The 56,475-nt window shown below is 34.0% G+C and overlaps 4 protein-coding genes, 1 long non-coding RNA gene and 1 pseudogene across 21 annotated transcripts; 4 read left to right on the top strand and 2 right to left on the bottom strand.

The window, feature by feature from the left end:
• Positions 1-19,062: 19,062 nt before the first annotated feature.
• On the bottom strand, positions 19,063-20,118 carry LOC107895939 (uncharacterized). Its single transcript, XM_041076224.1, has 5 exons — positions 20,098-20,118; positions 19,833-19,943; positions 19,639-19,745; positions 19,237-19,498; positions 19,063-19,077 (listed from the first exon to the last, which is right to left on the bottom strand). The coding sequence occupies exons 1-5, from the start codon at positions 20,116-20,118 to the stop codon at positions 19,063-19,065; spliced, it is 516 nt and encodes a 171-aa protein (XP_040932158.1).
• Positions 20,119-20,646: 528 nt separating this feature from the next.
• Positions 20,647-21,417, bottom strand: LOC121206227 (uncharacterized). 2 transcript variants are annotated; one of them, XR_005901279.1, is made up of 4 exons: positions 21,314-21,349; positions 21,175-21,267; positions 20,993-21,059; positions 20,647-20,723 (listed from the first exon to the last, which is right to left on the bottom strand). It is a non-coding gene; the product is annotated as an uncharacterized lncRNA (long non-coding RNA). The 2 variants fall into 2 exon arrangements; XR_005901278.1 differs by having other exon boundaries at positions 21,175-21,417.
• A 1,990-nt stretch (positions 21,418-23,407) lies between these two features.
• LOC107933600 (alpha-mannosidase I MNS5) lies at positions 23,408-35,062 on the top strand. 10 transcript variants are annotated; one of them, XR_005901270.1, is made up of 22 exons: positions 23,408-23,717; positions 24,104-24,146; positions 24,228-24,293; positions 24,362-24,423; positions 24,569-24,668; positions 24,871-25,053; positions 25,463-25,511; positions 25,597-25,776; positions 25,957-26,077; positions 26,689-26,770; positions 26,855-26,940; positions 27,064-27,164; positions 27,314-27,455; positions 27,574-27,724; positions 27,835-28,079; positions 29,252-29,345; positions 29,665-29,759; positions 30,696-30,771; positions 31,833-31,929; positions 32,020-32,087; positions 32,363-32,734; positions 32,810-33,564. XR_005901270.1 is itself a non-coding variant. In XM_016865858.2 (16 exons), the coding sequence occupies exons 1-15, from the start codon at positions 23,578-23,580 to the stop codon at positions 28,057-28,059; spliced, it is 1,731 nt and encodes a 576-aa protein (XP_016721347.2). In that variant the 5' UTR covers positions 23,408-23,577; the 3' UTR covers positions 28,060-28,079; positions 34,929-35,062. The 10 variants fall into 10 exon arrangements, 1 of the variants encoding a protein (XP_016721347.2); XR_005901275.1 differs by having other exon boundaries at positions 29,662-29,759; XR_005901271.1 differs by lacking the exon at positions 29,252-29,345 and having other exon boundaries at positions 31,902-31,929.
• Positions 35,063-36,264: 1,202 nt separating this feature from the next.
• Positions 36,265-37,273, top strand: LOC107933623 (snakin-2). 2 transcript variants are annotated; one of them, XM_016865880.2, is made up of 4 exons: positions 36,265-36,612; positions 36,692-36,739; positions 36,806-36,857; positions 36,933-37,273. In XM_016865880.2, exons 1-4 carry the CDS (start codon positions 36,559-36,561, stop codon positions 37,115-37,117), a joined length of 339 nt encoding a protein of 112 aa, XP_016721369.1. In that variant the 5' UTR covers positions 36,265-36,558; the 3' UTR covers positions 37,118-37,273. The 2 variants fall into 2 exon arrangements, with proteins under 2 accessions (XP_016721369.1, XP_016721370.1); XM_016865881.2 differs by having other exon boundaries at positions 36,397-36,612; positions 36,692-36,730.
• A 4,003-nt stretch (positions 37,274-41,276) lies between these two features.
• On the top strand, positions 41,277-50,317 carry LOC107933647 (uncharacterized). Of its 6 annotated transcripts, none has more exons than XM_041076891.1 (7): positions 41,277-41,425; positions 41,537-41,959; positions 44,214-44,585; positions 44,665-47,299; positions 47,420-49,145; positions 49,298-49,365; positions 49,725-50,317. In XM_041076891.1, the coding sequence occupies exons 2-5, from the start codon at positions 41,819-41,821 to the stop codon at positions 49,099-49,101; spliced, it is 4,830 nt and encodes a 1,609-aa protein (XP_040932825.1). In that variant the 5' UTR covers positions 41,277-41,425; positions 41,537-41,818; the 3' UTR covers positions 49,102-49,145; positions 49,298-49,365; positions 49,725-50,317. The 6 variants fall into 6 exon arrangements, with proteins under 6 accessions (XP_040932825.1, XP_040932822.1, XP_040932823.1 ...); XM_041076888.1 differs by having other exon boundaries at positions 41,278-41,425; positions 47,420-49,149; XM_041076892.1 differs by lacking the exon at positions 41,277-41,425 and adding an exon at positions 43,846-43,903 and having other exon boundaries at positions 41,826-41,959; positions 47,420-49,149.
• Positions 50,318-52,641: 2,324 nt separating this feature from the next.
• Positions 52,642-53,986, top strand: LOC107933648 (peroxidase 31-like; annotated as a pseudogene).
• The last annotated feature ends 2,489 nt before the right edge of the window (positions 53,987-56,475 follow it).

Here is a 56,475-nt window from a genome sequence, read left to right as displayed (position 1 = left end):
AAAAGAATTTCCTTGAGAACTTCAGATGAAGAGGAAGTGATTGTAATCGATGAAAAATATAGTGCATTGACGAATGTGGTGTTTGCAATAAAGGCTTCTAAGATAATTAGAAGAGGATATACTAATTTTTTTGCTTACATTTTAGATACCTGTGCAACAAATTTTGATATTGAAAAGATACCGGCGGTTCGAAATTTTATCGACTTATTTCTAGAGGAATTACCGGGTTTGCCCCTAGAAATAGAAGTAAAGTTTGGGACTGAGTTAATTTCGGGCACTATACCGATATCTATAGCATATTACTGGATGGCACCCACTGAGTTGAAAGAATTGAAAATGCAACTACAAAAGTTACTGAACATGGGATTTCTACGTCCTAGTGTATCACCATGGGGAGCATCAGTATTGTTCGTGAAGAAGAAAGATGGGTCTTTGAGGCTTTGTATATATTACTGTCAATTGAATAAAGTGAATGTAGAGAACAAATATATGTTGCCCAAGATTGATGATTTGTTTGATCAGTCAAAATGAGCTAGTGTATTTTCTAAAATTGATATCAAATTAGGGTATTATCAGTTACGGATAAAGGAATCTGATGTGTCGAAAACTGCCTTTAGGACTCGGTACGGTCATTATGAGTTCTTAGTTATGCCACTTAGATTGATTAATGCTCCGGTCGCCTTCATGAATCTTATGAATAGAATTTTCAGCCTTATTTAAATCAATTTGTGGTGGTATTTATAGATGATATTCTAGTGTATTCAAAATGAGAAGAAGAACATGATAGGCATCTCCGGATTGTACTACATATTTTGAGAGAAAAATAGTTGTATGCCAAATTGAGTAAGTATGAATTTTGGTTAAAAGAAGTCACTTTTCTGGAACACATTGTATTAGTAAATAGTATTCGGGTAGATTCGAATAAGGTAGAAGCTATACTTGAATGGAAACCACCAAATAATGTGATAGAAGTAAGGAGTTTTCTCGGATTGGTTGGTTACTATAGAAGATTTGTTGAGGGATTCTTTATGGATGCATCACCCTTAACAAAATTGTTATAGAAAAATGTGAAATTTGAATGGACAGAAAGGTGTCAGTAAAGTTTTGGGAAATTAATAGCAGCATTGACAGAAGCTCCTATGTTGATTCAACTAGAATCTGGTAAAGAGTACGTAATTTTTGGTGATGCTTCATACAGTAGTTTGGGTTACGTGCTAATGCAAGGAGGATAAGTTGTAGCATATGCTTCTAGGCAATTGAAGCCACACGAAAAGAACTATCCGACGCATGAGCTTGAATTGGCTGCGGTGGTGTTTGTGTTAAAAATATGGGGACATCATTTGTACAGGGAAAAATGTTATATCTATACTGACCATAAGAGTTTGAAGTATTTGCTAAACTAGAAAGAGTTGAACTTGAGACAGAGAAGATGGGTTAAATTGCTAAAGGATTATGATTGTATTATTGATTATCACCCCTGGACGGTGAATGTAGCAGCAGACGCTTTAAGCATAAAATCATTGGCAGCTTTGAAAACAATGAATACACCTTTGTAAAGGTGAAACCAAATTTGTTGCAGGAGGTGAAAAATGCTCAAAAAGAAAATGAAGAATTATTGGTGATTAAGAAACAACTTGAGGAAGGGAAAAATAATGAATTTGAGATTGACAGTTAAGGGAGCTTGGGATTTCATGGCCGGCTATGTGCACCTAATCAAGAAGTTTTGAAGTAAAATATTTTGAATGAAGCACATCACAGTTCGTTTAGTTTACACCCAAGGAGTAATAAGATGTATCAAGACTTAGAACCATTCTACTGGTAGAAAAGGATGAAGAAAGACATAGTTGAATATGTTTCTAAATGTTTAATATGTCAACAAGTGAAGGCAGAGCATCAAGTTCTATCGGGATTGCTACAATCAATAGCCATACCAGAGTGGAAGTGGAAGCGAGAAAGAATTACTATGGATTTTATAACTGGATTGCCACTTTCACCGAATAAGAAGGATGTTACTTGGGTAATTGTAGATCAATTGACCAAGTCTGCCCATTTTCTACCAGTACTAACTGATTTCTCCATGGACAAGTATGTACAATTATATATAGATGAAATAGTAAAGCTTCACGGAGTGCCAATATTTCTCATTTTTTATCGGGATCCGAGATTTACTTTGAAGTTTTGGGAGAAGCTACATAAAGCTTTAGGTACGCAATTAAATTTCAGTATAACATATCACCCTCAGACTGATGGACAATCAGAATGGGTAATTCAGACACTGGAAGACATGTTGGGAAGTTGCATCATCGAATTTGAATGCAACTGGGAAAGGTAGCTACCATTGGTTGAATTTATCTATAATAACAGATACTAGTCTAGTATTCAAATGGTGCCATATGAAGTACTGTATGGAAGAAAATGTAGAACTCCTATGTGCCGGACAGAATTGGGTGAAAATAAATTAGTAAGTCCTGACTTGATTAAAGAAACAAAAGAGAAAGTGAAGTTGATCAGGTACCATTTAAAAGCAACCTCAGATAGATAGAAATCTTATGTTGATCTTAAAAGGAAAGATATTGAATATAAAGTGGGTGAAAAAGTATTGTTGAAAGTGTTGCAATGGAAAAAAGTTCTCCAATTTGGGAAGAAAGGGAAGCTGAGTCCAAGATTCATTGGGCCATATAGGATTCTAGAACGGGTTGGTATAGTTACTTATTGGTTAGCCATACCACCGAAGTTGGATAGAATTCACAATATTTTTCATGTCTTAATGCTACGAAGATATCGGTCTGACTCATTTCATATGGTTACTCCTAAAGTAATAAAAGTTCAACTGGATTTGACGTATGAAGATGAGCTAATTAAGATACTTGCTCGGGAAGTAAAGGAATTGAGAAACAAACGGGTTGCGTTAGTAAAAGTCTTGTGGAGACATCATAATTCGAAAGAAGCAACAACAGAAAGAGAAGAAACGATGAGACAACAATATCCACAATTATTTACGTCGGGTAAATTTTGAGGACAAAATTTATTTAAAGGGGAGAGAATTGTAACATCCGCGTTTTAACTTGAGGTTAGGTACAATGATGGATCGGGTCAAGAATTAGTATATATTTTTTAAATATAATAAATAGGAATCTTGAGTATTAAATTAGTAAGTATATAGATCTAATAAGAAATTTTAAAAAAATTAAAAAAATAAATACTCTTTAGATAGGAAATTTTAAAATAGATACATTGATTTAATTGAAAGAATAAAGAAATTGTTGTGGCCAAAGTAGGAAAAATATTAAGTTAGGAGATATATAATAGTAAAGGAATGAATGATTAAAAAGAAACTTAACCAAAGTGTTGTATGAGCCATACTAGGAAAAATGAAAGATAAGGAAGGACAAAGTGGTAATTAGCCAAGTGGATATTTATTAGGTGTAATGATGATGGGTAAAAGTAAAAATATGAATGGCTTAAGGACTTAGAAGCAATTTGACCATTTTAATTAAAAATGTGAGATATTTTAGTGGAATGATGTAGAATATCATCTTTTCTCAAACACAAACCCTCGCTACTTCTTCTTCTTCCCCCCCCCCCAACTTCTATCCAACTTTTCTTTTTATTCCCTACATGTCCTTCCATCATAGTTAAACCATTCAAGCTTCAAACCTTCAATTTTTTCTTTAACATTTCTTTAAACAAAATTAAGTACAAAAAGAAATGTTAAACAATCTGATGTGGAAATGCAAAGTCAACTTGACATAGTGCTGAAAGGCTTTTAATACACATAAACGATGGATCGTGTATCTTAAATCTAAGGCTGATAAAAGAAAATTAAGAAATCAAAAAGCAATTTCAACATATGGTATTTGGACCCTTTTTTTTCACAAATTAAAAATTTGTGATTATTGCTTTTTTTAATTTTTAATTAAATTATTTTTTAATTTAAATTTAAAATAATGAAATAATTTAATTTTTACTTGAAAATAATAATTTTTTATTTATTGTAATATGTGTTTTAAAAGTTACTTTCTAAAATATGTTTTTTAGGGATTGTTCAACAATCATGAGTGTCAAGTTTTGTGTATTAATTTCAATTCTAAATTTTTCGTACCCCGTTGGAATCGAGGTGATGATTATCAAATGGTTAAATGTACCTTAACATCTATGGATGTCGAGTTTCTTGTAAACTACTTAAATTTTAAACTATAACGATATAATTTAACTTTGTAAATTGTTTGAATAATATTTAAATAAAGCTTGACCTATAACTATAGCTATGGGTGTCGAGTTTCTTTTTTAAAAAAGAAACTAACGGGACCCTAACCCGAAACTCTATAAATGACCTATCCTAGTTTGTATTTTTCACATAAAAAGTAAAATTTTTCTCCTTTGCATTATATATCATCTTACATACTTAAAGCCTCTTTTGGTTATTAGTATGATATCATGAGAAAAAAATATTTATTATATATGTATTACAATAGGTAAGCATAAAATGAAGAATAGCCCGTGCAAATTTAAATTATTAGAAAGATAAAAAAAGGCTCTTGTAAAAAATAAGACTTCTTCAAAATAAACGATTTTTTTTCCTTTTCTTTACTAAAAATAAGTCATGAGAGTGACTAAATATTGCCAATTGAATTAGTTTATTGTTAACCCATATACTAAAACATATATAAAAATTAATACTCCTACCAAACGTGTTGGTGTGTGCCGATAAAAATAAACATATAAGAAATTAATGAAGGTTTCAAGACGTGTACAAACGTCACTTTCTTTAAGGTTTTATCTGCCCCCATCTATATTTTGGTGTACAAAAAAGTTACTGGCAAATAACATCGAGGATACTATAAAGCCTAATGACTATCGACGTTTTGTACTGACGGAAACAATCTACTGAGCCTTGAGCGGAGAATAGCAAAAATATCAATTTCTATAAAGAACTTCTGCAGTAATTTTTTAAAGAATAATCTAAGAATATTAAAAGATGGAGGAAAATAGAAAGAAAAAAAACTTTTGATATGTTCTGTGGTACCAAACAAATGAATTTTGACTATTATTTATAGGAGCTCTCATGTCTCCTTATAGAGATATAACTATTCAAATAGATAGTCAAATCTTTTAGCAATAAATAAATTTATTCAATAGATATATATTTGAATAATTATGACTCTTTGTTAATGTATGGCCCAAATTTTGCTCAGGGCCCAATAAAACTAAACCCAAATTAAACCTAGCTCAAAACCCAACAACCTCCAAAGCCCAAACCTAAATGCACCTACCCAAATCTAAGCTCAATACCCAAAAAAATAATAAAAGAAATAAAATCCAAATATCTTTACTCCACTAAACCACTCCAAACACTCCAACCACTCCACTAAACCACTCCAATCACTCTAACCATTCCACTAAACCACTCCACTTGCCTACAAAAAATTTATTTGTAAAATTTGACTATAAAAGCCATTCAAGACTATGTTAGAAAAGGGGTTTTTGTTTTTTAGAAAGGCTAGTTTTTGCAGATTAATCAAAGATCAAAGCAAAAGAGGTTTCTTTTGTTTATTCTCATCTTAAGTTCTTTGTTTGTTTATTATTTTCCTTTCAATTTTATTTTTTTATACGAAAGTAAAAATAAAAGTAAGAAGCTTACCCATATTTTCATTACTGAAAATGATTTTTTTGAGCTCCGGCCGCCGTGTATGGTGGCGCCGACGGCGGCCCGTGAGGGTCCGTGACCGAAGCAAAGCCGGACCAATGGCCGGATTTAGAAAAGAGGGAGAAAGAGAGTTGAGAGCTTTGTTTTATTTTTTTTATTTTATTATTTTTACTGTTATTTATATTATTATTATTTCTCATGTATATATTAGTATTTATATTATTATTATATTATATATGCCCTCTCCATATTTATTTATATTATTACTATCATTATTGTTACTTCTATTATTTTTTATTTCTGACTACTATTATTATATATATATGTATTATTGCTTGTATTATTATTATTATTATTATCACCTCTATTATTATTACTTTACTTTTGTATTCTAATATATTATTAATATTACTCATATTTTCATTATTTTTGCTATTACTATTGTTATTATATATTAGTGTATATTTTTATGTATATATATTTATATATAGTATTGTTTTTTATTACTTTAATTTAATATTTTTATTATATTTGCTTTTTGTATTTCTATATTTATTATTATATAGTAGTGTGTATTTCTATTATATACATATATATATTTATATATAGTATTATTATTTACTTTACTTTAATATTATTATCATTATATCCAACCCAATAATAATTCTTTCATAAAAGTAATATTCCGTATTTGGTAATTCGAGACAATCGTGCCCTAACTTACTGGGTTTCGATTTTTCTCCTTTAACTTAAATAACAGAATACTCTTTTAAATCGCGACATGAGTTTTGAAAAATGCTTCTTTTCGGAGATACGAGGTGTTGTGCCCTAACTTACCGGGTATGACATTTTGTTACCTCGAAATAAGATTTTTGTAAGTAAAGGCAATATTCGGTGTTCGGGAATTCGAGGAAACATGCCCTAACTTACTGGGTTTCGATTTTCCTCGTTCACCTTAACTAACTGAATAACCTTTTGAAATACACGAATTTTTATATAAAAGGCAATCTCGGTCTCGAAAATTCAAGATGTCGTGTCCTAACTTACTGGATGTGACATTTTATATTGTGAGACGAGAAGGTCTTTAACATTTGAGCATTTTCTTTACAAAGAGGGGTCGTATTTTAAATTCTTTCAAGTTTTCAAATTTTCGACACTAAGACACTAATTAATCAACTAGGTACCAATTTTGGGCGTATCGAGGGTGTTAATCCTTCCTTGTGCGTAACCGACTCCCGAACTCATTTTCTGATTTTCGTAGACCAAAAATTATCGTTTTAGTAAATCTTAACTTTTATTAAAATGATTAATTTAAGGTGATCCGATCACACCTCATCAAAAAAGATTGGTAGCGACTTCTCTATTAGTTTTCATTTCCAAAAATCTAAGTCGATTCCCGTTTTTTCAAAAAAAATGGTTACGACAGCTTGGCGACTCCATTGGGGAGTTTTATAAGAGAGTCAAGCCACAAGTTGATTAACTTTTGTCTTTTTTCGAAAATTGAGAATTTGGTTTTGATATATGATCTCTTCATTGCGTTTCACCCGTTTTTCGTACTGTTTTCATCATTTTATTCCTATTTTCTTTAATCGTTTCAAGTTCTTATGCATATATCTTCTCGCATTGCATTGCATGACCGTTGTGGTTACACCCTTAAGTGGGAGTGAGAAACTACGCCTTCGTGAGGTTTTCACCTCCGTGCAGGATAGTAGACCACTTTCGGAATACATCCGTACCTATGGTTTCGTGAGATTTTCATCTCCGTATAGCCATAGGGAAATGTATTCCCCTGAATTGAACTCGATTCAAATGAGCCTATAATAGGTGAGGATAAAGGAATCTGCTGGTTCAGGTACTCTTACTCTAGAACCAAACCACATATAAGAGAGACCTAGGAGCCCACACTAGGTAGAGGCACTCCGAACCCCTAGTGGTCACCCGAATTGCTTTATTTGTTATTTATTTATCCTACACTAACGTGTTTTATTTTTGTTTTGTTTATAATTGCATTACATTACATCATCCTAGGAAGGAGGTGTTGATTCATATTTGATTGCTAAATAGAACAGTTTGTCATAAGAAAACGGATTTCTTGATAAAGTGGATTATAATACGGTTGACTAAATATGGTCCAAGTGAACACATGAAAGAAGACTGATAGCCCGTGAAGAAATACAAGACTTTGCTTCATTGCCTGAAGACAGAAACTGGCAAAGACTATTCGAGAGCCGTCACGTCTTGACCTTCTTAAAGGAGCTGACAAGTATCACAGTAATAAGTGAGCAACGAGTCGCAGCCTAGATCGAGCAAAAAAGGAGTTAATATAGACATCTCTTGGAGAATTCGTCAGACTCGACCATAAGATCCGGATATGAAGAGGAAGATAGGTGTCTTCACTTGGAATATGAGAGAAAAACCGTATATGTAGTCCGTTTTATGTAAAGGAATTTGCTTTCTAGAAAAGTTGTTCTAATAAAATTAAATTTAGAATCAATGCCTTCCTTTTTTTTGCATTCATGCATTTGCATTACATTACATCAAAGAAAAGAACGTGTTGATTCGAAATTTGATTCCTAAATAGAATAGTTTGTCATAAGGAAACGAATTTCTTGATAAAGTAGATTATAGTGCGGTCGCCTAAATATAGTCCAAGTAAACACAATGAGAGAAAGCTGGTAGTTCACGGAGGAATACATGATGTAATTGTCAGAGATTCAAGCCAACAAAGGCATGACGAGAGAAAGCCGGAAGTCCACGAAGGAATACATGACTTGATTTAATTACCAACAAAGATTATCCTAGAGCCGACATTTTTTGATGAGTATCATGGAGATAAGCGAGAAAGAGATCGAGGCTCAAATTAAGCAGCAAGGAACTAGCAAATGTATCTTTTGGAGAATTTACAGGATTCGACCATGAAGAAAAGATTAGCATTTACTTGGACTATGAAGGGCAATACCGCATATATAATCTATTTTCATGTAAATAAATATGTTTTCTAGAAAAGTTATTCTAATGGAATTGAATTCAATATCAACATCTTCCTTTCTTTTGCATTCATTCCATACATTTGCATTACATTGCAACATTTGCATTAAACTTTCACTAAAGAACCCTGATTAAACAAAATTATTTCAGTTAATCTGGAAACCAACGAGAATCAAGCAACCGAATACAGCTACTATACTCGCCGTAAAACCAAAGCAATGGACCAGAGATTAGAAATGATAGAGCAAATGCAAAGGGAGATGCAAGAACAATTACAAGCGCAGATGCAATAGCAACTGGCTAAGATACAACAAGATATGAAGGAAAAAATGGAAGAATCCCAAAATAATCTGATAGGCCAGTTGGCGCAGTTGCTGGCTAGAGAACGCGAGAAAGGGAAGAGTACTATGGGGAACAATAATGAAGACCCTATCTATCCTCCAGGCTTTACTCCAGTAAACACTCAACCACAACCGGAGGTGCATCCACAAATGGTACCCGTCACTATCAGGCCCCAGCAATACCAGGCCAATGCCTCAACACCAATGAATATTCTTATAGGATCGGGCTCTAATCCCGGGGATAATCCAGCTAATCTATTGGTCTCGGACCTTGATGACATGGCAGAAATGGAGAAAGGAAAAGTAGACATGGCAAAACAACTCGATGATAGGTGTAAATGGCTTGAAGAAAAGTTTAAAGCAATAGAGACTGCTGATTACCGTGGCAGGATCGACGTTAAGGACTTAAGCTTGGTCCCAGATCTGGTGCTCCCACCAAAATTTAAAACTCCGGAATTCGAAAAGTATAATGGGACGAGCTGCCCTGAAGCTCATATTACGATGTTCTGTCGAAGGATGACAGGGTATATTAACAATGACCAGCTTTTGATCCACTGTTTCCAAGATAGTCTGATCGGATCTGCGGTTAAGTGGTATAACCAGCTCAGCCGTGCCCAAATTGGTTCATGGAAGGACTTGGCTCAAGCTTTCATGAAACAATACGGTCACGTGACAGACATAGCACCCGACAGAATTACTCTACAAAACATGGAAAAGAAGCCGGGTGAGAGCTTTAGGCAGTATGCACAGCGGTGGAAGGAAATAGCGATGCAAGTCCAGCCACCTCTCTTGGAGAAGGAAATGACCATGCTCTTTATTAATACTTTGAAGACCCCATTCATCACCCATATGATTGGGAATACTACCAAAAGTTTTTCTGATATGGTAATGGCAGGCGAGATGATTGAGAATGCCATAAGAGGTGGCAAGATTGAAGTTGGAGAAACTACAAAGAGGTCAGTTCCAAAGAAAAGGGAGAATGAAGTGAACAGTACGAGCTCATACAATAGAGATCACTCAAGGTCAATAACTGTCAATCAACCAAAGGTAACTACGAGAGGGCAACAAGGTTCGACAAAGCAGGAATCAAGTGTAAGGCAAAATTTTGAAAAACTCCAATTTACGCCAATCCCAATGTCGTATAAGGAGTTATATCAAAATTTATTTGATTCACATGTGGCGTCCCCATATTATATAAAGCCGTTGCAACCCTGGTACCCCAAATGGTATGATTCAAACGCTTAATGTGATTATCATGCGGGAGTATCGAGGCATTCAATAGAAAACTGTACTGCCTTCAAGAAGACGGTTGAAAGACTCCTCGAGATGGGGATTGTGAAGTTTGATGATACCCCTAGTACAAAGAGTCCGTTACCAAATCACGATGATAAGAGCAAATGATTAAAGGACTCTGTCAAAGATGGAAAAATAAGAAGAGGGTTAGTAGCATTGGATCCTGAGTAGAGAAACTTGTGAGGCATTCGTCCTTACAAACCTAGAAATGTTTTGAACGATTAGTCTGTAGAGGAACCTCTTGTAGTTTTTAGAGCTAATCTAGAGTAATATTCAAAACATGCTTGTTGCTTTAAGCCTAGAAGCAATTAAACCCCTTTTGTGAAATAGGCTTGTGTCCTAAGTCTTTATTTCAATAAAATACATCTTTTTGAGCAAATATTCTTTGATTTCATCTCATACGGTACAAATAATTGTTCTTAGATTCTTTTGTTATTTGGAATTTATTTCAAATATTCATTTATTCTTCATTCATGATCATACCATACAAATAATCATCCTTAAAATCATTTATTCTTTGGATTCTGCCTTCAGCGGGTCCCCAGATATCAATGATGTGAGTAAAGCTGTCATTGACTCCGAGTCTCCTTTTGAGCGAAATATGGGCCTAAAGGGATCTCAACATTCTGAAGATGATAGAGATGTAGACTACTCTCTGATTTGTTAAGGATGGTAGAGTAAGATGAAAACAGATCCTCTCTTACAAAAAGGCAGTAGACAGTAGGCCTAGGACAAGAGAAAGAGGCAAACATCGGAGTCTGTATTACCACAAACGCAAAGCGAGACGTCATTGAGTTACTTTCGAGAATTTAAAGATTTTTTGCACGATCATATCAAGATACGCCTGGCTACTAAGACAGGAGGATGTTGCAGGGTTTTGAATGACATATGCTAATGGTTTTACGATGGCCAGGCTAATCATGAGATTTGGGTTCTGCTGGTCTACCATAGAAAGGGATTGCATCAGTATGTCATAAATGTCAAATTTATGGAGACAAAATTCATATGCCCCTTCATTCTTTCGACTTTCTCTATGTGGGGCATGGAGATTATTGGGCCAATCTCGTCGAAGGCTTCTAGCAGGCATCAATTACTTCGCCAAGAGGGTGAAAGTCACTTCATATGTCAATCATCAAATCCTAAAAAAAAAGGATCACGGAAAGATGACTAAGACTTGTAAATATCGGCATAAGAAGTCATCATGTACCCTCTATGCTCATTGAACGTCAGCCAGGACCTTAGCTGGGGAAACACATTGCTCGTTGGTTTATGAGATAGAATCAGTTTTGAAGATGAGATTCCTTTCCTCCGAGTCTCGTCAGAGCTGAAGTTAGATAAGGTAAAATGGATCCAATCCTGATAAGATCAATTGAATTTGAAGAAAGAGGGTCCAAAGCTATCTATCGAGGTCTAATGCGCCGGAAATGATTGATGCAAACTTACTATAAAGAGGTTTATCCTAGAGAATTCCACGAGAGGAACTTGATAGTGAAGAATATCCTTCCTATACAAAAGGACTTCAGAGAAAAGTGGATGCCGAACTGAAAAAGACCTTATGTAGTAAAGAAGGCCTGTTCTGGAGGGGCATTGATATTAACCGAAATGGATGGCAAAGATTTACCCAAGTCAGTGAATTCAAATACAGTCAAGGAGTGTATTCTACCTAAAAAGGGAGAAGCCAAGGTGAAAACTAGCAAAGAGAGTCATAAAAAAACACAAAAAAAACAAAACAAAAAACAAAAAATTCTAAAAAAAAGCGAAAAAAAAGAGAAGCCAGGGTGAAACCCTTCAAATGGAGCCTTGAGACTAAAAAGGTTTCGAGTTGAAAACCCGAAAAGGGCAGCTCAAATTTGGATCAAAGTGGGGCATACATTAGTGTTGCTATGCCTGAATTAACAATGAAGAAGTATGCTACGTTTTGGGGCATCTACAAAGTACTCCGGATCCCCTAAACACATATTGAGCTCAGAAAGGTCCTCAAAAAGTTGGTATAGAGAAGCTCAGGCTGCGATATCTGGGGCATCTAGCTTCCATTTTGCCCATTTTGAATTTGTTATCTAGATATGTCCAAATAAATTTTATTCTTATTGCATTGCTATCTTTGATTAAATCATTCATTTTGAGTTGATTTCTTTCTTATTACATTTGCAATATTTGATTAATTTATCCATTTTGAGTTATGCTCCTAATCAATTTCCTTCTTGTTCATTGTTTTGATCTTTTTCAAGCATTTTGCATTGAAATAACGATTAATGGACTAATAACACTTTCACAAAAGAAGTTTTACATATTACTCTGGAAGTTTCTAAATAATACAAGAACCTGAAACAGGACTATTGTTTAGAACTTACCAAGCCTAAGGGTTGGAAATATTATCTCTTTGGACTCTTTATTGGTTGAACCAAAAGACAAGACATTTCGTCAATGATACAACCTCGACAAATGACGAGCAATGTCAACCTAAATGTAAAAGGGGGTCATTCTCGAGAAAAAAAAATGATACTCTGCATTCATATACATCTGGTCATTACACCCAGGGAATAGTGTAACAGATCGAACTGATTGAAGATGATACAAATCCTATGCCTTTGAGTTGCAGCGAAATAAATGGAAGAAACCAAATGTTATTCCTCTGAAATTGCAGTAGGAGACACAAACTTTATGTCCCAAAAGGTACAGTGAAAGGGACTCTGAAATTACAGCGGGGCAAGCTTGCTGAGCAAAATGTGATTGTTTCTTTGACTTTTCTGTCAAGAATACCAGCCGAACAAGATGCTCGCATAATACGTCAGCGATAATGTCATAATGAACAATGAACGATGATACCTTAAGCCTTTTTTAAAAAAGGCTCATGACATTTCTACAATAACACATCTAGTTAGGAGCATTTGAATCATTTCATAACATCCTAATTATTTGACATAAAGCATCACATTTAGTTAAGAGCATTTGATTCATTTCAATCAAAGCATCCTAATTATTTGGCATAAGCATGGATACATGAAACTGGTTTTACAGATCATGTTCCTCAGAGGACAGTGCAGTAGAATCGGTGAATTCACAAGTTTTAACCCCTTAAGCAGTGGGGCAACAAGCTGAAGATATCCAAGATGATTTGGCATCTCTGAATCAGGCGGAGAGCAGATCGAAGACATAGCTGATTTAGCTTTCACGTGTTTACGTTGAAGCAAATCTAAGATGATTTGGCATCTCTGTATTGTTAGAGAACAAATCGAAGTCTAGCATCTCCACTTTGACGGAATGCAGACACATAGTAGATCCAACCTTCAGATGTTTATACTGAAGTAGATCCAAGATGGTTTGGCATCCTTGTGCTTACAAGGAGCAAATCGAAGACATAGCTGATTTGGCTTTCACGTGCTTACATTAAAGCAAATCTAAGATGATTTGGCATCTCTGTATTGTCAGAGAACAAATTGAAGTCTGGCATCTCCACTTCGATGGAGGGTAGACACATAGCAGATCCAACTTTCAAATGTTTATACTGAAGCAGATCCAAGATGGTTTGTCATCCTTGTACTTACAAGGAGCAAATCGAAGACATAGCTGATTTGGCTTTCACGTGTTTACGTTGAAGCAAATCCAAGATAATTTGGCGTCTCTGTAGCGGTGGAGAGCAGATCAAAGATTGCAGATTTGATATCCCTGTGTTTATAGGGAACAGATCGAAGATAGTAGATCTGACATTCCTGTGCTTACAGTGAAGCAGATCGAAGATTTCAGCATGGCATCCCTGTGCTTATAGGGAACAAGTTGAAAACAGCAGGTTTGGCATCCCTGTGCTTATAGGGAACAGATCGAAGATAGCAGATCTGACATTCCTATGCTTACAGTGAAGTAGATCAAAGATTTCAGCATGGCATCCCTGTGCTTATAGGGAACAAGTTGAAAACAGTAGATTTGGCATCCCCGTGCTTATAGGGAACAGATCGAAGATAGCAGATCTGACATTCCTGTGCTTACAGTGAAGTAGATCGAAAATTTCAGCATGGCATCCCTGTGCTTATAGGGAACAAGTTGAAAATAGCAGATTTGGCATCCCTGTGCTTATAGGGAATAGATCGAAGATAGCAGATCTGACATTCCTATGCTTATAGTGAAGTAGATCGAAGATTTCAGCATGGCATCCCTGTGCTTATAGGGAACAAGTTGAAAACAGCAGATTTGGCATCCCCGTGCTTATAGGGAACAGATCGAATATAGCAGATCTGACATTCCTGTGCTTACAGTGAAGTAGATCGAAAATTTCAGCATGGCATCCCTGTGCTTATAGGGAACAAGTTGAAAACAGCAGATTTGGCATCCCTGTGTTTATAGGGAACAGATCGAAGATAGCAGATCTGACATTCCTATGCTTACAGTGAAGTAGATCGAAGATTTCAGCATGGCATCCCTGTGCTTATAGGGAACAAGTTAAAAACAGCAGATTTGGCATCCCTGTGCTTATAGGGAACAGATCGAAGATAGCAGATCTGACATTCCTGTGCTTACGGTGAAGCAGATCGAAGATTTCAGCATGGCATCCCTGTACTTAAAGGGAACAAGTTGAAGATAGCAGATTTGGCATCCCTGTGCTTATAGGGAACAGATCGAAGATAGCAGATCTGACATTACTGTGCTTACAGTTAAGTATATCGAAGATTTCAGCATGGCATCCCTGTGCTTATAGGGAACAAGTTGAAAACAGCAGATTTGGCATCCCTGTGCTTATAGGGAACAGATCGAAGATAGCAGATCTGACATTCCTGTGCTTACAGTGAAGCAGATCGAAGATTTCAGCATGGCATCCCTGTGCTTATAGGGAACAAGTTGAAAATAGCAAATTTGGCATCCACGTGCTTATAGGGAACAGATCGAAGATAGCAGATCTGACATTCCTGTGCTTACGGTGAAGTAGATCGAAGATTTCAACATGGAATCCCTGTACTTATAGGGAACAAGTTGAAGATAGCAGATTTGGCATCCCTGTGTTTATAGGGAACAAGTTGAAGATAGCAGATTTGGCATCCCTGTGTTTATGGGGAACAGATCGAAGAAGCAGATCAAGAACTCAAGACTCGACGAGCCCGGGCAAAATTGGTCCTTTTATAGTCTTTGCTCTATTCTTGTTACACAACAACAAGCAAAGAGGAGCAGCTGTATGGCCCAAATTTTGCACGGGCCCAATAAAACCATACCCAAATTAAACCTAGCCCAAAACCCAACAACCTCCAAAGTCCAAACCTAGATGCACCTACCCAAACTTAAACCCAATACCCCCAAAAAAATAAAAGAAATAAAATCCAAATATCTTTACTCCACTAAACCACTCCAAACACTCCAACCACTCCACTAAACCACTCCAACCACTCTAATCACTCCACTAAACCACTATACTAAACCACTCCACTAAACCACCCCAACCACTCCACTTGCCTACAAAAAAATTATTTGTAAAATTTGGCTATAAAAGCCATTCAAGACTATGTTAGAAAGGGGGTTTTGTTTTTTGGAAAGGTTAGTTTTTGGAGATTAATCAAAGATCAAAGCAAAATAGGTTTCTTTTGTCTATTCTCATCTTAAGTTCTTTGTTTGTTTATTGTTTTCCTTTTAATTTTATTTTGTTTTTTTTATACGAAAGTAAAAATAAAAGTAAGAAGCTTACCCATATTTTCATTACCGAAAAAGGTTTTTTTGAGGTCCGGCCGCCGTGTACGGTGGCGCCGACGGCGGCCTGTGGGGGTCCGTGACCGAAGCAAAGCCAGACCAATGGCCGGATTTAGAAAAGAGGGAGAAAGAGAGTTGAGAGCTTTGTTTTATTTTTTTTATTTTATTATTTTTACTATTATTTATATTATTATTATTATTTCTCATGTATATATTATTATTTATATTATTATTATATTATATATGCCCTCTCCATATTTATTTATATTATTACTATCATTATTGTTACTTCTATTATTTTTTATTTCTGACTACTATTATTATATATATGTATATATATGTATTATTGTTTGTATTATTATTATTATTATCACCCCTATTGCTATTACTTTACTTTTGTATTCTAATATATTATTAATATTACTCATATTTTCATTATTTTTGCTATTACTATTATTATTATATATTAGTCTATATTTTTATGTATATATATATTTATATATAATATTGTTTTTTATTACTTTAATTTAATATTTTTATTATATTTGCTTTTTGTATTTCTATATTTATTATTATATAGTAGTGTGTATTTCTATTATATACATATATATTTTTATATATAGTATTATTATTTACTTTACTTTAATATTATTATTATCATTATATACAACCCAATAATAATTATTTCATAAAAGTAATATTCCGTATTTGGTAATTCGAGACAATCGTGCCCTAACTTACTGGTTTCGATTTTTCTCTTTTAACCTAAATAACGGAATACTCTTTTAAATCGCGACATGAGTTTTGAAAAATGCTTCTTCTCGGAGATACGAGGTGTTGTGCCCTAACTTACAGGGTATGGCATTTTGTTACCTCGAAATAAGATTTTTGTAAGTAAAGGCAATATTCGGTGTTCGGGAATTCGAGGAAACGTGCCCTAACTTACTGGGTTTTGATTTTCCTCGTTCACCTTAACTAACTGAATAACCTTTTGAAATACACGAATTTTTATATAAAAGGCAAGCTCGCTCTCGAAAATTCAAGATGTCGTGTCCTAACTTACTGGATTTGACATTTTATATTGTGAGACGAGAAGGTCTTTAACATTTGAGCATTTTCTTTACAAAGAGGGATCGTATTTTAAATTCTTTCAAGTTTTCAAATTTTCGACACTAAGACACTAATGGCACGTTTGGTTCGCTGTATTGGATTAGAGGTGTATTGGATTAGAGGTGTAATGGAATAGAGGTGTAATAGCAAATCAACTGTTTGGTTGAATGTAATGGAATAGAGGCGTAATAGTAAAACTGTGTTTGGTTGAATGTAATAGAGGTGTAATAGCATAATGGAGAAAACTAAAATGACCAGAATACCCTTAGCATAAATTTGTTTTGGTAAATGATTATTGTTATTGTTATTTAAATTTTAATAAGATTATTTATTATCAAAAATAAATAATTTAATCATATTTAAACATAATTATTATTAAATATATTAAATATATTATAATTAAAATATATAATTTAATAAAATTCTTAATAATTAATATTCTTATATGAATTTACTCAAATCATAATATATGATACTATAAAAGATAATTTGAAATGATTAATATTAAATATATTTTAATTAAAATATATGATTTAATAAAATTTGAAATAATTATAACTAATAAATTATCTTATATGAATTTGTATAATTTAAAATAATTATTATTACATATAATTTAATAAGATATAATTTCATAAAATTATTGATAATAAATTTTCTTATATGAATTTATATAATTTAAAATAATTTATATAATAAATCTATTGTATAACTTTCTCAAAGAGGTTCTTTCATCGTCGGGCATGGGTGTTTAAACCAGATACTTTAAGAAAAATGAATACTCTGACAGGGGTATAAAAAAGGGATACTTCAAGCAAAATGAAGAGTCGGAGAAACATAGCTCTGTATATTCTCTCAGTTGCTATATTTTTTGGTTTTCTTACCTTATTCTCTGAATTTTCTTCCTCAATGAGGTTCTTTTTTATTTTTTGATTTTAGCTTTGCCCCTATAGCATGAACCTTGTGATGAATTAAAAAATTAAAGAAATATATAAAAATGGGTAAAATTACAATGAATCATTACTCCAAAGTTATAAACTAGTTATTCTAATATGATATTAGTTTACATGTCATAATATCCAAACATAATATTCATATATTAATAAAAAGATTAATTTACTTTTTAATTTAATATATAAAGAGTAATTTACTCATTTTTCTAGTGGAAAGGGCAAAATACAATGCAACTCCTAATATAATGGCTTCTATAGTACTTTTACCGTTTTATTTGTTTTTTAAGTATTCTGAAGGAATTGGATTGCTTTTAGCATAGAACAGAGACCTATTACTGTGCAACTTATCAAATGGAGAATTGGAAGGTTGTTTTTTGGTAACTTTGATGTGCAACATTTGGATTATAATTTCTTTTGCAGAAATGATCATATGAACGAATTTCTTCTTCTATTTTTTGTTCATTATAACTTGAGAGAGATTTCCCACAGACAGGATGGCTATTAGAATAAAGCCTCATGGTGAATTCTATATTATATATTGGGATGCCTGCATATAGATCAGCCAAGTGCTAAGAAAAGCCAAGTAAACCACAAGGAGAGTTAAACTATACTTCATTTTCTGTCAAATTAAGACCATCTCAAATATGCACAAGGACTTTGACAAATGTTGGTGAGGCAAATTCATCTTTTGCACAAGGTAACTTAATGACATTTACTCGAGCAAAATCAGAATATAAAATTGGTGAATTCACTCAAGGGTATGTCAAGTACATACCTATATCTAACGCTCATCAATTACATCCAGTTATAGATGTGGAGTATCTTTGCTTTTCTAAACTCAAAATCAATACTTGACATTGGTTTGCTTAAAAAATGTAAATAGTAATAATGTCTATCAAAATATCAACAACAACAATAATTAGAAAGGTTTGAGAGAAAAATCCATGAAAAAGAATTAATATGGTCATTCATGTGCCAAAGAAGTCCTAAAAAGTGCATTTATATGAAATAGAAACATTGGAAAATCAGCCTGTTTACTGCTGGAATTAAGGTAAATGATCAGCTACACAAAGCCAGCCTAGAAAAGTAAATCAACAATATAAAGACAAAAGATGAATTTTTCAATGAAAATATCCATGAGATTGCACATTTCTCATCCTGAAAGTTATTAAGACTATTATGACAGCTCAAGATACAATCTATTAAATATATGCATAAAACAAAGTCAAATCAGTACCTCTAGGAAATCTAAAGTAGCCGAGGCAGAATTGAACCCTGTTCTTGGATCTTGACTAGAAATTCTTTCATTGCCTGTTTCTGACAACCGGCTTCTGAGTTGCTTTATAATGTTGTCCTTAAGTTCTTTGTTTGAATCCTTGGTTTTACTTGAGAATTTCTCCAGACAGTTGAATTCAAATACTAAAGCAAGAGCCTCACATGCTGCTGCACATAATGCTTCATCGTTACTGTCTAATATGTTGGAGAAGTATGTAATTGCCCTGCATCCAAATTTGCAGATCTATCAATGACATTTCAAATTTGTTTGTAGATGGAAAACAAAAAGAAAGACGATAACTATCTAGAGGTTGTAATTGTTAAAAATTTACAATAAATGAGACTTTTTAATTAAAAGGCTCACCCTTGCCAATTTTTGTGACTTAGCCTCCACCCATCAATGGTAAAAAGAAGAAAGGACCAAGCGGATATCATGACAGTTAAAATGGCTAGTGAATCTTTCCTTTCAATCTGATGAGACATAGAAGGAAACCTATCCTTTTAGGCTCCAATTTAAATTACAGAATATATAGATAAAATATCAGTTACAATTCATACACTAGAGTCAGTTCCAGGATTAATTAAGTCCCAAAGTAACTTCATTACTGATTCAGTCTCATCCGAGTTGCTTGCACCGAAAAATGTAACAACAGTCAAGCAACCAAGAATCTGCGCAATACAAGAAAAACCATACATCCAATGCATATGCATAACTCTGCTATATGCATATATATATATATATTCAATGCATAACTGTTTGACTTCATTCATTCAAACAACTAGCATTGGTTTTCAACATATTTTCACAAAATTTCCTTCTTACCACATTATCATATAATTTCATGGCAAACATTAACAAATCTCCCTCTAGATATACATATAATAAACATAATTATCACTTATCACATTAATCAAAAACATAGGATTCGGATGCTAGCCGCAGTATAGAAGCAATATTTGAAAACGAAATTTCATTATTTTTCCTACTGAAAACATGAAACACCATCAAGATACATCTAAAAACACAAATTACAATTACAGGTTCATATTGCTTACAAGCTTCTGATTTGATGTTTTCAGGAAAAAGCAAAGATAGCAATGACAGCTTTATGATGTTGGAAATCTATGAGAACTTGAAAAAAGATAATGAAACTTACTATTTCTCCTCTTGTCCATTATCTTATTTGACTAAAGAGATCAAGTAAAACCCCAAACTTCTACAATTACTGCAAAGTAAATGTTAACTACTGCATAAACTCTAAACTTTTAATTATGCACTTCTGGAGAAGTTCAAGTTCTGAAGCCAATGGTTCGAAAATACTCAGCTAACATACTTTCATCAGTTCCCTCAGGTAAATTACAAGCATAGATGGAACCATTTGTAGGGTATCCTCTTCCTGAATTGCTTGCCATAGTTTCTTCACCTCATCAAAATCCTTCTCGAAAGTTCTAAACAAAATTAAATGCTTCGCTAAATTTATAATTAGAAATAAATGTAAAAAAATGCTTAATTGATACTGCATAGTGGCATTAACAGAAAATATTATAAAATTTATTAATATTACAACGAAATAAACACAGATAGAAAAAGAAAAGATTGGAGCTAAATCAAAATTTTAAACTAAATAAATTAAAAACACTAAAATTTAGGATAATCGGAAACATAGATAAAGATCTGAAGCGTAGAAATTAAAGGAAAGGAGACAAGCTATTCTCACTGGTAGTAGAGGCGCAGGCGGCGGTGCTGGAAGTTCAAATATGTGAAAGTGATGACATTTTTCGTTCCTGATAAAATGAAAAGCAAAAACGTAGGAGAAGATGGAGCTGAGGGCAGAAATCGGTTTTAAGTTTTCAAACGTAAGAAGGAAAAATCAATGAAGAAAAGAAGTAAACAGATTACCTCTGCAATCAATGGAAGGGAAAAGTCGGAGAGGATGAAGCTTGATGAGGGCAGAAAAAGATTACCTCCCTTCCCGCTACTGTTTCTCAGTCGCTGCAAGAAGCGGAAGAATGGTGAAGCCCTTTGGCTGCCAGCATACCTTTGGCTGGAAGAAGATGAAGGCGAATCGATTTGGCTGGAAGAATATGTGAAAACGTGAAGGCGAATCGATTTGGCTTGATTTGAGGATATGAAATCGATGGGAAATTTTTGGGAGAAGAAGGCAGGCTATTTTGGTCTCAAAATTAAAAAAGAAAACGGTGAATAGCTATTACAAACTAAAAGCCCAGAATACCTATTACAGCTGTTGAGGGAATAGGCAAGGAATAGCAAAACTTCCGAATCAGTAAACGGTGAACCAAACGGCGTATTGGGTGGGGCCACCGAATCGGGGTGTAATGGCTAATCCATTACACCCAACCAAACATGGTGTAATTAATCAACTAGGTACCAATTTTGGGCGTATCGAGGGTGCTAATCCTTCCTTGTGCGTAACCGACTCCCGAACTCATTTGCTGATTTTCGTAGACCAAAAATTATCGTTTTAGTAAATCTTAACTTTTATTAAAATGATTAATTTAAGGTGATCCGATCACACCTCATCAAAAAAGATTGGTGGCGACTCCTCTATTCGTTTTCATTTCCAAAAATCTAAGTCAATTCCTGTTTTTTTTCAAAAAAAATGGTTACGACAGTTAATAATTAAATGACATGAATTTTGGTAACAAGAGATATAACTTATTACTATAAATGTGACAACTCTTGGTTAATAACTAAGTGGCACAACTTTTGGTATTCAAGAGACCTAACTTATCACTATGAATAGTGACAACTCTTAACCAAAAGTTACACTTTATAACATATTTCATTTCTAGTTAAAACAACTTATAGTCCAACATTTATAACATAGACTAAAACATGTGTAATCATTTATAAATTTCGTTTAGCTTATGGTGATTTTAAATCAACAATGAAAATACATATTATAGATAAACTTTGATTTAGTATATCGTTTATCAATTTATACACTTAAATAATGTCTCGTAAATAACATTCAAATGCTAGTTACTAATATCACAATTTGAATAAAATAAATCATTAAATATCTCAAGATTATGAGAAATAAAGAAAAGTTTTGTAGTGAAAATTTTTCACACAAAATTGGATGGAGTGAACTAATTATTTCAACTTCAACCAAATATTTATATATAATGTACCAATAAATATACAAATATCTTTTTGGAAAGTCATAACTTTTTATATTAGGAAGTTTATCAAATAAACATGATTATTTGAAATTGAAATTATCGAACAAGCATTGTTTCTTTTTTGTTGAGTCCGCAACATATCCAATATTTCAATTTTTTTTTCTCTTATTAGAAGATCTGGATAAAAATATAAATTTAAAAAATAAGTTTAAAAAAAAAGTTTATTTTTAAATGGGTAAAGTTTCACCTAAATTACTTTTTACTCGGCCTAACTTGAATTTGTAAAAAAAAAATTGTTATTATATTTTTTACTTTTTTATTGTTTTTTATTATTTTGCTATTATTTCATTATTATATCACTATTATTTTGTTGTTATTGTTTGAATATTATACAACTCTTATTTTATTACTAATTTTATTATTATTTTAGAGGTATTTACTTGTTAAGTTACATTTATCTTAATTTAATTATATGTTTTTAATTTTTCTTATTTGTTGATAAATATTTATTTTAATGTTTCAACGTATAAAATAATATAAAAAATATCAATACCGACTAATCGGGCTCGTGCAAAATTTTAAATTAATTTTTCAAATTAGATCTGGAAGTAAAATATTAACCTAAAGTTTTACACCAACCCTTTATGTAAAATATAAAACAGGCGGAAGAATTCATAAATTCATAAACGCCTCATTTTATAATATTAAAATAATAACTAAAACTCACTATTAATCATAATAAACATTTGTTTTGGGAAATAATTTAATTTTGAAATTAATTCTATTTAATTTTAAAATCAATTCTATTAATTATATATTTTTTTCTTTTAAATTATTATAAATATTTAATGTATCATTTTATTTTTTTCGTTTACTTTTTCCTGCTTCAGTAAAATTTTAAATTACTATAAAACCAAAAAAAAAAAAAAATACTGTTCAGTTGGTTAGCAAATTGTAAATGGTGAGTAATTTGCAATCCATGCCATTTGTCTAATTAATTTATCTCTCAAATCTGGTAAATATTCGCAATTGTTCCAACATTGCTGTAATATTAGCTTCAAACAAATCCTCTCCGGATCTACAGCGACACCCCCCGAGCTCATTTGCCTCTCTCACAATTTCGCTTTCTTGTCCAAATTCAACCCAAGACCAGACTATGCTGTTATCTCGCAGTTATGGAGCTTGGCTTGTCCTATTCCTCCTCATTTCACCCGCCTTCATTGCTCCTTCCATGTCTCAGCTTGATTCCCCTTGGGCTGCTAAGAAGAGGAACATGAGAGAGAAAGTTAGAAAAATGTAAGCCCAAATTCCCAATTTCTTTTATGATCAAATTCCGATGTTAATTCATGGGTGTTTGATATTTATGTGCTTGGGATAATGGGTATTGGTCAATAGTCAATTTGGATCCCCCCACCCCTCCCTCTCCCTTTGGTTGTTTCTGTTTGGTGCCCGAGGAAATGTAGTGGAAAAGAAAATTTTATATGTTTATTCACTTTTTTTGAAATTGATACAACCAACGCATGTTTCCTTCAACTTGAACTCTGCATCCTGGGAATGAAATTATTTTGTAAGCAAAGGAAGATTAATTTCTGATTGAAATTGTCCAATTACCTGAACTTTGTGCTTCTGGATTTGGCATCTATTTTTTATATAATTTTTGGGCCTTTTTCTTTTTTTTGCAGGTTCTATCACGCATATGAAAACTACATGAAACACGCGTTCCCGGTCAGTCCGTGTTTTCATTTCAATAAGCCAGACTATATTATTTCTCGGATTTCATATTGAATTACATTCAGTTCTTTACAGCATGATGAGTTGAAGCCTCTTACCAAAAGCTTCACAGACTCTCTTAGCGAGCTTGGAAATTTAAAGGTAATATATTATTAGTTGAGAATAACAGTACTTAATGGAATACTAACAATTTATTCTTTCATTTGCAGCTTCAACACTTGCCGCGAAACTATAATGGATCTGCCCTTACACTTATTGAATCATTGTCCAGGTATGACCTGTTTCCTAAAACAAATTTGTAGGCAATATGTTAATGCTGTGAATCAAACCACCTATATATTCGCTTGTGCATGTCTGAATTTTGCCAAGTCTTATGCCGAGTCCTTGTTCTTATACAAGTTTTCTGCTCTTCTCAGCCTTGTTATCATGGGAAACAACACAGAATTTGAAAGGGCAGTTACATGGCTATCTGAAAACCTGACTTTCAACATTGATGCCAGGATAAATCTTTTTGAGGTATCTAATATGGTACCTTATGCAGACAGAATTAAGTAGGATGGGCTTGTTTAAAATTTTCATAATCTAATTGATTATATTTGAAACTTACTGTTATGGGATCAATGGTTATCTTTTAGGTTGTAGGTCACATTCTTAGTGAGATCAACTTACATGATGCATTTCTAATTACATCCCTTTTCACTTGATTTCTATTGTGTAGTGCAACATAAGAGTTCTTGGAGGACTTATTTCTGCTCATATTCTTGCAACTGATTCCACAAACAGGTTGGTTCAAGGGTGTTACAAAAATCAGCTGCTTAATCTTGCTGAAGATTTGGGGCGCCGCTTTTTACCTGCTTTCGATACACCAACTGGATTACCATATGCCTGGGTTAACTTAAAGGTAGTACCGGAAACACACTAGTGATATCTGTAGCATGTATTGAATTCCAAAATATAAGATACATTCTGATGGTTAGTGTTGCATGAAGACATTTGATGGTGGTAATAAGCACACTAGTCGCATTGCTGTTAGGGCTTTGCCCTCCTCTTATAATTCACCAAAAAAGAAATAGCAAATGTGCTTAAAAAGTGGTGCAGCTAAACCATGTAGCAAACAACCTTTAGAAACGCTAAGACACTTTGATACTGGCTGATTCTCTCTTTCTGACATGTTTGAGACTCCCCTGATCTCACATGATATTTTAATCAGAAATGCACCTTTTAATTTCTTGGAAGTATGAATATGCTCTGTTGATTATGTTTGTTAAGAGGATATATGACTCCGCATCAATGCAAAATTCTGTGGGCAGTACGGAGTAATGGAGGATGAGACGCCTGAAACAAGCACTTCAGGGTGTGGTAAGAATCTTATTAGAACGATGTAAGCTGTGTACTTCATAGAATATGTTATCCTTAAATAGCCAAAATTTCCTTTTTTGTTTAGGTTCTCTGATTCTTGAAATGGGAGCATTGTCACGATTAACCAGTGACCCCAGATACGAATCTGCAGCTTTACGTGCTCTACGAAAATTATGGAGCATGCGCAGTTCCTTAAATCTACTAGGAACAACACTAGATGTAACAACTGGAGAATGGATTGAATATTCATCTGGCATTGGTGCTGGTATGTGCAATCTGTGCTTTGATGTCATGCAAGATCTTCTATTATGCAGTATAGAGAGTTGCTAAATATATTGGCATCATCTGGTCATATGGGTAGCATTTATTTTCTATTTCAGATCTGAAACACTTCTCAATTGAATTCCAACTTTCTGATGTTAGCTTTTGAATGGGTTTTTCTAAGGGGTTGATTCATTCTATGAGTATCTGTGCAAGGCGTATATTCTTTTTGGGAAGGAGGACTATTGGAGAATGTTTCATTCTGCTTATCTTGCAGTACAGAAGTATTTCAGACATGGTCCATGGTACTGCATTGATGACATTTCTTCAACTTAGTTGAATGTTCTGTTATGTTGTCGCATATTGAATTTTTTCTAAATGCATTGAGGCTGAGCTCTGGTACTCCCAACCTCCAAATTAAATGGGTCATTTGCTGATGCAGGAGGGTCCTAAAACTCTTTATTGTTCTTGAAGCAACCATGTTCATAATGTGACCAACAGATGTGGTATAGGGAAATTTTCAAAAAAGTGAACGTACCTATATCTGGCTCTTACTCCTGCGTTCGAGCAACATACTCCCATAACCATTATATTTTGTTCATCTACACCGTCACTTTTCACAATTTATACGCTCAAAACACTTTTAGATATTCAACCGAAGTAAATAACACCCAGAATATGTGAACAATATATTTCCTAGCTTAATTCCACCAACTTGTAACTTTAAACTATAAAACGCAATAATCGGAGAAGTGGTTGAAATCCTTAAGCGCAAAGCTTTTAGGATTTTTCCTAAGAGACCAAGGTTCTCAAGTTCTTAAAGAATCAACTTCTAATAGCTGGCTATTGCAATAACTATACTTGAGAGCTTAACAAATTAACACTAACTGGTTATGATCATTTTATTGTAATAAAGGTACCATGAAGCTGATATGAGGACAGGAAAAGCAACATATTGGCAACTTACAAGTCTTCAAGCCTTTTGGCCTGGTTTACAGGCAAGTAACTGAAGCCCCTGACATCAGGTGCTTAGTTATTTTACAATGGAAAGGCTCCTGTTCATGTTTGAATTCTTGTTTTAGGTTCTTGTTGGGGATATTGGAGCTGCTAATTCATCACACCGTGAATTCTTTTATGTATGGAAGAAATTTGGAGTTATACCGGAAAGGTGTTTGACCTTTTGAACTTTTATGAGCTTATGGTTTTTGGTTATGACTAGGGACTAGTGGTTAGTTGATCAATTTCTTTTTCCATCGGAATAATAGTAACTTAAAGTATAGAATTTCTGTAGGTATTTGTTGGACCATCAGATGTTACATCCTACTGAAAAGTATTATCCCCTGCGGCCGGAGTTGGCAGAGTCCACATTCTACCTCTATCAAGCAACGAAAGGTCGGCATGGCAATCTTTTTTATCAGTTCTATCTTCTAAGTTTTTCTTCTACTTATGTTGAATATTTGATTGATGGTTTTGATAGCTCTTGATAGTAATGAATTTACTAGTTCATTTTAAATAAATAAAAAAGAACTCTTTAAATACAGATCCATGGTACATACAAGTTGGCGAATCAATTGTCAATTCTCTTAATTTGTACACCAAAGTAAAAGGTGGTTTTGCAAGTGTTAGAGATGTGACAACAATGCAATTGGAAGATCATCAACATAGCTTCTTTCTCGCTGAAACGTAAGTTGACATTTTTTTTTATCTATTTCTTTCCATCTTCGGCCTTTCTACTATAATGATACAAAAATACATCCCTCAAATCTGCCGTTTTTCCTGATCTGTCTTCCATTTTCTATAGGTGTAAATATTTGTATCTTCTTTTTGATGATTCTTTTTTGGTTGATCGGAATTATATTTTCACAACCGAGGGTCATCCTCTTCCAATATTAAGTTCTTGGCATGAGAGGCTTCCGGAGGCATACATTCCTACCAATTGGACTTATGCAAAGGTCTTCCTTCTGCTTTTCTCTTAATCATTCATTCATAAAATACCAAGTTTTACCATCCTAATTGGTGATATAGCAAGTAAAGTAAATGTGTGCAAGTGTTTATGGTGCAGAGTGAACAGCAAACAAGACGTGCAAGTGCGATGTCTCGACAAGTCTGTCCTGCAATAGCTTTGAGATCAGGATATGGTGTCCAACAGGTTGAGAGTGCATGCCACATCCCTGATTCTCGTGCTGATCATAGGTGTTTCAGTGATGAGGAATGTGGAATTGACTCGAGTACGTGTAGAAGAAGATCATGCAGCATGGCTGGTTACTGTGGGTTGTGGATCCAATGATCACTGAAAATCAAAAGCAGGTATTCTTTCTAGCATAGACATAAATACATTGAAATTACTCTACAAAAAAGTTAAAAAGTATTTCCTCAGTTTGTAAACTAGTTATGAAAGATGAAACAGAAAAAGCAAGCTTAGAAACACATGTTGTAGCACTTGCAAGATAATATGGATATGCATTGTCACCTAATTTTCCTTCAGGAATTAGCTATTAGGCTACCATATTGTCCCTGAATCCATTATCCAATAAATACAACCTATTGGTCGATGCTTTTTCTTTTCTTTTATTCATTTTTTGAGGTTTAATAGTGTGTAGTCAATATTGAACTGGTATCATTGTAAAAGTTTAAACATTATCAATATCGTACTCTTTTGCTCTTTGTATTGATCTGAACCGACCATAGCTGTCAATATTAGTCAATACTAAGTAAAGGATTTTGATTTTTCTTTTTTTAGTTTCACTTCTCGTTTTGATCATTTTTACTTTTAAATAACTACATTTAAAAATAAAACATTTCATTAAATTTTGACTATTTAACCTAATCATTAATAATTTGTTATAATTTTATATATTTTTATCTAGTTGTTTAAATTTTTTGATATAAAATATATGATATTATAATACTATAAGTAAAAAAAATGTGTATCTGATAGAGGTGCATTTGCATGTGTGTATATATATATATAATATTTTATACTTAATATTTAAATTGCTCAGTGTACAATGGAGAAATTATTTAAAAAGAAAATAATGTGAATAAATAACCAAATAAAAGCTTGAAACATGTAAAAAAAATATTACATTAGAAATTGATTATTTCTATTTTTGTGTTTGATTCAATTTTTAAATGTCGATATTTTATTTTTATCATTACGCACCGAATCGGTGAGCCCCACATATTCCAGCGTTTGGTTCGCTGTAATGCCCATTACGCGCCGAATCGGTTACGTACGTATTCCTCCTTATTCACCGATTTCTATTCCCTGCCCTTTGTTCAGTTTAGCTCCCGTTTAGCGTTCTCCCAATTCCTATGCCCTGTTTTACCCTCATCTTCCCAAGCCGAAATCCACCTCCAGAACTCTCCCTCCCAACATCAAACAGAATCTGCCAAGTAAATGACCTCCACCGCTCCCGTTTCACTTTCATTTGATTGTTTTGTCGAACCAAACGCACCCTTCTGTTCTTCAAATGCAGTGAGTAGGGAAGTCCAAAAACAGACTTCTGTTCTTCAAATCCCAACAAGTATCTCCAAAGAAACCCTCAAGAAAACCTTTCCAATTCAAGCAAGGTAAACATTATCTGCCCTAACATTTTTTTGTCACGTGTTTTCCCTTTTACGTCTATGATGAGAGATTCAACATTTCTTGAAATTGAATCATGCATTCACCTTTAAAATGAGGTTTTAGTAAGACTTGATTCATCAAATTAGTTGAATCTCTGTTTATAATCGTTAAAAATTGGCATCTAAGGTTTCTGAAAACTAGGGCTTAAACTAGTTGAATTGATTCATGAATCCCAATTTTCGTGAAATAAAACTTTAATTCATTTGATAAAGAATTAGAAGTTGTAATGGCTTGATTCTTGATCATTTTTTTCAATTTCAGCAGACAAATCAGAAAATCCGAGAGTCGGGGAAAATACAGTTAAAAGCGTATAGAAAAGAGACAAAGAGAGCTCTTCGTCTTCTTCTTCCCAATGCTGTGTAAGATGCTTTTAATTGTAAAATCATACCCTTTAATTGGTTAAGTTTTGTTTCAGTTCATTGCTGGTTTGTTTCCGAATTGTTGACCTTTTCTTTTCGTTTCAATTTCTGTTTCTTTCTGGGATTTATGTTAGTGCTTTCTTTTCTATGTACTTTCATTTTCTTCCTTATATCTACTAGTGATTCAACTTGTAGGTGATTTTGGCTCTTTTATATATAAATTGTCAATAGCAGTTTTAGAATCATTATTTTTTGATTTAAGATGCTTTCTCATTCTTAAGGATAGGGTATTTATTTATAACATTGATATGAATCGAAATTGTATGATAACTTATTTTAGCTTGTCTTGGCTTGGAATACCCTGAAAGTTGAAAAGAGGTAAGTTTGCATCAATCAGAGGGTTTTTAGGACATTCTATTTATGTCAAGTAACCTTCTTCTATGTTAAATTGTGTGAGTGCTTTGATATAAGCATATATCCGACATGGTTTTAGTGTGTAAAATGGACTACTAGATTGGTAAACAAGCATTAGCTGCATACCATTAACATGGAAATGCTTCCTGAAGTATGTCTGCCTCAAGTGCCTAGGTTGCCTTTTGGTAACTGCGCTGTTTTATATGACATGTTGTAATTAAGATGGTTCTGTGTCTGCTACAAGAATGATGTTGTCTATGTAATCATCTGTGTTCATCCTATCAGCATGTGGAGTTTGGTTAAATGCTGCATCTGTGTTCATCCTATCATACTGCTCTGCTTTTTTGTGAGTGTATCACTAGGATTTTGGTTAAATGACTTACAAAGCACTTACCTGATGTGATTCTAAATTTTTTTTCTGGTTTAAAAAACAATCCCTGCAAAGACTGAAATTTTTTGCTTATGGGATTCTTGAGAGTATTGATGTTCCAGTTAATTGATGTTCAATGTGAACTTTTGTAGGTATTGGACTGTTAGCTACTGATTTGCTCCAGACATAAATCGTTGGCAAGCTGAAGCTCTAGTTGCAATTCAAGAGGTATTTTATAGTTGCAATTCAAGTAAATTGGACTGTTTTTTTATGGCTTACTCCATAGTAATGTTTTTATAGTTATATTTTGCAAGTGGTGATGTAATAAGTTGATTTTTATTGGTATTGAAAATTTTGAATACGGATATATGTCAATTTTTTTATTAATACGGATATGTGTGTGTGTGTGTGTGTGTCTGTACAAATGCATGGTTGGACTGAGATAAAATAAAATCATGGAAATAAAACTTATTGAAATGAAAAATGCATTTCTCGGGAAACAGTAAAACATGTTAATAGTACAGGAAATCCAGTTTAAGGTACTGGTGTGAATAAAAGCATGAATTATTCCTTTAAAATCCAGTTTTCGGTTGGAAGCATGAATTTTGTTTCGTCTCTGCATTTTTTAAATTTCGGTTTTAAATCATTAGTAACTAGTTTAAGTTGGACTATATAAATCGATAATGATTGAAATACATCAAAATAATCGATAATGATTGAAATACATCAAAATACATCAAAATGAAATTAAAATATTAAAATTTATATAAATCGATAATGATTGAAATACATCAAAATAATCTAAAAATATTGTTATTGAAGGTATCCTAGATTTAAAACTGAAATGAGTGGCAGTATGGTATTGCCAAGAAAACTCTTTGTTGGAAGTTAAATGTTATGTAGGCTTCATAGACTTGTACTGGGAATACAATATTTCACCAATTCATTAAATCATATCTCTAAAATCCTGAAATCTATCGGTAGATTATATTAATATGTTAGTTTAAGTACAGTAAAATGTAATTGCCAGTGAAGTTGATAATTTATGAATAATAAACTTTATTCTTAATAAATATTGGTAAATTTATTCATAATTAATATGTTTTTTTGTTATGATCCATATCACAATGTTTCTACCTTCTTATTTATTACAAGTATAATTATATGTGGTATCGATTATCAAATAGTATTAATTTTAGATGATTGATAAAGAAATGAATTTCTTGTTGCAAAGATAGTTTTAATTTCTATTTTGTTCTTTGTAATGATTCTAAATTTGTATTGTTCAGTTTTTTTTGATAGTGTGTTATTGCTTCCTCTTCTTTTTTGGATTGTTTGACTGCTTCCTCCACTCACAGTTGAGCGTCTTCTTTTCACGCAATCACTGTAAGTTCCTTGGCAATTAAATTATTTAAGTTTACTGTACTGTTATTGAAATTATGATTGGAGAAATGTGACCCTTTTAAATAAATGCAGTGAGTAGAGAGATCAATCCCAAGTATCTCTAAATAAACCCTCAAGAAAAGCTTTCCAATTCAATCAAGGTAAAAATTGTCTGTCCTAACATTCTTTCAACATGTTTTCCCTTTTATGTTATTTTATGTATATAGTTTGTGAAACTTTGGTGGTGTTTTTGTGTTTATTGTATTGTACTAAACTTGTTGAATTATAATTTGATTTCTTTTCATTCATCATGTGTTATAATTTTATTCTTTATGAGTTTTTTATTCATGATATTGAACTCAATTTTAATTTTATAAAGTGTTCACATTATGATTCATGATATTAAAGTTAATTTTAATTTGTTTTTTTTCTTAAGATAATTATGTCAGGTGTTCCAGAATCAATTGTTCCTTCACAATCATCTCGAGGAACCAAAAGGAAATGGGTTCCAGAAGAAGATGCAGCACTGGTTTCCTGCATGGTGGACTTGCACAATATTGGGACATTTAACGCTGATACGGGGTTCAAAGCCGGTTACTTAAACGAGTTAGAAAAAATGTTAGAGAAGGCTTTACCTAATGCGATGTTGAAGGCAAGACCTAATATCGAGTCAAGGATTAGGTTACTGAAAAGAGATTGGTCAATAGTGTATGACATGCTTAATGGCCAAAACAATAGCGGTTTTGGTTGGGACGACCATAGGCAGGTCATTGTTGCTGAAGATGCGGTCTGGGACTCTTATTTAAAGGTAAGAATGAGTTCAACTCTTTATTATCCTATTCTTACCAAACTTATAACTAATATGATTTCCTCGTTTTTGTAGAGTCATAAAGAAGCCGGTCAGTTCAAACATCGTAGTTTCCCTTGCTACGACCAACTTACTGCCATATACGCAAAAGATCGAGCGACTGGGAAAGACGCTCAAACAGCCGCCGACGTTCTTGAAGAAATAAATGCTGAGGATGTACCTTCTGCAGATATTAATGAAGACAGAAACGAATACTATGATTGCGATGCTAATGTCTCTTTCGATGACATGGATGTTTCTGCCACGGAGCCGCAAACAGACAAAAACCAAGGGGGTTCCTCATCTTCAAAGAGGAAAAAAAGAATTCTGATACAACTGGTCATTTTTCTTCTTCAGTTAATGATGCTGCCACTTTATTGGCTGAAAACATGCGGGCAATTGGCGAACAAATCAGTAGGAGTATTGCCTCCGATGTGGTAGTTCACCAGGGCATCCAACAGAAAGCGGCAAATTTATATCCAACCTTATGTGAAATAGAAGGTTTAACTATGGATGAACGGTTTCAAGCATTGAGTAAAATTCCGGATCATCCAACTCAAATGGTAGTTTTCTTTAGTTTACCTTCTGATGTACGGTTGGAATGGGTTAGAAGATTTATTGCTGACCATTAAAATTTATGGTTTTGTTGATGACATTTTCGTAACTTTTTCTGTTTGTAATATTTGGGATGGTATGTCATATACAATGTTCTAACTTTTTGATGTGGCAAAACTGTATAACATATAGATTGTGACATAGAATTTCATGAATCTCATTTAACCTTTTGTTAATATTCATTGTTATTATGTTTATGCAAAATATAATTCTAAAGTTATTTATTACTGCTAATAATTTTTTATTGTAGAATATTTAAATTATTTGTTCCACAAATGATATTTTAGCACATTAAATATGTATTGCAGTTTAATAATAATAAAGTAGATTATAAATTATATTTAATAATAATTATTTAAATTATATTTTATAGTATTATATATTATGATTTTAGTAAATTATATATTTTATTAAATTATATTTAATAATAATTATTTTAAATTATATTTTAGTATTATATATTATGATTTTATTAGTAAATTCATATAAGAATATTTATTAACAATTTTATTAAATTATATATTTTATTAAATTATATTTTATAACAATTATGTTAAATTATATTTTAGTATTATATATTATGATTTTATTAGTAAATTCATATAAGAATATTTATTAACAATTTTATTAAATTATATATTTTATTAAATTATATTTAATAATAATTATTTTAAATTATATTTTAGTATCATATATTATGATTTTATTAGTAAATTCATATAAGAATATTTATTAAAAATTTTATTAAATTATATTTTATAACAATTATGTTAAAATATGATTAAATTATTTATTATTTATATTAATAATCTTATTAAAATTTAATAACAATAACAATAATCATCTAACTTAAAAAAATTTTGCTAAGGGTATTCTAGTCATTTTAGCTTTTTTCTTTATGTTATTACACCTGTATTCCATTCAACCAAACACAAGAATACCATTACGCCTCTATTCTATTACATTCAACCAAACAAAAGAATTACCTATTACGCCTCTATTCCATTACGCATCTATTCCATTACGCCTCTATTCCATTATGCCTCTATTCTATTACAGCGAACCAAACGTGCTGTAATAATTTGTTATAATTTTATATATTTTTATCTAGTTGTTTAAATTTTTTGATATAAAATATATGATATTATAATATTATAAGTAAAAAAAATGTGTATCTGATAGAGGTGCATTTGCATGTGTGTATATATATATATATAATATTTTATACTTAATATTTAAATTGCTCAGTGTACAATGGAGAAATTATTTAAAAAGAAAATAATGTGAATAAATAACCAAATAAAAGCTTGAAACATGTAAAAAAAATATTACATTAGAAATTGATTATTTCTATTTTTGTGTTTGATTCGATTTTTAAATGTCGATATTTTATTTTTATAATAATAAAAAAAGAATTGCAATAAAAATAAATTATTTAAAAATCATTTGGTTAGAAACGTGGGGAAAAAATAGTTGTGAAGAAACATGAATATAGCGTGTGGCAGTGTCTAACATAATGTTGGGGTTGTGATCCCAAAAGAATGCAGGCCAGGGTTTGACAAGCTGTAGTGGATAGGGTCATCAGGAGCCTTGAAATCCAGCTGGAATAGGGTCGCCGATGTTGAACAGCGCAAATTGCCTGCTCTTCCCATTCCCCAAACAAGTTTTTGTCAGTGTCCTTAGTCTCGGGATTAGGATTATTGTTTATTCTCTATCTTTGCTAACGTTCAATGTTTTCTAAATTCAATCGGTGCTGGAACATGTATGTCTTCAATTTTATTAATTTAATTGATTTGTTTAAAACAAAATTGAGTCTCAACTTATTTGTATTAAACTTTTTCTCGATTTCGATTTAAATATTTTTAATTAATATGAAATAAATCTTAAACTGATTTATTTTATAAAGTAATATATAAAAATTTTAATTCTGATATTTTTTTACAGAAGAAGAGGGCTACACCCTAATTAGTAAGCGGCTAAGTCACTACTGCATTCATTATCCCGCAAAATATGACTCGAAAAGGAGATTAAAAAATGTTAGATGTAAATTACATTATGCTCTTAAAAGAAATTATTAGAGTAAATTCTTTGGTACAATAACCCCAGTACAGAACGTACATAATGTTGGAGTACAGAACACAAACAGCTGTCTGCAATAACAATTTACGCCTCTCTCCTATATAAAAAGCTTAGAAAAAGTTCGTAGGTCGACGGTTGAAAAAAAAATTACCCCCTTTAACAATAAAATTTCGATAAAAATAATAATAATAATTTAATATCTTATAAAACTCTTTGAAGAATTACTTTTAACAAGTTCCACAAATAGTTCTTACCTAATACGGAACCCTAATAAATTAGAAGACGAAACTCTAATAAATTAGAAGGTGAAAGGCTCTTTCATTACTTCAAAATGAAAAATAAAACTTACTTCAACAAATAAATCTCACAAATAAAAATATTTGTTTCTAATGAATCATGAAGAGACTTTAATATAAGTTAGCTAATTACACTAAATTAAAACTTTAATTAATTTAAATAAAAAATAATTTTAGTAGAACTAAATTTTATTATTGATTAAGAAATATAAAACTCTTAAATAACTTAATATACACAATATTGAACTCATATATAATAAAAATTAAGTCTAAAAATTCAACCTATGATTTGAACTTAATTAAAGTCATAAATTTGTAATTTTTCGTAATAATTTCGTCTAAAAATTTTGTTTATACAGTCTTTATTAAACCGTCGTAACTTGAGCTCTTAAATTTAAAATTAAATAATTCAAAATACATTTTAAAACTAAAAAATAATTTTTCAAATGTTATTCGGACATCTCAACCTATATATGTATAAATTCTACCCAAAAATTCTTTGCAAATGAACTAATCTTCTAAACTTAAAAATTAATAGGTTAATAGAATTGTTTTTCACCCATCCATGTGTCATAATTGGGTTCGACAAATTTCCTTTTAAACCGAATCGACCAACACGACACCCTGAGCTTACCAATTCTTTGTACTTATCCAAAGCCGAAATGGTGGTCTAGTGGTAATAACAATGAAATTGAATGTCCAATTACGTAAGGTCACCATGAGCAAGACCACTATAAAGATGAATGCCATGTTAAGCAGACATTGTACTAAGCTCACTTCAAAAACATAGCAGCCATGGCAGTCCGTATGCTTCTTGGGTTAGGTGTCCTGCTACTCTGCCTTGCAAAGGTAAATTAGCTTTCAGTTTTGCTTTCTGGGTTTAAGTTTTAACCTCTTTACAAATTATATGTGACCGTCTTCAATGTAGGTTTCATCTGATCTGAAGGCAGAAGAAGTTATAACCAATGTCGGTGAGGTATGTCCACAAAATTTTGCTTTCAGTGTTGTGTAGGTTCACTGAAAATGCCGTTGCTTTCTTCAGGTGGGTTCTTTGGTTACCAGAGGCGGAAACAGAAGACTGATGCTAGAGATTGGTGGGTTTAATTAGTGAGATATTGTGAGTAGCGCTTCCTCTTATTATTGTTCTCATGTTTGCAAATGTTTGGCAGATTGTGGAGGATTATGCAAGAAAAGATGCAGTCAACACTCGAGGCCAAACAGATGCAACAGGGCGTGTGGGACTTGCTGCTTGAGGTGCAAGTGCGTGCCACCGGGGACTTCAGGGAACAGGGAGGTCTGCGGGACCTGCTATACTGGCATGACCACCCATGGAAACGTTGCCAAGTGCCCTTAACCTTTACGTCGCCCAATATGTGTTGCAGCCATCAAGGGGAAAAATGAAATGTTTGTTTGTGTAATATGTATGTTGTAGCTCAGATGTCTCACCTACTCCTAAAATTATTAGTACTTGTAATATATATTTTTAAAATAGTAGTATGCATTTAGCCTCCGTTCAGTATTACAATGTGGCTTGCTGGTTTGGTATTATATTTAATATGATATCTATAAGTTGTTAGATCTTTAAAACATGACAATTCATTACTTATTCAATGGACCACCGTTCTAACTGAATCCAATCGTAAAACTTGAATTTTACGTTGGGAGATGTACCTTTTTAAAGCATAATTGTGCTCTTTGATCCTATTCCTTTGTCTACATGCAAAGATAGAGTAGTAAGTTGAATCAATTTGCTAAGGCAAATCTGAATTTCTCTTCTGGATATGTTAGGATTCTAGAGTGGGAGAATAAGAAATTTAGTTGGATGTTTTTAAGGAGGAATAATCTCGTTTGTTACTCTTTTTTTTTAGAAAAGGATAAGATCCCTTTTCTACATCCCTTTTCTCGGTTTTTTTTAGTATTTTTATTTGAGTATTGATTATTTCTAAAACAGGTTCTAACCCATTGGTTTTGATTCTTCTGTGTCTTCTTATAGCTTATTTCTATGATTTTTTTTTCACATTTATATTAGTGAAAAAAATTACTGATCTTACTGATCTCTTGAAACTACTCTTGTCATTACATTATCTATGATTATCTATGATTAATTATTTAATGATATTTCAATAATTTTTTTGTGTCATTAATATATAATTTTAATAATTTTTTTATTCTGAACTCTGAATCTAGAACATTAAATCTTGAACTTCCGAATTCAAGTTTTAAATTTAAAGTAAAAAAAGTTTAAATTTAAAATTTTAAAGTAAAAAAATTATCAATGACATAGAAAATTTATTAAAATATTAATAAATAATTAAAAAACATAAATATATAGTGAGAATGCTTTATAAAATAAATTTTTTATATAAATCTAAACAGCACAAAATATTTTGGGCGACAAGGGATACTGAATTTATATTTTGGGCTTGGATGGCATACGAGCTTGGACATTTAACACCAGACCAGAAAACTATGAGCTTGAGTCCAATTTTGAATTTTAAATTTTGATTAAAATGGTCGGCGTCTTTAAGCCTTGATTAACTTCAATCTTTTAAAAGGGCTAAGCTAGAAGAATGGAAAAACATGGGACTGAATTTCTAACTGGTCCACATATTTGGTCTTTCAAATTGGTTTATTACAATACAACAAAATTGGACATCTATATAGACGGCCACCCAGTTTGATTTTTGTTAACATGGACACACAAACCCATTAATATGTAATTTGACTCATAAATTTTTATTTGATGTAATTATATGTGTGAAATTTTTATTATGATTTAAATATATTCATGAAATTTTAACTCTGATAAAAAATAAATATATTAAATTTTTATATTAAATAAATATAATTATTTGTGTACATAATATATAAATACAAAACGGTGCTATATTAATAATTTGTGAGAATTTAATTAAATTAAAATTTTATATATAAATTATACATTAAACCAAATTTTATGTATAATCTTGATATTTGTCCATTGATTTAAACTTAAATAGATGAAACTCGATTTAGTATGCTTTTTTTTAACATTTCAATTTAATCCCTAATTAAAACTTCAAATTTCAGTTTAGTCCTTAATTTTTTTAAAATGATTTGGTCCAAAATTTCATATAAAACCCATTTCAGTCCAATCATTGAAAAATCAAAATAAAAAGTCTCGAACAAAATTAGTTGTTCATAATCGTGTTATAATGGCATTTAACATATTTTGTATTTTTATAAATTTTGATATATCCATAATTTGCCTTAGGAAGAATTTGAAATCCTGATTGAGTGCAGAATGATTGTCAACTAGCAGTAAATAGATATTGTAGATGGACATACCTAAACATGATGATCACGGTTGAAGCAATCCTTTTGGATGAAGTAGCCTCTCAACAATAAGTAGCATGAACTCATCTTTGTTCTCATTTATTGTCTAGGTGGTTGACCTAGGTAAAGTTGTCATATATATAACAATTGTTGCTCAAGGTGAGGAAAGATTATAAAATGACATTTCTCGAGATGATATTTTCTGGTGAAATAAAGTTTTACATTGGTGAAAGAAAGATGATTGATGATTTTTTTTTTCCATTTTAAGAGTATTGTTATTAATTTTTTATGCCGTTTTACATAATTAATTGGAGTGTCGCAACTAACATGTATAGACATTTAATTTTGATCCTGCCCTCTTATCATAATTTCATAATTTTTGTGTCAAAATACGTTATCAAAGTTTCAGTTTAATTTAGCATTGCTTCCTAAAAATACTTTTGTGCCAAAAAAATATTTTAGTAAAAGCTAAAATTTTTTGCTTATGCTTTTGATTAAAAAAGTATTTTTACAAAATATTTTTGAAAAGTTCAAAAATATTTTATTTAATAATATTTTTATGTCAAAAGTATTTTTTATTTCAAAATTACTTTTTATGTTTCTTCCGATGACCTATGTCTGCTTTGTCAACAGGGCGAGGAGATAGTTCTGCACGTGTGTCGTGATTGCCCATCTGTTCCTCAGATATGGTTTGATTGAGATATGTCACATAACAGTAATATAGATAATTCCAAAGACTAGTGATCTATTTAATTTGTTTCAAAAGATGATATGACGTGCACTGGAATATCTGTTACTATCTAGGATATTTGGCACCAGGAACAAGTTAATTCATGAAGATAATAGTACTACCCTACTATCACATTTTATCAACTTCTACCTTCTCACACTAACATTGCAGTGGTTCCCAATTTTGTTCTCGTTCCATGACGTTCTAAGCCTTAGCCTCCTTCCCATTTAGGTGTCTATAAGATCAATTTTTGGTGCCATAGAGGGATTTCGAGGGAGAAGTTACGAGCATGTATGCTTCACAGTTGAGGCCTTGGTTGCCTTTTTGCTATTCTCTTTGCACCAGATCAGGTTTTATGAGATATAGTTTTAGAAGTTGCCATAGTGAAATCTAAGACTATAGACCGTTCACTTATCTCAGCATATACTGTTGATGGCAGGCGGTTGGTGTGTGGTTTTCGTTCTTGTTCTCTCTGGTATGCTCGGTGAGAGGCGAATTAGGCGGCTCATTTTCTTTCTCAACAAGGCCGACACTGAACAATTATGGATGGAGGATGCTCCCCATTGCATCTCTCACCAGGTTGGGCTAGTGAGGCCCACTGCATGATTTCGAATATTGCTTTTCATCATGGGTTTTCCGGTTTCATGGCTTGATCGGAGAAGATGGCTGCATGAGGCTAGCTTTTTGGATTATGGAAACGAGCATCTGAAGTTTTTTCATTTCCCAAAGACTTGCTTTCTCTAATGGAAGTCTCCATATTCAATATGCTGATTTCTATCTTCACAATTTTTTAGGTTTTGTTGTTTCATTCGTGTACTCTGTTATCTTTTAATGAAACGCGCCGTTTTATTTTAAAAGAACTATAAGCATAGATCCATTAGGATGCAAGCTAATATCACTATCAAAATTCTTTAAAGAATAAGTTGGCACAATCCAAGACTCTGTAGCTCTACAAATCAAAACAATATCAGATGTCACAAACTCGACATTCAGGATAATTCTTTAATCCTAGAAGAGGAAGAGCCCTTAGATTGACGTTTACTTCCAGTATAATAAGTTTATTTTTATTTTTTGTTTTATACTACAATATTTAGCCTTACCACCGTCACTATTACTGTTTTTACATTAATCGCAAATAAACGCACTGTTTATCCAAAAAATCTCGAAATTTTTAGTATTTTTTTGATCAAAATCACTTTTTTTTTAAATTACAAATATTTTTAATTAAATACCATATCACTCACACGTGTCAGTTGAGGTCAATCCAAAATTGATGGATTTGGAAAAGGAAAAAAGAGTTACAAAGTGTAATGAAACAAAAAGAACAAAGGCGAAACTAAAAAAGAAGACACTCAAATGTTGGAAGAGAAAATTGCAATTATGCCTTGAAATTACTTAAAAATGAAAAAAAAATTAAAAGAGAACTTTTTCTTGGTAAGCACACCTATCAGTCAACACTTTCTAAATTTATATCTAGTCGTCGAGTCCCATTGCAGAATCCCACAAACGTTATCTTAATTCTGTCACAGCCCGTGACTTTATCTTACCGTTGTTACGAACTCGCCCGAACTACTATATGCCCAAACCCAGTGCCCGTTCTGCCTACCATGTACCAAAGTACACCTTTTCTTTTGCCATCCTTCTCTATATATCTCCCTCTATAGATGTAGAGCAAGTTTTTTCTTCTTTTTAATTTTAAACTTCTCTTTTTTTTATTTCCCTCTGTAGATCAAAAGGCGGCTTAAGAAATCGAACGCAGTGGACGGATCTAAGGTTGAATGAGATTGGGTAAACGGGAGAATCACGGTTAAAGGGAATTAGGTTTTTAGATTTGTGATTGGGGAAATTAGGGTTTGGTTAAGGGGAGATTTCTCATTTCTGTCGGAGATAAGGTTGGGGTGGATCTAGGGCTTGAGTTGGTGAAAGTAGGGAAGCTGGAATTCAAGAGGGGAAAAAAGATAGATATTAGGAGGGCGGATTGATGGTACTCGAAGGGGAAAATGCAAGACTATGCATGGGCGGGGAGGAGATGATGAGAGGAAAAAGGTACGGCAGATGTGGACAGTCCCTACACGTGCAACGGAGGTTCTGAATGGTGATGGTGTTGCTTCGCCCTCTTTTTCTTCTTCCTCTGTTAATTCATTTTCAAAGGTATAACTTTCTAAAGCTATTTTACTTAATTTGATTTGATTGTATTAGATTTTTCTTTATTTTCTAGGTTTTCCTTTTTGTTCGCTTGTTGGATTGTTTATCAGGTGATTCGGTGAGAGGGGCTTTATCATATTGATTTTGGTAAACGAAGAGGTTCGGTTTTGCTTGTGAATTTTGAGATGGTGTCTTGATTGATGGGGAAGTGTTGAAATAGTCGCGATTTTCTTGGATTTTGTTGGCTTGGTTTGAACTTTGTGGATGATTTGTTGAGCTCGTTTGGAGTAAAATTTAGTCAACTGTTTGGATTGTTTTGGAGATTTTTTTGAATTTTGGACTAATTTGTATGAAGGCATTTAAGTTTTTATGTTTTGGGTTGATTGTTTTACTGAGGTATATGTGCAAGACTTTTTTGTTTGCCTTGATTTTGTGGATCATATAGTGTTGGAGCTGTGGAGAGCGATTGCACTAGATTATAAGTTGGGTAAGATAGGGAAACGCATCTCTCCTTGGATGAAATTATTTGTCCTAAGATAAAATTTCTGTGCAAAATTATTTATACCAAGAATAACTTCTTTTTCATTTTCTCCTCTAGAAGCTATTCTACTGCTGAAATGTTTAGCTAACTTATCTGAAAATTTTAAATTGTGGACTTGGAGTAATTGTTGCTTAGCATGCCACGGGGTGGTCCAAGCTGAAATGAATTTTGGGCAGAAAGTGTTTCGGAGATGATAGAAATAACCTGAATTTGGGCAATTTGCAACTTTCAAGAGTAATGATGATTAAGGAGTAATCATGAGCATTATGATATTTAATTATATTGGAAAAAAAATCCAATTTAGAAGAGCTTGAGAGATAAGGAAATAGTTTCTGGTTCATCATCTTGGAGGGAGAGATGGTAATCTCCTGGGTATTGTTGTTCAAACTATTGGAATTCCTATATTTTGGATGCTTGAATCACGAATTGATTTAAGTCTATTAAAAAAATTGATACTTTTTTATTGTTCTAGAGACGGGGAATAGGAATTAACCATTTAAAGATCTATTACTCTTACTAAATGTGAATGCACTTTTATTACCAAGGAATCAGAGTAGATATTGTTACTTATTGTGGATTGACCTAGGCAACGGGTTCTTACTTTCTTAAGTGCTACTGGTAGCAAGTTTGTACTTCATAAGTTCTTTGTTCAAAATTTTCAACTTGAAGGTATGCTGGCCATTTTTTATAGTTTGTGGGGAGTTATTGCTTCAATAGATGACCCGGAATGTGGTAAATGCAATATTGCTTCTAACTTCTAAGGTCTTTCTGTATAAGGCAAGTCTTGCAAGTTCCTTTTGATGCATCCAGTTATGTAAAATGTTTGTTGTCCTATATAAAGCAAGTGTATTGGTCTTCCCATTTATAATAAGGTTTTAACATGCTTGTATATGAGTGAGATGGAACATAATTTTTGTTATGCTTGGTGTTTCTCTGGTAAATATGTCAAAAATTGGTTTAGAGAAATGTATTGGACATCTTTAATGGAGCCATATTTATATGATAACGATGTTTGTTGAAGCAGCATCTTAAATATATCCAAGGATTTAAAGAGGGGCATGCACAATATAAACAACACATTTTCAGTATTTGTAGCGTCAAGTTTTCCTTGATTGTAGATGTATAAAGGTTTCCCTGATGAGAATAGCAAGTTTTGAACGCATATGAAACTTGTTCCTGTTAGTGGTGAAGGCTTGTGGAGTTTGCTCATATAGTATTATAATTTATTTACGAATTATAGTTGAAACGTCGGTATATACTTTTTTTTCTCAGGTGACTTTTATGTTTGTTCTGTCTGTATTCAGTTACCTTTTATGTTGTTTGAACTTGACCGGACCCCTTGGTTGGACAGGGAACCAGCCGAGGTACTGGTCCGGAGATAGGCATCAAACCAGTGTACCCGTGATCCGGTATGGACCAGGCTAAAAAACCGGTGGAACCAGATTTTTTATTTTTATGAATTTATATGATCTATTTAACCAGACTGACGAACCAGTGGCTTGACTGGTTCAACTACTGGTTTGGTTTTGAAAACCTTGGTCACCATTTGCACTGCTGATAGGTTGTTAGTCTATGAAGCTAAGTTGATAGTTTTTAAAAGTAACTGCTTAATGCAAGTTTGAGTTGTTGATCAAGCTTCTTCTTCCTTTTTATTTTTCCAAATTGTTTATATATATTTTCTCACTGATGAAGTTTGCATACTTGGTCTCCCCCTAATAGGATGGACGCAAGATCAGTGTTGGTGACTGTGCTCTTTTCAAACCACCTCTAGATTCTCCACCTTTCATTGGAATAATTCGTTGTCTGACTGCTAGCAAAGAAAATAAGTTAAAGTTGGGTGTTAATTGGCTTTATCGACCTGCTGAAGTAAAGCTTGGTGAAGGCATCCTGTTGGAAGCTGCGCCAAACGAAATCTTTTATTCCTTTCATAAGGATGAGATTCCTGCTGCATCATTACTCCATCGGTGTAAAGTTGCATTTCTTCCCAAAGACGTTGAACTTCCATCAGGTTTTTGCTCATTTGTTTGCCGGCGAGTTTATGATATTACAAACAAGTGTTTATGGTGGCTAACTGACCAAGATTATATTAATGTGAGTTGTAGATGCTCTTTCAGGTATGTAAAATACACTAAATTTGAACTTCCATAATTGATGTCTTTTCCTTTTACAGGAACAACAAGAAGAAGTAGATCAGCTATTATATAAGACGCGCTTAGAAATGCATGCTACAGTCCCGCCAGATGGATGTTCACCAAAGCCAGTGAATGGTCCAACATCAACATCACAGTTAAAACCTAGTTTAGAGAGTGTACAGAACACTGCTTCATCATTTCCTTCTCAGGGTAAGGGAAAGAAAAGGGAGCGTGGTGATCAAGGCTCTGAGCTTATCAAACGGGAACGCACTAGTAAAATAGATGATGGGGATTCTGGTCATGGTAGACGAGAAATTAATTTAAAATTTGAGATTGCAAAAATCACTGAAAAGGGGGGCCTAGAAGATTATGAAGATGTTGAGAAATTAGTTCATCTCATGGTGCCTGAGAGAAATGAAAAGAAAATAGACTTGGTGAGCCGGTCAATGCTTGCCAGTGTAATATCAGCTACAGACAAGTTTGACTGTCTTAATCGTTTTGTTCAGCTGAGAGGGTTGCGTGTTTTTGATGAATGGCTCCAGGAAGTCCACAAAGGGAAGATTGGTGATGGTAGTGGTTCCAAGGATGATAGATCGGTTGATGATTTTCTTTTAACCTTACTACGAGCACTTGATAAGCTACCTGTAAATCTCACAGCTTTACAGATGTGTAACATTGGTAAGTCTGTGAATCATTTGCGTACTCATAAGAACATAGAGATACAGAAGAAAGCAAGGAGTTTAGTTGATACATGGAAAAAAAGAGTTGAAGCTGAGATGGATGCCAAGTGTGTCTCATCTCATGGTGTTCCCTGGTCTGCAAGGTCTCGACTTTCGGATGTTTCTCACAGTGGAAGCAAGCATTCTGGGTCAACTGAGGTTGCCGTGAAGAGTTCAGCCACTCAGCTTTCTGCCTCTAAAACTGTTTCGGTTAAGCTTACTCAAGGAGAGACTGCAACCAAGTTTGCTTCTGCATTGGTGGGATCTACAAAGGCAGCAATATCGCCTGCTTCTGCCAGTGCAAATTTAAAAGATGTGCAGGCACAAGGTGCAACTGTTGTTGGCACCTCTGATCCTCAAACAACAGCAAAGGATGAGAAAAGCAGCAGTTCGAGTCAGTCCCACAACAATAGTCAATCTTGTTCTAGTGACCATGCAAAGACTGGCGGAGTTTTTGTGAAGGAGGATGCAAGAAGTTCTGCAGCTGGCTCTGGATCAGTGACTAAGATCTCGGGTAATTCTTCCAGGCACCGGAAATCCAATAACGGTTTACCAGGGTCATCTGGAGTTCAAAGGGAAACTGGATCAGGCAAAAATTCTTCTTTGCACAGAAATCTTGCTTCAGAAAAAGTAATACAGTCTGGTTTAACGTGTGAAAAGGCTGTGGATGCTCCTATGGCTGAGTCTAATAGTCATAAGTTCATTGTTAAGATCCCAAATCGAGGTAGAAGTCCAGTACAAAGTGCCAGTGGAGGATCTCTTGAAGATCACTCAGTCATGAATAGCAGGGCTTCTTCTCCTGTTCTTTCAGAGGCGCTTGAACAATTTGATCGTAACTTGAAGGAGAAGAATGATAGTTACCGGACTAATGTTGCTACTGATGCCAATACTGAATCATGGCAGAGCAATGACTTAAAAGACATGCTAACAGGGTTTGATGAGGGAGATGGTTCACCTGCAGCTGTTCCCGATGAAGAAAACTGTAGGACTGGAGACGATGCTAGGAAAACAAATGAAGTTACTAAAACTGCTTCATCTTCTGGAAATGAACATAAATCAGGGAAAGTGCAGGAGCCTTCTTTCAGCTCCATAAATGCTCTAATTGATAGTTGTGTCAAGTTCTCTGAATCAAATGTGTGCATGCCTGTTGGAGACGATGCTGGAATGAATCTGCTTGCTAGTGTGGCTACTGGAGTAGATGTGGCTTCACTGATAGATTCTCCACAAAGATATACCTCCCTTGTTGAGCTCTCTTACACAGGCAATGATACAAAACTAAAACCTTCTTCTGGGGATGAGGTTGTCCGAGATCAAAATCAGTCTGTTGAGAGTGCCAATGAGCATCTGAAGCAGGCAGTTGGTGGTAATTCATGGGCTAAGAATGCAGACAGCAAGATTGGTTCCTCTCAAGAAAAATATAGAGAGCTGAATGAAAATTTATCGTCTTCAAGAATTCCGTACACTGCAGACCCATGTGTTGAAAATGATAAATTAAAGGAAAATGTAACCACCACTTTAATTAATTTGCCCTCTGCAAGCACTGTGGAGAGAACTACTGATATTGGAGATTGCAAAGAGCATCTGGAGAAAAAGGCAGGTGGAATGGATGGTGATAGCAGTTTGGGTACTAAACAAAAATGGTGCTCTTCTATGGCCAATGAAAATAATGTCATAGATCCATTTGTAGAAGTTGAGAAAAAAGAAGTTCTAGGATCTTCATCTGTACCTTCTGTTGAAGTTGATGTTGACAATAAGAAAAATGTCTCTGAAGGTTCAGAAAGAAGTTCACAGACTCATCAGAAGTCACCAGTTGTTGGACATTCCCCCAAAGGAACTGAGAAAGAAGCTTTGCCTCCTGGATTTGGTAAAGATGCAGTTTTCGAAAATGTTGATGAAGTGAAGGCTGAGAAGGATGTTGAGACTAAGGCACCTGGTCATACTGGTGAATGCGAAAGTAATGTTTCTCTTATTGATCTCTTAATAAAATACAAAATACATATTTATTGAAGTCTTTTTTTTCTTTTAATATTCATTCATAATTAAAATTGGTAATTAGTTGTATTTGTTCTTTCAGCTGTCAGTGCCCAGAAAGGCGAGCTTGTGGAGCAGAAGCTAGAAGATAATGAGGGTAATGAACCATGTGCTGGACCATCTCCTTGTGTATCACCTACTGTAAGGGATAAAGAACAACCTATGAGGCCAAGGGGGTCTAATTTGACTGGTGAAGAGGCAGATGAAGCTGAAGAAGGGACATCAGCTACTAGAGATGCTCCTGTTACAGGTGGTACAGATTCAGATGCAAAAGTAGAATTTGACTTGAATGAAGGCTTTAATGCAGATGAGGGGAAATTTGGAGATCCTAATAACTTGACAGCATCAGGATGTTCAGCTCCTGTTCAATTAATTAGCTCCTTGCCTTTCCCTGTTTCTTCTGTGTCTAGCGGCGTCCCTTCTACAATTACTGTTGCTGCTGCTGCTAAAGGGCCTTTTGTTCCCCCAGATAACCTTCTGCGGCCTAAAGGGGCACTTGGTTGGAAGGGATCAGCAGCCACAAGTGCATTCCGGCCAGCTGAACCCAGAAAGATTCTGGATATGCCTCTGGGTACAAGTAACATCACTATTGCTGATGCTAGTATTAGGAAACAAAGTCGTCCTCCTTTGGATATTGATTTGAATGTACCTGATGAGAGAGTCCTTCAGGATCTAGCTTCCCGAAGTTTTGCTAAGGTCACAGACTCTGCACTGGACCTTACAAGTACTCATGATTTAACATGTGGGATGGTGGGTTCTCCACCCACTCGGTCCTCCGGGGGACTTGATCTTGATTTGAATAGAGTTGATGAGCCTGCTGATTTGGGTAATCACTCAACTGGGTATAGTCGTAGACTGGATGTCCCTATGCAGCCTATAAAATCATTGTCTGGGATTCTTAATAGTGAAGTAACTGTCCATAGGGACTTCGATTTGAATAATGGTCCTGCTGTTGATGAGGTAAGCACTGAACCATCACTATTTAGCCATAATGCTAGAAGCAGCAATGCCCCATCTCGACCATCGGTTTCCAGCCTCCGGATGAACAGTACTGAGGTGGCAAATTTCTCATCATGGTTTCCTACTGAGAATACATACTCATCTATTGCAATACAATCGATCTTACCTGATAGAGAGCAGCCTTTCCCAATTGTTGCAACTGCTGGGCCACATAGGGTGTTGGGCCCACCTATTGGTGCCACCCCTTTTAATCCTGATGTCTATAGGGAACCCATGTTGTCATCTTCACCAGCAGTGTCATTTCCATCAACTCCTTTCCAGTATCCTGTTTTCCCCTTTGGAACAACATTTCCTCTTCCTTCTAGTAGCTTTTCTGTTAGCTCAACTACTTACGTTGATTCATCTACGGGTGGGAGGTTTTGTTTTCCTCCAGTTCATTCGCAATTGTTACGACCTGCTGGTGCTGTACCATCCCATTACCCGAGGTCCTATGTTGTTAGCCTTCCTTATGGTAGCAATAGTAGTGGTGCTGAGAACGGTAGGCATTGGGGAAGGCAAGGTCTAGACTTAAATGCTGGGCCTGGAGTTCCAGACATTGAAGGAAGAGATGAGTCCGCACCTCTTGCATCAAGGCAACTGTCTGTTGCCAGTTCACAAGTCCAGGCAGAGGAGCAAGCAAGAATCTATCAGGTTCCTGGTAGCATTTTGAAAAGGAAGGAACCTGAGGGAGGATGGAATGGATACAAGCAATCTTCATGGCAGTAGGAATCAAGAAACCTTAAATGTCACATCTGATGACTCAACTCAAGGCATGTAAGTCATTTGTGTTCTTTTCATATTTCTTTTGGCAATGCCCTTTTTGTCTTTTTCTTGCATTCTGTCACTAACGCACTTTTGAGGCAAACAATATTTATTAGAATTATGGATTTTCTGTGACAATTTATATTTATTTTGTTTCTAGGTATTCAAGGATGGGAATTGGCTAACCTCCAGAGGTCATTTACCCTGTGTGCTCTTAGAGGATGGGTGGTAAGTGAGCCATTTGATGTTTATAGTCTCTGACCCCCACATCTTACTCTATCAATTGTATCCTAAAAAACTGTTCAGTGTTTTCAAGCCATTATTCCTTGAATTAGTTTTTGATTCAGATCACCTTCCCCTTTGTAGATATTACAACTGTTGGAAACTTAAATTCTATGCTGCATAGGCATTAGAAATTGGTGCCCATATTGTTTTTTAGTGCAAATCTTTCTTGCCTTTGTCTTTCAGTTTTATTTTGTTTCCCAATTAAAGTGATCACTAAAATTTGATACTGAACCTTTTTTCCTTGCATGACTGGGGTTGATGTTGAATTCTAATCCTGTTTAATTTATGAACTGTAATTGTAGTTCATCTGCAACAGTTGTGATTCCTGCCAACTTTGATATCAATGTTTTTATAAGGTGTTGGCACAGAGGTAGCGTTTGAAGTCTGATGTTGCACTTTCACCTCTATTGGCCCTTGTGATGACCAGTGACTGGCAACAATGTTATTCATCTTTTGCTTGTGCTTCGCCTTGATGTTTCTGTTGACCGAATTTGCTAGGTAGGTGTCATGAAGCAAAGCCTTGTATGTATTCTGGAACTTTTGGTCAGCAATTGGGATTTTGTCTTTGACCGTTCCATGGGTGGATATTTTCTACTAATATAACTACAGCAGTTCTAGGTGATTATAACGTTTTCAAGACGGATTGGCACTGTTGTTAAGTATGACTAATTTATTTTGAAGGGAAACTACTCTCAATCCCTTTGATTTGCTGCCTGCAGTGTTGGGATTAGAAGTCAAGTTCACGAGTGAAACTCAACAATAGGGTAATATTTTGGGAAAAAAGAGAATGGGGTAATGACTTCTGTACTAACCGACTATTGGGCTTGAATGTAGTTGTTCAAAATGTGTAAAGCAAATTCTGGTATGTTGATTATACATGGTGTAGTTATGGTTATAGATCATGCATTGTTTTATTTATAAATATGGGATCACAGAATCATAATTCTTACTGCGAGTTAGAAAGTGTATCTTCATGATGCCACTATACCTCTTAAGGAAAATATGCAACAGAAATTGGGTACAATACAAGCAACAAACAGATTGCGAGGAACATAGAATGAATTGAGTCCAAAACGACCACCTCGGGTGTCCAACAGAAGCATTTATTATTTTTCTTAACAAGCGGTATCTCACATGCCCTGTCCAATTTAAACAAATCTTCAATTAGGATCAGGCAATTCACCAGTTCAACTTTGAGCTATTTTGGAATTCTCTGGGCCATGCTGAAATCCTCTCCGTCCTTTGCGAAAGATTTCATTATAGAAATAGATCAGATACAAACATGAAAAAGCCCAAAGCTTAGTCTCAATTCAGCTAAAACCAAAGCCTTACACAGATCATATATAAACATAAAAAGGAAGCTCCACAAAGGCGGCCTAAGAATTTATGTTTAGGCTTATTTATTATGTAAATTCTAAGAATGAGATGCTTATGTTATAGATGAATTGAAATTAGTTGAAATTTAATATCACGTATATTAGAAAAAAAATGTTTTAAGAATTTCAAATTTATTATTAAAATAGTAATCTAATAAATTCAGGGATTTGAGAAATAATTGTTGAGGCAAGGGGATGCATCTGTTTTGACAGCATTAGCATTTTCGGACAGACCATGCCATGGTTGGAAACAAAAAAAAGATTCCGTTGACCAATTTGGGAGCTAATCAACGGAAAGGCGGTGGAGGAGAACTTCTGGCCAAAAGACCTCAAACCACTACTGGTGCGACGAAACTCAATGAGCGATGTTACTCCGGCCAATGTGGAAACTAGCGGCGGCAACGTCAACAAGCATGGAAATCATAGCTCTCACTGGCGAGATCCAAACCAGAAAAAAAAGAGACGGAGACATCCTTTTCACGATGGTTGGAATTAAGGAAAAAGGAGGTACGGACCAACTTATTTTGTGGAAAAATGGAAAAGAAAAAGCAGCTGACGGATAAAAGAGGGGAGCAAGCTTAGCGGAGAAGAAGCCTTACTTTAGAGAGAAGGCAGAGAAATTCTGTGTTGAGAGAGAGAATTAGCTAGGATAATGTACGGCTTAGATTTTACCCCCACCTAATGGCTGTCAACATCATTAGAAATTGAAGCTATGCTTTCCCGTCATCACTATGATTGTGATACAAGGGAGTTATTAAGACAAATTCGAGTATCTTTCTTTTAATTTCACTTTCTCACTCTCATAGCAACTGTTCCACGTGACCCAAGCACAAAGTTTTTTTTGTCTCGAAATTGGAAGAATATATATGTCCTAGTGTCATTCTGATTGCACATAAAACCCAGTAGTATTATCCCCTAATTCACATCAAGTCCGGATTAAACACGATCATTGAAACATAATAATATTCAACTACATGAACATCCAATGAAGAAAAAGCTTATACTAAAGCAACAAAGAATGCTAGTCAAACAACCTTCTCAAAAAGGGGAAGTTCTAAGATGACAGAACAGGTTGATCAATCATGGGTCTTGATTGAACTGTATTAGTAGTTATCCTCAAACTGCCATCGAGTCTGGAATAGACATGATCATCCAAAAATCAATGAAATATATTCCAATCAATGTATCAAACGCTCCGCATGCATCATAGTAAAAGAAAGAAAGGAAATTTTGAAAAATGAACAACTCTTATAAGCTACATTAAAGCGGCAAAGTCTCGATTGAATGATCGTCAAACCACTATGTTATCAAAAAGGGGAAGTTCTAAGATCAATTATCTAACAGTGAAGCTTAAATCGAACCACAAACACCCAACATTAGCATACCATTCGTATTTCATATTTCATTTTTGTTGGAGTTCCCTGCTTCTCCAGCCTATATCGATGGTTGAACTTAGCAATCCGTCCTACACTTGCACGTTTCGCCCTTCCCCAACACTATGTAATTTTGTCATCATGAAAATTATAAATAGGGCACAAAGCCTAAAAATTTTCCCCTTTTCCTAATGATATATCCTTCTCAAAACTTGTAAATTTTGGTATACAGATTCACATTAAGTCATCTGTTTATGTGCTTGCTGGTGCTGTCTGGGAGGCATTTGGTAAGGATAGATATCCAAGATGGGTGTGATTGATGCATCAACCATCTTGCAGGAGCGTAAATCATTTTTAGATAGAGATTAATAATTTGTTAAACCATCTAACAAATTACTAGAAATTAGTTTGAATAGAGATCAACAAAACACTAGAAATTCTTCTAATATTATAATATTAGCACTGCCACATGTTGTGCACACAATCAATCAGCCAAAATTTAGCATGCAAACATACGTATAAAATAGGGGATGACAAATGAAGCAAGCCAAAATATAAATTTTATTCTCTTCAAACCCTTCTGGAACTTGAATCCAGAAAAAACAGACAAAGCCTCGATGGTCGCCATGGTTTCTCCTTCTACCCTTTTCCTCATTCTCCTCTTCCTCTCCATCCCTTTCTCGGAATCTAACCTCACCATTGACTATTACAAGAACTCATGCCCACAATTGGAGAATATCATTCGAGAAACGGTGACCAGCAAGTACATCAGCGTCCCCGCCGCCGCCGCAGGTACCCTTCGTCTCTTCTTTCACGACTGTATGGTTGGAGGCTGTGATGCTTCGGTTCTTATCTCCTCCAATGCCTTCAACAAGGCCGAGCGTGACGCAGACATCAACCTGGCTCTTCCAGGGGATGCTTTTGATGTCATTGTACGCGCAAAGACAGCTCTGGAGCTGTCTTGCCCTGGCATTGTCTCTCGCCCTTGCCACACGCAACTTTGTCTCCATGGCTGGCGGACCCGTCTATACTGTTATGCTAGGCCGCAAGGACAGCTTGGAGTCGAATATCTCTTCCGTCGAAGCCAACATACCGCGGGCCAACACGACCATGGATGAGATCATCAGGATGTTTGAATCCAAGAATTTCACAGTTGGAGAAATGGTTGCCCTTTCTGGTGCCCACACCATCGGGTTCTCTCATTGCAAAGAGTTCGCTTACAGGCTTTTCGGCTACAGCAGAAGTACCCCAACTGATCCTAGTTATCATCCAAAGTTTTCTGCGGCTCTAAAGAAATTGTGTGCAAATTATAAGAATGATAGTGATATGGCAGCTTTCAATGATCCCATGACTCCATCGAAGTTTGATAACATGTTTTACCAGAACTTGAAGAGAGGGATGGGGCTATTGGAATCTGATAATGGGCTATTGAGACACCCCAGAACCAGCCATTTCGTGGATTTATATGCTTTCAACCAGACTGCCTTTTCCAATGATTTTGCTCGAGCAATCGAAAAGCTTAGCCTTTCTGGGATTAAGACTGGAAACCAAGGAGAAGTGAGGCGGAAATGCAATGCTCTTAACACATTTCAAACTTAAAATTATAAATCAATTCGGTTGGATTTGTATGTATTTTATATATTTTGGTACAGTTTGGGAATAATTGGAGAGGAGACAGGGATTGTTAAAATTAAGGATCAACTCCCGCACTAGCTGAACTGATTCATATTATACGTATATGATTCATGTAAATTACGGATGCTAGACTTTTATGGGTTGCGAAAAAGTTTAATTTAAGATACATGCCTATTAAAAAGTTTTTCAAATACCAATTTTAGACATCATACATTCATTCAAACCAATTTAAGATTATCTCAACTTCCAAATATCACAAATAAATAAATTAATGCTTGACTGAGTTTTAACTCTTTTTTCTAATGTATTATATGTGTTATTTTTTTATTTTTTATTAAAATTATATTTTTTAGTTCGGTAATAGTATTTAATTCAGGTTTTAAAGATAATTTGATAAAAATTTAAAATTAGATAATAATAATATTAATATTTAACTTTCACCAAATTAAATCGCATCTGTTAGATTGTATTTGAAAAATTAAATAAATTCACAATTAACACTGAATTTATTATATTAATAAGATCATGAAAAATACAAACCTACTAATATTGGCAATTAATTTTTATCAAATCAACCCTAAAACTTAAATTAAACACTAATAAGTAATATATAACTTTTGTCAAATATATATATATCAGATTGGACCAAAAAATAACACAAGTATCATATTAAAAAAATTGTAAAACTTGGGTACCAAAAGCGAAAAATTAATGTTTAGTTTAATAAATAACAAGGTTCCCTATAGTAATAAGATTTAATTCTAACAAAATCTAGTAATAACAAAATAAAAAAAATTGATTTAGTAATTTTTCATTGTTTATGGTTTGGTAAACTATGCATTTTTTTTAAAATCTCAACGTTGTCATTTTTATAACTAGAGAAAGTAGAACAATTAGAATTTTTTACTTGATAGGAGTTTTAGGGTTTTTTTAGAGGATTTTTGGTGAAAGAGGGTATTTATATAACCTCTTGTTGTGACCTATTGATCGAACATTTATTTACTTCAAGAATAACTTGAGTTCGAATCATCGTTGTACCAAAAATAGAAAAGGATCTCAACTACTGAGGTTCAACTATGACACTGATTTTGTTTTTTATTGCATGTAGGCCCGACGAGTTCCTAGGTCTTAAGGTTGTACTTCATTAGTTCTAATCACACAAGCGTGGTGAATTTACAATGCATATAACTAGCTAGTTCAAAACATAATTTTTAAAAAATATTGCGTGAAAATGGATTTTTATAGTGTTAAGAGAAAAAGCTCTGACTTATGGGTACGAAAAAGCATTCTCAATGGAAGATATTTATGTAAACAAATGATGGATTCGCAAATAAGGAATGGTAATGACCTGGTCATTTTAAATGGACATATACAGGAAAATAAGGGTGGTGTGAGCAATGGTTCAAGCGAGTGTGTTCAACTGACAAAACTGGTAACAAATAGAGGAAGAGAATGGGATGAAATTAAATTAGCTAGATTATCTGATCAAGAGACAATAAACAAGCTTAGATCAAGATCTTTATCAGCTTTAGGAGGTTTAGATAGGAGGGTGTGGGCTCTGAATAATAATGGGGAATATTCAGTAAAATCAAGATATGAATGTGTAACACCCTCACCTGTATCCAACGCCGGGATAGGGTTCGAGGCGTTACCGGACTTAAACATTCACAACATGCAAAACCGAGCCACAAAATTATCACCAAAAATTAAAACATCTCGAACACATGCATATCATCCATTATATAGGTTTTCGAAACCTATAACATGCATTGAGGTGGTTCGGGACTAAACCAAGAACTTTAAAAATCTTTGGGCAACTTAACTAAATTTTCTTGCTTCAGAGAGTCACGCACCAGTGTGGATTGGGCCGTGTGGTCACACACGTCCGTGTGGCTTGGGACACGCCCGTGTCCTGTGCCCATAGAGCTCTTTGTCCATTTGGTCATGAACAAGTTAGGGTCACACAGCCAAGGCACACGCCCGTGTGCTTAATTCATGTGTCAAACACGGCCTAGATACACGCCCGTGTATCTATCCGTGTGGACAATTTCAAGGCTATTTTCCAAGCCAATTGTCACCCTTAATTACCTACATACACTTATACATTTCATAGCAATTGACATGACATATTTGAGTAATTATATATATCCACAATCAAGACACAAGCATGGCATTCTCATAACAACACATAACATATTACCAACCATGCATGGCAAACAAGCATATGCACATCACCAATATCAGACATAACATGAATAGCTAGATTTATAAGTCAGAATCATTAGCTCACTAAAGACCAATATATTTGGCCAAATTATAATAACACATGTTATAAAACTAGGTCCCTATACATGCCACTCACTTGATAATTGTAGCATATTTGTTTATACTATCAAGGTGTTGGCTTGATAGTGTGATGCTGCCTCCGACGATCTCCAACCCCGAGCTAACCTGACAACACTAAAAGAAATGGAAAAGAGGGGGTAAGTTTTACGCTTAGTAAGCTCGCATGAAAATAATAAGCAATTTACTAACATGCTTTCCATAGTAAAACTATTCCAATTGTACATTTACACATGTTCTGGTTAAGCTATTTTCTTGAGTCACAGTCACTAAATCATTTATATCTGGAGCTACGGAACTTCAAATTAAGATCTGTAAATTTTCCA

This window comes from Gossypium hirsutum, chromosome A09 (assembly GCF_007990345.1).
Source record: "Gossypium hirsutum isolate 1008001.06 chromosome A09, Gossypium_hirsutum_v2.1, whole genome shotgun sequence".
Lineage (NCBI taxonomy): Eukaryota > Viridiplantae > Streptophyta > Magnoliopsida > Malvales > Malvaceae > Gossypium > Gossypium hirsutum.
This window is presented reverse-complemented; position numbering and strand designations above follow the sequence as displayed.

Coding starts and splice junctions, on each gene's coding strand:
- LOC107895939 (XM_041076224.1), bottom strand. CDS start 20,118: ATGAAATTATATGATAATGTG. Junction 19,944..20,097: donor TGAAATTATATGATAATGTG/GTAAGAAGGAAA, acceptor TGTATTGCGCAG/ATTCTTGGTTGCTTGACTGT. Junction 19,746..19,832: donor ATCCTGGAACTGACTCTAGT/GTATGAATTGTA, acceptor ATGTCTCATCAG/ATTGAAAGGAAAGATTCACT.
- LOC107933600 (XM_016865858.2), top strand. CDS start 23,578: ATGCTGTTATCTCGCAGTTATGGAGCTTGGCTTGTCCTATTCCTCCTC. Junction 23,718..24,103: donor AGAGAGAAAGTTAGAAAAAT/GTAAGCCCAAAT, acceptor TTTTTTTTGCAG/GTTCTATCACGCATATGAAA. Junction 27,456..27,573: donor AGCTTCTTTCTCGCTGAAAC/GTAAGTTGACAT, acceptor CATTTTCTATAG/GTGTAAATATTTGTATCTTC.
- LOC107933623 (XM_016865880.2), top strand. CDS start 36,559: ATGGCAGTCCGTATGCTTCTTGGGTTAGGTGTCCTGCTACTCTGCCTT. Junction 36,613..36,691: donor TGCTACTCTGCCTTGCAAAG/GTAAATTAGCTT, acceptor TCTTCAATGTAG/GTTTCATCTGATCTGAAGGC. Junction 36,740..36,805: donor TTATAACCAATGTCGGTGAG/GTATGTCCACAA, acceptor TGCTTTCTTCAG/GTGGGTTCTTTGGTTACCAG.
- LOC107933647 (XM_041076891.1), top strand. CDS start 41,819: ATGCATGGGCGGGGAGGAGATGATGAGAGGAAAAAGGTACGGCAGATG. Junction 41,960..44,213: donor CTGTTAATTCATTTTCAAAG/GTATAACTTTCT, acceptor TCCCCCTAATAG/GATGGACGCAAGATCAGTGT. Junction 44,586..44,664: donor CTGACCAAGATTATATTAAT/GTGAGTTGTAGA, acceptor TTCCTTTTACAG/GAACAACAAGAAGAAGTAGA.